The sequence below is a fragment of the Solanum stenotomum genome, chromosome 2 (assembly GCF_019186545.1).
Source record: "Solanum stenotomum isolate F172 chromosome 2, ASM1918654v1, whole genome shotgun sequence".
Classification (NCBI taxonomy): Eukaryota; Viridiplantae; Streptophyta; class Magnoliopsida; order Solanales; family Solanaceae; genus Solanum; species Solanum stenotomum.
Window position 1 is genome coordinate 7447853 of NC_064283.1, and position 72089 is coordinate 7519941.

The window sequence follows — 72089 nt, forward strand, 5'->3', positions numbered from 1 at the left end:
TGCGTAGCTGCACCATAACAGGCTACAAATTCTGCTTGCATAGTCGAAGATGTTGTGAGAGTTTGCTTCACACTCTTCCAAGATATTGCACCCCCTTCTAACATGAAGATAAAACCAGAAGTAGACCTCAAGTTATCAGGACATCCAACAAAGTCTGAGTCTGTGTAACCAATTACCTCAAGATGATCAACTCTTCTGTACACTAACTTGTAATCTCTTGTCTTCTTCAAGTACCTCATTACTTTCTTAGCAGCAACCCAATGGCTTCTTCCCAGATTAGTATGATATCGTCCAAAAGCATTGACAGTAAAATCAATGTCAGGGCGAATGCAAACCTGCGCATACATAAGGCTTCCAACAACACTTGAATATGGCACATCTTTCATAGATTCTCTCTCAAGATCATTTTTGGGACACAAATCTAAGCTTAGTTTATCACCGTTCACAACAGGGACATCTCCGGACTTACAATTTTTCATATAGGCCTTTTGTGAAAGCCCTAATACCTTATGAGACCTATTGCGTCGAATCTCAATACCCAAAACAAATGCTGCATTTCCTAGATCTTTCATATGAAAAACTTTACTCAATGAATGCTTAGTTTCATGTAACATTCCTACATTATTACTTGCAAGTAAAATATCATCAACATAAAGAGTGAGAATTACGAACTTACTCCCACTGATTTTGAGGTAGATGCAATGATCAATCTTATTCTCGACAAAGCCCATAGAAATGATAATTTCTTCGAACTCCAAGTACCATTGTAGAGAAGTTTGCTTCAATCCATAGATGGACTTGTTCAATCTCTGACTCCCCCAGTATAATCATACCTCATCCTCGCAAGTTTATTCATTAGATCTCTAGTCTCAGCCTTATTGGATACAAGATATCTTTGTTCCACTTAGGCAAGAAACTTCTTAGCATTAGTAGTTTCAGGCAAGCCACTTTGAAATGATGGGCTGTGCTCGAGTCATTGAGAGCGGGTGGTTCATTTTCACGCAAAGCTTGGTCTATGTCAGCCATGCCTAATGCAAATTCAAGATCTTCTTTCCATCTTTTAAAGTTAGAGTCCGACATAATCACAACCTCATCATTGTTGTTATTCAAAGAAATGGTAATTGTACACAAAACAATATGAATATATTTTATCAAAATAGCAAGGTATAAGAAATATAATATTATCTCAACGATGAGTCCCACAGCAACAACAAGTAGCCCTCATTTGGGCAGGTTATTGTATATTCTAACTCAGTGATATCCCTCAAACAGAGTGAACAAGTCTAATAAACAAAAGCAAAGCCACTATTTACCTCAGTTTACAAAACAAATTCAATCTTAGGGATTAGTCATACCTCTTCAATGCACATACGACTCAACATATATATGCATAGAAACAAGTTATGAAGTTACACCAATTTTATTTTTTTTATTTTTTTATTTTATTTTTTGTTGCAGAAGTATCATTGGTGCACCAGTATTTGAAAGAATAAAAGCAAAACAATATGCTTGAAGAATCGCAAAGTTTCATATGTATTTTTCTAGTAGTCTTACCCTTCATTAAACTTTGTCAGATTTAGTTATCAGGAGAAGCACGTAGGTGATTAACAAATACTACTAACAAATTGAGACTACAGAATCGAGATCAACTTTAAACTCGATGCACTGCTTTATTTTAATTAAAATAATTCAATTTTCAGATTTAACTTCGATGCAAATTGCGTTAATTTTAGTATTCCAAACTATTCATCTCATAAATGATTAATAGGATTCTAATCTATGTAACATGGCTCTGATGCCAAGTGTAAGATTAAAACGACAAACACAACTACTGATAGTTACATCGATCGAGAACACCTATGAAATACACGAAAAAGATGTGCGTACCTTTGTCTGCCATAGCAACGAATAGCTAGTTGAATACAAGTTAGGTGAGTCTGCCATAACTTTCACTAGCCATTTTTTAGCATGGCATGTTTAATATTTGCATGTCCCCTCAAATACTTCAAGAAACCTATAGGAATATTTTGCAGTACAACGATATGTATAAGCTTCAAATAAAAAGATAAAAAAAATATATAAGCAGAATAACCTTATTCCTAATAGTTTTCATAGATTCATGGAGTTAATACTCCTTTGTTGCACATCTCAGTAACCTAGACTACATATGTGAATAACTGAGATTTAGAGAAGAAGAAAGAGGAGAAAATTGTATTGATCCAGAACTGCAATTACACATACATGAATGACAATTAAAAAAAAAATGAATCCACAAAGTATATATAATTATGCATACATCACACAAATTATAGGAAAAAAATGAGAAGTTTTACTTATAAGTCCATCCTTGAATCCTGGCAAAATAGGTTTGAAAAAATGAGATTTTTTTTTTTTAAAAAAAAATAAGCCACCTCAATGGTGGGGGGTTCGGCAGACCCCTACCTGTTCATATCTTGAGCAAAANGGCTTTTAACTTTTTAGCAACTCAAAAACTAAAAATAGAAATTAGAGACTAGAAAAAAATCTCATCCCTATAAGTACTCTTTTAGGGACTAGAGTTTAACCTAGTCGCCAATTAATGGTCTTTAAAAAGCAGTTTTCTTGTAGTCAAGATAGTCGTGATAGATATTTTGAGCAGCTTGTCCTCGATGTATAACAACACATATATAGAGTAGGCTCCAGCAGATCATGTTAAGAAATTGAAGTGTCCTTTTCTCACTCTGATTCTGATATTCGGAAGATCATCTTGATCATTCTTCAGTGCAACTTTAACTTGTCTCAGCAAACAACAGGCTGAAGTGAAGAAAGCTTCATGTTTCTTTGTTACTCCAATATTGGCTAGTGCGTCAGCTACACTATTTGCTTCTCTAAAGCAATGATTAATCTGAAAATTGTCTTCTTTCATGATCTTTGTTATTTGCATAACAGTATCTTGCATTTGCCACATCATAACATTCTTACCCTTTATCATATCAACCATAATCATAGAATCCGTCTCAATAATGACATTATGTAAAAGATTAGTAGCACACCATTGAAGACCTTTTAGTATAGCCAATCCTTCAGCCATGTTGTTACTACAATTACCAAAATAGGTCTGAAATGCCATATTGATATTACCCTGATGATCCCTTAGTATACCACCATCACCAGCCTCTCCAGGATTACCTTTTGAGCATCCATCAGTGTTCAACTTGAGGTAATTATCAGGAGGTTCTCTCCATTTGATAAACTTGATATTCAAGACAGGGTTGACTCTTTCTATTTTGATGCACAACTCCTTCCAGTTTCCTGCAAAGTTAAGGCAAGGAAATTGTTTGTTGAGTATAAGCATCATCTTGGAGGAATTTTCGTGGAAGCCATAAAATATTGATGAATTTTTTTTTGTTGACAAAATATTACATAAAAAACTTTTCAAATTTTGCAGATTATAACCAAGAACATAAAAAGAGAACCAAAAGGGGTCAATTTATTTTTCTATCAAAGCACGTGGATCAATGCATCAAATTTATGAGTTGTATTCTTCTATATATCACCTTTTACGTGTAAACTTCATACTTTCTCCCAAGTTTGCCCTTTCTCCTGTCATGTCTAATTTTGTGTTAGTACTTCCTTTTATCTTTTCACAGATCAATCACCTTAATTTATTGTCATTTACTTAAAAATAAAATAGAGAAAAAGACTAGGCATTCAGATTATTCATCTCTTTTAAAAATATTGTATGTATGCAATGGTCAGTGAATAAAAAGGAGAAAAGACCCGCTTTATGTCACTCATGTCGTGACAATTATATTATATTTTTCNACAATGAGTGTTCCGTTAGTGGGAGGGGCAAATGTGCACCGATTATTGGACGGCAAGGGCTTTGATGTCCGAAAAGTATGACGAAGGGTATTGACATAACATTTTCAAAAGTTCGGGGGTATATTTGTCCTTTTTCCCATTTTTAAATACTATTTACTCTTTTCCGTTTCATTTTATGAGTCACATTTCAAATTTGATATACTTAAAACAAAAAAAAAACAGTAGTACTACTTTAAATTTTAACTAGGAGTATCTTGAGTGAGTTATTTATTAATCAAAAGAAATTAGCACTTGGACCCTGTAAGAAACCCAATAAACAGTAGAGTGGGTACTTCATAATCATGAAAAGCATAAGATATATGTCACGTCCCTAGCCTACACTCCAGACGTGGCTGACACTCGAGAACTATTGCTAGCACCAAGCGAATCCTTGGCTTAGCTTACTTGCTCAGCAGAAGACTTTATTCAACAAAGACAAGTCTATATAATAAACTGAAATGTTATAATGGAACATTCAACTTGGTCATTAAGGCAAACTCAAGTCTTAACATAAGATAATGACAATGAAAAGACCAAATAACTAACATCTGACTGTCTATGAAGCCTCTAAAACAACTGAGATGGATGTCGGGACAAACCCCACGACATCCTAATGAAAAATAATTGAAAGCAATAAAAAGGAGTCCTTCGGAATGCAAAGAGGCTCACCAATTGACTCTGGAGTGCTCACTGGATCAACGATGCACTGGATGCCGATCCTAGTTACATGTGTCTGCATCATAATAAGATACAAGTCAACTGACATTAGTACATTGAATGTACGAGTATGCGAGTTGGAATGCTAAACACAACAAAGACTTGAAAGGAATCTGAAGAACTTACGTGGCTCAACTCAACTCAACATAACTGAACTCATTTCAATATGAAGCAATTTAAAACAAGTGCAATCTAAAGAAAAGATGTTTAAAACATGATGTCAACTCTATGTGTATGCAAAGATACATATAACTCTAAGATGTATGTAAAAATACAACTAAACTGTGTATTTAAGAATAAAATTACTTCTGTGGGAGTTTCTCTAATCGACAATCATCACGTAAGAGCTATTGTGATGATACAACGTTTTGCCTCACGCTGCCAGGGCTGTCTTATACCTTGCCGAGGGTATAGAACCTGAACTACTAAGTGAATCCACTAGTCTATGCTAAAAAGCACTAAAGGAATCATCTAAAAGTATGACCCTTTTCTACCCATGATGGCTACATTGTTTATGGGGCTGTGAGTTGTTTGAACTTTCCCCCATATCGGTGCTCAATACTACTCCAAAAAAATGTGATATTAGCTCTTATGTTTAATAACATACTTCTTTCTGTGATTTGAGATAATTGCTCAAAAACTTAGTTCAAAGGCTATCTTGGAAAGCATAGTTTCCTCTCTTGCTTCACTTAGAAAGCGATTACTCTTTTCTGAAAATTAACTAGCTCAAAGGCTCTTTGGAAATCAAGGTTTCCTTTCTTGTTTAAATGTGAAAACATTTTACTATTTGGGAATACATAGTCCCGATATACTTCTTTTGAAGAAATGAACTCAACTCTTTACTCTTTGCTTAACTTGAAACTTAAGTCTTTAAACAAAGTTAAAACGTTTTTGAAAGACCTTTGAAAACTTTATAAATTGCTCTTGACTTGACTCTTATTTCTCTTGACTTTGATCTTAACTTTCCTTGAATTGAATTATGGATTCAAGGTTCATGATCTCATGTTTATGGATGATTTCATGATATTTAGATGTACCTTAGAGTGTTCGAATCAACTAAAAAAGATAGGTACATTGCTAAGGAACAAGTACTAAAAGGTGGGGAACGAATGGGGAGAACTGGCGTCCCTGGCGCTCTGAGAGGCGCGGGGCTCCAGCCCTCAAAATTCAGAGAAAAATTTGGGGGGGCACTAGCTGGCGCGGTGCCCCACCCCCTTCGACAGGTGTTTAACGACTTTTCTTGCTCGTTTTTTATCTCTAAACTTCAATGGTTCTTTCCCCAAACACTTAGAATCATTTATACCCTCAATATATGATAGATTCAAATCGATATTACACCCGGAAACATGAATCAAATCGCAAGAAACTTCAACAACATAACCCACAAGAATTCAAACAAATTTCATCAAGAACTCAAAGGATTTACTTTCAAATCAAACATATTTCGCTGAATTGAATCATGATTGGCGCGTGGGTAAACTAACCCAACGCCATGTAATCTCACATACCTCGTAGGGATCACCCCTTGACGAAATCCACAAGCTAAACTCGACGATCTTGACGAATCGTGCTTTCTTTTCTCCTTTCTCCTTTTTTCTCCTTTCTCCAAGCCCTAGCATGAAATTCACTCTTTCTAAATTGACAAAAATCTGACTTTACCCCAATTAAACTCCTAAAAACGAATTAATTAAGTTGGGTAAGGAAAAGACCAAACTACCCTTCTAAAACCCGATTTTAGACTTTCCTTATTCGAACAGCCCAACTTCCAAAGGGCATAACCCACTCATACAAACTCGAAATCGCACAAACTCGGCGGCGTTGGAAAGATCATTCCAAGAGATTTCCTACCATATCATGAAGTACACCCAAATCATCCTGAGCTCGAAGTTATGGCCGTTTGAAGTAGACCAAAACTCAACTTATTCTAACTTAACAAAATTTCCAGATTTTCATTCTTTCAAAAAATGACTGTTTCCAATTATAAGCTTCTTCCTAGTTATTTCAAATTGCGAGATGTTACAATATATTTTAAGAAAAACTATATGATTTGTTTTGTTAATTTCCTACATTACTAAATTAGGCCTACATTACAAAGTAATTTGTTGTAATTGACAAATTTTTGAAGAAGGAATGTAACACATGTTATATATCATGCAATCGAAATTTATATTGAAATAATTTTATAATATACAACATATATTAACACGATATATATATTCTTAGATTCGATAAGAATGACGTAGCTCAAGAAATAAATTTATAAAGTTTAGTAATACGTGTTATGAATTTAGATGGTTCTGAAATGATGTGAATATTGTTGGCCACCGTTAATACAGGAAGAAGACAATATTGCATGCAGACCTAAAGTGGAGGCACTTCATAATATCATAGAGTAGAGAATTAATGGACCAACAACCATAAATAATTATTATACTAGGAAGAAAATTCATATCTAAAAAGTTATATAATTCAAGTTTCATGTCACCAAAATTGTCTCCCCAAAAAATTACCACGGATTATTTCCAAAAGTCAAAATATGTTTTCTAAATGATACCCTTTTTATTGTGGTAAGTATATGATACTAGGATATCATCAAAACTATACAAGGAATTGACATTTGAATAATTTTGGGGCTAGAGGGCGTGAATTTAGAAATTGAATTTATGAATTCTAAATTTTAAAAATAACTTTTTTCTAATATATGTATAGCAATTTGATTAAAATTATTGAATTTTATCAATTTGCTAGCTTGAACACTTACTCCAACCCTACTTGTGACAAAAAAAAAATTGATATATTAAATGCATAAGGTAAGAAAGTAGAAAAATAAATATTTGCATGGTCAGACTATTCTATAATAATCTTCTTCAGTTTATAACATTTTATTATAGTGATCAACTTTTTTTCTTTTAAAGTTATTTTTCTTGTTGTATTGTATCATGTGTTCTCTATATATAACAATATTTCTTTATAGCAACAACCAAAGAAACAAACAATTTAGACAAACAATACGATCATAAAAAAAATTAATTGCACATTCTTTTGATTTTTTGTATTATTTTGGGGTTACAAACTTAAAAGAACAACTTTCATAGATAGCAAACATAAAAATTATATTTGTATGTTATAGATATAGTTTGCATAATTGCGCTCTATAGCAAATTTTATGTTTGCTACGGAGCTTTTGATTTGTATAATTCGCTATAAACATCCAATTTTATACAAATTGTTCAGTTTTGTAGAAATTCATTTATACATTGTAATTTGTATAATACGTGTTGTATTTGTATAATTATAAGTGTATATGACGAAAATATATGTATATATATTTGTATATACACTTTTCTCTTGCTTTATACAAACAAAAACGCACTTTATATCGAAATGTATAAAATGGCTAATTGTATATTGAATCAGACAAAAAAAGGGAATGTTTGCTGCGAATTACAATTAAATAAACTATAGCTATAACATTTAATTTGAATTAATAGTTTGTTATTTCATACAATTATTCCAACTTAAAATGATTTAAAATGTGTTAGAATGAATATCCCAATGATTCAATCATGGCTCTATCTGACAAATGCCAATTGGTCATGTAGACCTTCAAGAACACCAAAATCACTGCAACGGCAGCGATTTCTATAAAAAAAAAAATCACAAAATATTTCGCCAAAAATGCTGCACGGACAGCGATGTTCTTCAAAGAAAAAAAATTTGGACAAAATCGCTGGTAGGTCAGCGATTTTAATCTTTTAACCGAGTAACAGCGTGAAAACAAAATCGTTATGTTTGGTTATCAAAAAAATTTGATGTGCTCTTTTAAAATTTTTGTCAATTTTTTTTTACCCTTTAGGCTCTGGCTCCAGATTGTTGAGTCCCCTCCGAATTATCCTTAACTTAACTTTGGAGTTGAATTTATTTAAGATTTTACCTTAACAATACTTCTAAGAAAGCTGAAAATAGGTACAATAACTTGGTCACAATTCTAATATAAAATTATCTGAACTTACAAATTGTAAAAACATATGAATATTAAATGGTTTTTAAAATTTGATCTTTTGTATTATGTCGCACTTTGCTCGATTTTTGCCTTTTCTTTTAGTATATATAAATTTTCTTTCAGTATTAGTTTGTGAGCCTCTTTAGTGATAGATTGATCCGTAAAGACAAACAGATTAGTCAAAGACATACAAAAAAAAAGTTATACGATAAAGATTAGGAGATGTGATAGTCATGTTGGAGTAGGTGTAAGTTTGGAATTAACTGGAATTTTGTAGTACTCACTCCCCAAATTGTTGCTATCATTGAGGCCCACAGTGAGCGTAATTTGTGTCATAAGTTAGATTTTTATATTTTTGAAAAAAAAAATGAATAGTTTAGATCTCTATTATTGACACTTTACACTTTATTTTATCAACAAGAATGATGTTGTCTTATATATATTAATAGGGGTGGGCAGAGCATGGGTTAGAATTTCTGAAGTTAGGCACAAGGATTCATTCAAACTCATTAGTTTTATTTCATGATTATTAAATTTAAAATCTAATTACCAACACTTGATGTACGTTTTAGAACTCATAAAGTTTAAATCCTAGATCCACTTCGATCCATATAAAATTGTGTAGCAAAAATAAAAAAAGAAGTGGATAGCCTTTTAATAAAAGATTCTATACCTATATAGCGAACTAATCAAATTTATCATGTTGTCAATTCCATATACATTCTTAAATTTGAACCAAAAAGCTAGTAAATATTTTGGAACAAGAAATAGTAGGATTACTTATTAGTATTCACATTAAGTACACAACATCATCAGTTTCAACAACAGGACTGCAATTTCTATACACAAAAATGAGGCTTTTTCACATATGAAAACCATATTCAAAACTATTCAAATAGGCTTCCAATTGCAAAAAGCCAAAAATTAGGCTTCTGGCCCACAATGACTACAGTCCAGCCCAGGCCTCTAGACAAAAGCTAAAGCCCAAAAATCAAATGTCACCAATTGACTTCTATGAAGCAGCAACCAAAAATTGTTGAATTTTTCCTCCAAATCTTTGTGATGACCAATTTAACTCATCACAATTCTCATCAACATTCCATAGTAATAAACCTTGTTTTTCCCTTTCATATTTCACCTTCTCCATATCCATTTTCTTTTGACTTACCATTTCCCAAAATAAATCATTTTTTCGTCGTATAAACAATTCATTCAACTTTTTCCTACATCCCTCTAGCTTTGACAAACACAATATCAACTCAGACAAATCAAGGTAACTCAATCTCGAAACTCGGCTCGATAACTCAACGAGTCGTATCAATATATGGTACTGCGTCGATCGATAATCCTCCGAAATTAATATCATAATTTCATGGACTAAGTCAATTTTTTGACAATATTGTGACTCGGGCGCTTCACAAATTACCTCCACCAAACACACCAATGATTCCATTTCCGTAACGGAATTAGAAAAACTAATATTATTACCCCTATGATTCTCAATTTTATCGAAATTTATCGATAATCTTGACGAAGGAGAAATATATGAACCCAATGTCCTAGACGTAATCATGTTACGTTCAAGGACATTAGCATACCATCGTACCCACGACGATAGTTGTCGCGTTTCAACGTCGAATTTATCGTAAAACCCCGAAAGATTTAACGAATTATGGCCACCGGAGGATGGAAAAAAGGATACATGATCTTTGTATAATAGTGAACCTTTAGCCATAATGTTATGAAAAATGAATAGACATTTTAAGGCAACGTACGGATTTTGGGTACTATGAAGGCGGTCCATGATCGCGTCGATACATGCGTAAATGGCGGGGAGGGAGTGGTCACCGGCGGAGATGATGGCGGCGATGCGGTGGTTCCGTGGTGGAGATGTGGAGGCGTGTGTGGTGGCGCGTATAACGGTGACTTGGATTGATGAAACGCCGCGTTTTGTTGATAAGTTGGCTTTGAGAAGGGAAGCTTTGTCTTTGAAAATACCGATAATGTCCCTGAGTATTCTTTTTTTGCTCATAGTTTTGGAGGTTTTTGGCCCCCTTTTTCAGGGGGTTTTTAGAGATAGAAAAAATGAAATTTTGTGGAAGAAATAGAGAAATGAATTAAGAAGATGGAAAAAAAATGTGTATAAGACGTGTATATATAACAGCTTCTTGAAACGTTGTGAATTGCTTTAATTTGAAGTTTCAAAATTGTCGACACATATCCGTGTTTGAAATTTGAATTAATATATAGTAAGAAAGTGACATATGACTTTTTTTATTTAATTAATTAATTATGAAAAGGATGAATAGTTCAAAATGACAAATAAAGATATCAAACCAACAAAACGTATAAATTATTAGAATATTTTAAACTTATACTCCCTCTTACTTTTTTTTTGGTTTGTCGAAAAAAAAATATATTTAATACTTAATACGTTTTCTCAATTTTAACATATTTAATGATAACTTTAACACCAGTAGATTTAATAAATCACCATTCATATCTTTCATTTAAGACTATAAAATTAAAAAAGTCTCACTTTATTTTTTAAATTTCGCGTTCAGTCAAATTAAGATAATTGAGGTGATCAAATGTAGGAATATTATTTCTAAGCGATGTTGGCCTAATGTATACGTGTAAACTTATTTTTTAAAGATAAAATATCATTTGAACATTCATACATTGATGAGAAGATAAAAGAATATTTCAATTAAAACTAGTAGTAATAAGTTTTTCTCAAGTGTCACTTAATTATTAGTTTGTTTTTTTTTTTCAAAAAAAGGATAATTAAATGTGGTTGTATTAAAATAATGCGAAGTGAGAAATTGACAAATGGATATGAGCAAGTGGACTAGAAAAAGATAGACAAGGAAAAGGTCAGAAATACATAGGCAATGACTTTGTGTTTGGTAATAGGAACTTTGTGTGTGTACCTCTTATTATTAGCTTAATAAGGAGCCACCTTGACCTTACTAATTGTTGAAATACTTTGTCATACGAAATGGCCCCATATGACAAGTGACAAGGTCCACTCTTTTGCGTTGAAAAACTAGAAATCATGTTTCATGTTCCATTTAGATGCTACGACTTCGAAATATATAAGAAACTTGATGGAAATTGCAAAACGAATTACTCTTTCAATAAGTTAAGTTTACCTTTGTTGTTGTAAATGTAAAACTTCATCAAATAAGAATATAAACTTTAATTTATAGTCTTACTAATAAATCTGATTAAATTATAGTATCCAAATAAATTAGCGAGAGACTCATGAAAGAAAAATGATATCATACTTCTCTATCAGGCAGAAACCTCATGGAAATTAAAGGATTTGTTGGTGCAATACCTAAGTAAAAGCTCCAAGTAAACTAACCTAAATAGTAGGTCCAACTCAAACCCCATGCGACACAATAATATAAAGGGATCTCAACTCAAAATGTGGTGTCAAAAATGACTCCAACTCATTCGTTAACTCCAACTTTATAAAAGGATTGCATAACTAGTTTTATTTAAATTTAACTTCATTCATCAACTTAGTAATTGTGCATCATCCATCGTGGTACATTAATTCTAAGTTCTACAAAGGAAATCTCAAATCAAAATATTTAAAATTTTTGCAGACTTGATGTGATGGACACTTTGCTTGTTGCTAAAGTATCATTATAATCACTTTTATGAATAAGGCCAAGAAAAAGAACAATAACCAAATTGATTAGTATGATTAGCAGGTGGTTCGTAGTAATAATTCATTGTCCCTTATGCATCAAGTAGCAGGAATTTTGATCCTAAACAATTTAAATTTCTACATTTCTATTCTTTTCCTCTGTCATTAAAATTGAAATGCTCACAAGATAATATCATGAAAAAATTTGAGTATATACAAAATTAGTGTAACGAAATTAACGTTAAAAAAGAATATCATACAAGTATCTCAATTACTTGAACTACCTAACCTAAGTTTATCAAACGATCGTTCACCACTACTATTTTTCTCAAATATGCGATCAAACGGCGACTTAATAGACTTGAATAAATTCTTTGAAACCACCGTTATATCATCTCCAGCTCCATTACCATCCTTAGAAGACCGGGTTGAACCGCCTCTTGAAAAGAAAGGTGGAACCGTTGTAAACCCCCACCGGCCTTCCTCATTAAACCGCTCATAATTTTCATGATTAATACGTGTTGAACCGGTTCCCACGCTACTACTTCTGTACCCTTTTGGCATACTTCTTTCACTTGGAAATAACGAGTTGGTTTGTGCTCGACTCGAACCCGAATTAATCAATTTCTCTCGAACCTCCTCTGGTAACCTCAACGTAAATCGCTCGCGATCTTCACCGGGTCGAACCAGTGAGTGACCCGTCGAGTGAGACCTTGGAAATTTTCCAGTAATTTTCGAATTTGCCCTTGGTGGACGATTATGTACAGGTGTTTGTGCAATATTTATCACTTCAGGTGAAGCGATATTGTTGATATCTATATTTACCTCATGGACCGAGTTACCGAATTCGGGGTCAGGTGACCCGGAATTCGAATAGTAACCCGGCGTGGCGGTTTTTTCGAAATCGCCCGGGTCAGGGAGTAAATTGGCACGACAAACAGGGCAGGTAATATGAGAAAATAACCAAGCGTCGATGCAATTTGGATGAAAAACGTGAGAGCATTTAGGAAGAAGTCGAAGAGTTTCAACATCTTCGAATTCGTTTAAGCAAATCGCACATTCTAACGCTGATTTCCCAATTTTGTGATCTTTAACATCAGAGTAATAAAACATAGGGAAAGAGGTAATTATGACTGGGTCTAGTCCATGCGATCGAGCGCCCCGTCGTCCAGAATCTTCGTCTGCAAATTCGAAGTCGCTGGCGAAGCGGCGATCGGCGCATTGACGGACGTAGACTGAAACAATTCCCATAGCGAAGAAGACACTGATAAGTGTAACTAAAATGATAGCTGTAGGTGGGTTGATTTTTATTTTCGTATCGAATGAAAATGGAGGTGGTGATGGTGTTATTTCTGATTGCGATATAACACGCATCACGAGAAGGAAAAAACAGAGGAAAATCACGCAGAAGCCATGGCTTAGCTGGACGATCATCTTCATTAGAAAAAAAAAATTAATCAAATGAATGATCGACAAGTAATTGTCATTTGATTTCGATATGTTATAAGTTATGTGCCAGACGTGGATCGAAGATATATAAATAAATATATATATATATATACAAGTAGGGGCATTTTAGTTAAGGACGTGGGGTTGGAAGGTTTCGTTTGTTTTAAGGGACATAGAGACAATTATGATTTCTTTTGACTAGTTGAGTGAGTTGGTGGCCGGAATGCGATTAAAGGCTCAAAACAAATTACGTTGTATATATAAATACAAAATTAATCCCTTTGTTGCAGCAAAAATTAAGAATGAAGGTGATTTTGCTATACTTGTTTATAGTTGAAAATTCCAATTCGATAGCCTTTTTTGTGCATATTGTGTATGTTCCTCTTACCTTTATTCATATTTTTTATATGTATAATTTTATTTTATTTTTAAATGGAAGTTATGATTTTGCTATTGGTTATGGGTGAAATAAACTCTACTGATTTTTTATCCTACAATAGAAGAGTTAATCATTTGTGGTCTTGACAAAGGAAGGGAATAATTGGTTCGTGGCATTCATGTTTCCTACTAATTAGGTAGAACTAATCATTAAACGATTCAAAGATTTAAAAAGATTTTTCAATTTGTTTATTTTAGTCAAGTATTTGGGGGTAACTCAATCATTTTTCCTAAGAAATTACTTTAAGGGTTGTTTGGTAAGTGAGATGGGATAAGTAAGGATATCTTATAAGATTATTTCATTAATCCCATTGTTTTAATACAAATTGTATGATAATATAATCCTGAGATTACCTAATATTTGATTAACTCAAACATGGAATAAAGTTAATCTCAAATTTCATCTTGAAATTATTATACGTACCAGATACTTATAGTTTGACACAATTTATTTGAAAACCAATTCAACAAATCTTGGTAATATAAGATTAGATATTGTAATTCAATGGTAATAGATGGGAAAACGCCTTCAACCATATACTTTAAGTTACAAGAATCAAAACATAAGTGACAAATTAATTAGATGATTAAAACAAAGTTATATAAAGAACTTGTCTATTGACTAATTTAATCTCCCTTCTTTTGTGGCCAAAGAAAAAAGGAAAAAAACAAATGAGATATATCGTCACTTAAAAATTCTCTCTAGGAGAAGAATTTTAATGAAAACACGACCTAAGATTAATTACACCCTGGGGCTGGGTGTCAGTTTAAATGACTCATTTTCTTGTTTAATCATTGCCAAAAATAATGAAATAATTTATAGTGATATAAATATCTATGACTTATATTAGATTTTAAAAAAAATTAAAAATTATCTTATTTTCTTTCTTAATTTTAGTTTCAAATCAAATTATATCACATAAATTATGAGATTAGATTCAAAACTGTTGGTGTAGAATTTGGCAAGAAAACTTTCACCGGTCAGAGTAACAATGTTTGAAAAAACTGCTCTTGGCAGCTACGCTAGCTATGTTTTCAGCTGTAATTGACAAAAGAAATGGATAATAATTGCTGATTAAATTATTATCTGGTGCCAATACCTTTTTATCCCGATTAATTCAGATTTAATATTATGTAGGATCTATGTATGGAGGAAATGCATTTTCTATTAGGAATTTCTTTTTTATCCAGAGCTTGAATCCCGCACCTTCGGCTAGTTAAGTATTGAGATATCTCACTTATCCTATATCGATCGGCTGGTGGTCCAATAAAATCTTTGATTACAAAAATAACTACTCTTTACTAAATTAAGGAATTATTTTCACCAAATCATCGTGTGCCACTACATCTTAATTTATCCCGACTAATATAGATTTAACACCGGTCTATATATGGAGGAAATGCGCTTCCTACTAGATTTTTTTTCAATCTAGAACTCAAACGTGCATCTCCCAGTTAAGAATTGAGATATCTCACTCATCCTATCATAATCGTTGGTGGTCCAATAAACACCTTTGATTACGACAATAACTACCCTTTACTAAATTAAGGAGTTATTTTCACCAAAATCATTGAATATAAGCTTGCTTATTGAGTAAGTACTATCCTTTTATCTTTTACATCGGACTTGTAATATATTGATGTTAACATAGATTACTTCAAGTCCTTTCTCTTCTTTAAGTTAACATATAAATTACAAAATAGAATTCTAATCATGAAATGCTGATGTCTTATGATGAATAATGACGTCTAAATTAATCTAATCATTGTTAAGTAACTGAATAACCATTTAAACCATATTTATTTAATCTCCGTATTAAGTAAAACCATTAACATATAATCATCGAATTAATTCACTTGCTAGCTTTCTGCAAGTTAATTAGCGTTAACCGTGTCTGTTTCTATGATGAATAAGTGGAAATTAATCAAATGATTGTTAAGTACTAATCACTTGTTATTCTAGTTGTACTTCAAGTATTATGGTGTTATAATTTTGCAAACCAAGAAAATGTGATCTTGTTAGAAATATTTTAAGTAAAAAATGGGATACCTTTTTTCAATCAAAATAGTAAGAGTGATGACAGGGTAAATCATGATTTTTCTTATATAACACATCATTAATTGTTGAGCCTGTCATACTTTTATTGGACAGGGTAAATCATGATACTTTTTCTTATATTGGGCACATTAATCAAAATGACAATTCAGTGAAATTTGATTAATTCTTAATTAACTCCAATTACATATATGGATTCAAAGTGAAATCCTACATCACTTGGGATTTTACCATGTAATTGGATTTCATAAAATGAATTGAATCCACTTTATTTAAAGCCCAAGTCCCATGTTTGCTTAGTCCTATAAAGCTTTAATACTTGCAATTGTAAATGATCAAAAAGTCTCAAGTACTCCTTCGTCTTTAATCAAAGGTCTCGGGTTCGATCTTTTTGAGTATGGAGTCACTTTTGTAACGTGACTTTCCAATGCGAATTTGAATTAAGTTGGGCTTCAACACAAGTACCGTATATCATGTGGAAAACCAAAAAGAGAAGAGGATAAGTGTACTTTAATTGGGCATAAAGTTTAAGAAACATAAAAAAAAATAAAAAAAATTGTGGTCTTAAATATAAGTTATAGAAATACATATGTTATTATTAATCATCTCGTTAAGGTACAAATAAAAAGTAAAAATTTAAATTATTTCAAAATATAGGTATGTATTTTCTTTTACAAAAATTGAAACTTATGGAGTATATTTTTTTGTTATATTAAAGCTACCAAGAAAAATTCTTAAAAATCTGTCGTGATTCAAAAAACAATATTCACAACAACACATTTTTGTTTTAGTTGTAAGCTCATTATAAACAACTCTTCACCCTAAATCCAACATATATTATATATCTCCAAGAAAGAACATTCTTCACAACAACACATGTTTTCTACCATTTAGATGCAAATTATCTACAACTAGCTAGGCTGTACATTTCACTTCATTGGCAATGAACAATTGTACTATTTCTTTTGGTAAATGATTTATTTTGAGTTCGGAGACAAAGGGATCATTTTTTCCTCTAAAATGAGATAAAGAGTCACTTATTTTTTATTTAGCCAAAATGGACTTATCGCTCAGTTTTGAGACATAATTTAACTGATAGCAGGCGGCCGTCTATTTTTTTTTCCTTATCTCGCGCACGCTGGAGGAGTGGAGGGATTTGTGGTTTAATTTTTTTTTTTTTCTTTCTCGCTCGTAGTTGAGCAAATCCTTTTTTTTTTTTTTAGTGGACTCACTTAGAGTTGAGCAACTCATTGTTTCTGATATTTTTTTAAAAACAAAAGACAAGTTTAAAGACAATTTTTTTATGACAAGTAAATAAAAAGTAATTTCATAACATTTATCTTGCTGCATTCTGCTTTGTGTTTACTCTTGTATATTTGTGAAGAAAATGTTAATATTGGAGATTTAGTGAATCAGGAAACTCCATTAATGGAGAATATCTGGAACTCGAAGTAAGAGAGAAGAGATGGTTTGTGAAATTTCCAATTCTGATTGATTCTTACTGACTGTATACATCAATATTTATACAGAATACAAAAGGAAGAGTAAAATATCTAAAACTCTAACTAACTATTAACTAACATGACAACTGTACATAATAACAAATTCGGTTAACTAACTGACTATACTTTAATCTCAATACCCCCCTCAAGTTGGAGGCGGAATAGACATAGCCAACTTGTCCAATAAAGTGCAGTGCTTGATGCCAGTGAGGGCCTTCGTGAGTATGTCTGCTAACTGAGCAGCAGTGCCAATATGATGCAATGTTATAAGGTCTTCTTGAAGCTTGGTTCTTACAAAATGGCAGTCCACTTCAATGTGCTTGGTGCGCTCATGGAAGACAGGGTTCTTGGCAATATGAATAGTTGCTTGGCTATCACAGTGAACATGAAAGGGGTCAAGGCTAGGTATAGTCAATTCCTCAAATAACCTTTGCAACCAGACCAATTCTCCTACAACTTTCCTTAAGGACCTGTATTCTGCTTCAGCTAAGGAAAGGGAAATTGTTTCTTGCTTCTTGGACTTCCAACTAATAGGACTATCACCCAACAACACAACATAACCAGTGATAGACTTTCGCGAATCAGGGCAGACAGCCCAATCAGAATCACAATAGGCAGATACCCTGAAATCTGCAGATGAGGACATGAAAACTCCTAGAGTAGGATCTTTCTTGAGGTAGCGAAGCATATGAAAAGCAGCACACAAATGAGGCTCTCTGGGATCCTGCATATACTGGCTAAGGAATTGCACACCATAAGCCAAATCAAGTCTAGTGTTAGTAAGAAAATTGAGTTTGCCAACCAGTTTTCTATATTGAGTGGGGTCATCTAGTGCCTTTCCCTCATGTGCTCGCAGCTTAACATTAGGATCAAGGGGAGAAGACAAGGGAGTGGAGTGATCACAACCGAATTCTTTGAGGAGATCCTGTACAAACTTCCTCTGGGAAATAAGAATCCCATCATCCTTGTATAAAATTTCCAAACCCAAAAAATAGTGTAATCTGCCTAGGTCTTTGATCTTAAACTGATGATGAACGAACTTCTTGAGCTCAGTTATCTCATCAATATCTGTTCCTGTGAGCAGAATATCATCAACATACACACCTAGAAACACAGTAGATGTGCCTCTTTTTCTGTAAAATAGGGAGTAGTCATGGAGAGAATGAGTGTACCCTCTTGTGTTTAAAGCTTCAGTTAGTTTTTCATACCACTGTCTACTAGCTTGTTTCAAACCATATACTGACTTGTTGAGTTTACAGACCATGCCTGTGGTAGGAACAGACAAACCAGGAGGTATATCCATGTATACTTCTTCATGCAAATCTCCATGGAGAAAGGCATTATTAACATCAAGTTGATATATATTCCATTGTTTCTTTGCTGCAGTGGCAATGAGTGTCCTTACAGTTGTCATTTTAACAACAGGTGAGAAAGTTTCTGTGTAATCTATACCATGATACTGAGTATATTCTTTCACTACCAATCTGGCCTTATATCTCTCTACACTCTCATCTGCCTTGTGTTTGATTTTGTAAACCCACTTACACCCAATGGCCTTCTTATCAATTGGTAAGGTTGTGAGGGTCCATGTATTGTTGTCATGTGATGCATTGAATTCATGTGTCATAGTTGTTTGCCAAGCAGGGTCTGTAGTTGCCTCCTCATATGAACTAGGCTCACAATTATGAGAAACATTCATTACAAGAGACTGACTTTCAAGATTTAGAGCAGCAGGTGATATGTGGTGGTTAAGGGAAAAATGAGCATTGAGGGATGTAGGAGGTTGGGAGGAAATAACTGGATGTGTTCGATGGACATAATCAGACAAGTAAAGAGGTACTCTATGTATCCTATGAGACCTTCTAACGGCAGGTCTTGTAGGGTGGCAAATAGGTATGAAAGTATGAGGTAGAGTGGATGACATGGTGGGATTAGAAGGACCAATTGGAGAAGTAGTTAGAGTAGAAAGTGTTGGTGACAGAGGTTGATTAGTGCTGTTTATAGGACCTGGATCACTTTCTACAGGTGTGGAGGGATGGTGGTAATAAGAGTAATCAGATGAGCCTACAGAATGGAAAGGAGATGCAGGAAAATAAGTGGGATCATTGGTCATAGCAAAAGGAAAAATTGTCTCATGAAAGATAACATCCTTGGAGATATGAATTTTCTTAGTGGTTAGATTTAGCACTTTGTATCCCTTTGTACACGAAGGATATCCAATAAAGATATGGGGAACAGCTTTGGGATCAAACTTGGTTCTGTGGACTTTGGGTATAGTGGGGTAACAAAGGCAACCAAAACTCCTCAAGTTAGAGTACACAGGCTTGTGTTGATGCAAAACTTCATAAGGATATTTATTGATGAGAGAGGTGGAAAGTAGTCTGTTTATCAAGTGTGTTGCAGTTAATATGCATTCACCCCAGTACCTCATTGGGAGTTTTGATTGAAAAAGAGGGCTCTTGCTGTTTCAAGGATATATTTGTGTTTTCTTTCCACCACCCCATTTTGTTGGGGTGTGTATAGGCAGGATTTTTTGGTGAAGAATTCCTTTAGTCTGGAAAAACATGATGGACTCATTATTGGTGAACTCAAGGCCATTATCTGATCTGAATACTTTGACACTGGTGCTGAATTGGGTTTCGACCATGATGACAAAGGCTTTGATAGCATGCAAAGCATTGTTTTTACAGCTGAGAAGATGTGTCCAGGTGGCTTTACTAAAGTCATCTACCATGGTAATGAAATATTTGAAATTATCATGGGTGGCTGTGTGGTAAGGACCCCATAAATCAACATGTACCAGCTCAAAAATGCTAGTACTGTTATGAGACCTGGTAGGGAAGGGTAATTTTGATTGTCTTGCCATAGGGCAAATGGGGAAAAGAAATGGTTGTTTAGGTGAGAATTTTACAGGTATAGAAGATATGTCTTTCATTTTTGCAAAGGGAACATGTCCTAATCTATAGTGCCATAACAGGTCTGTGTTATTAACAGGAAAAGAACTAGAAGTTTTATCAACAACATTGTCTTTATTATTGATAGACATGGAATTCATTACAGCAAAATAAGAAGGACAGGAAGAAGAAATACATTTGTACTGTATTTTAGAGCTAGGAAACGAGATACAAGAAACATGTTGTCGTTTTGGATAACTAGAATTGTTCTGTTGCAAGCAATCTGAGCAAAGGAAGTATAGGCCATCATGTGCTTTACCAATCTCCAGAGGCCTCTTCAGTGAAGGGGCCTGCAGTAGACATGAAGTATTAGAGAAAGAAACGGAACATTTTAGACTGTCAGCTAAAGTATTTATGGAAATTAAGTTGAATTTAAAAGAAGGAGCATAGAGTACTTTGTACAAAGTGATCTCGGAAGTTAGACACACACTACCTATCTCTGTAATCTTAACTCTATATCCATTAGGTAGTCTGACCAAGAGAGGATAGGGTAAGGTTATCAGGTTCACAAGGAGATTTCTGTCAAAAGTCATATGGTGAGAGGCACCTGAGTCTAATATCCATAGATCAGTTCTTGTTTTGAAGCATTCACAAGAAAGTTTGTCAAAGTCAATGGAAGTAGAACAAGTAAGAGTGCCTACAAAGTTCACAACTCCACTTGTCATGTGCATAGCATTTTGATCCTCTATGGGGCTGAATTCTTTGAATTGTTGCAGCAAGTAAGCAACTTGTTCATACTGCTCTCTGGTGAGGTTGATGTTGTTGTTTCCTTGGTTATTGAAATGAGACTCTGAGGATCCATCTTGATTTCCAGGGATATCACAAGACAAACTGACAGAATTAGCAGCTATACCCTTACCCTTGTTGTTCCTATGACTTAAGTTTTGGTTGTTGTATATTTGGTTTTGGTGTTGTGGATCATGATTAGTAGGTCTGGGATTGTTAGTAGTTAGACTAGGAGGATATCCATGTAACTTGTAATACTTAACCCTGGTATGATCCGGCCCTCTGCAGTAATCACAGTAAGGTCTACCCCTAGGTGCATTGTTGGTGATGTTGGAAGAAGAGTAGTTTGTTGTAAAATTCCTTCCTCCTGATGAATTTGAGGACCCAGTAACTAATGAACTTCCTTCAACAAACAATTGATTATTTAGCTTGAACTCTCTTTGTTTTTCTTCTTGAACCAACAATGCAAAGGCTTGTGCTATAGAAGGCAATGGGTTCATCATTAAAATACTACCCCTGATTATGGTATAGACCTCATTTAACCCCATATGAAACTGAATTAGGCGCCTATCCTGCTCTGCCTTTTGAAGATTAGTTTAAGCTCCACAAATACAAACACAATTGCACTGACTGGTAATGCATAAACTGTTAAGTTCTTCCCAGAGTTTCTTCATTCTAGTGTAGTATGTGGTGATATCGAGAATACCTTGACTAAGATCGTTGATCTCTTTCTGAGTTTGGTACAATTGTGCTCCATTCGTCTAATCGTAGCGATCTTCTAGCTCTGTCCATAATTCAAAAGCATCACCCACATATTCGACACTATCCGCAACTTCTCTACCCAGTGAATTAAGAATCCACGATGTGACCATATCGTCGCATCTCACCCATTGACGATAAGTTGGATCAGTTTTAGGTGGGCGTTTGCATTCACCATTGATGAAAATCAATTTGTTTTTCATGGACAAAGATCAGAGGACATTTCTTCGCCAGGAATGAAAACCAGTTCCATCGAAAGGGACAAGTACAAGTACCACACCAGGACTATCAGATGGATGAATTTAGAGGTGACTGTTTGTATCAATTTCAGTAGACGATCCCGTATTAATTCCAGTAGACGATCCCTCATTCGTGAGCTCCACCATGATGAAGTAGTTATTAGAGAGAAAAAAAATACCAATTGAAAAGAGAAGAGAATTAGATCAATAAGAGAAATAGATCTGGAATTGAAAATCTCAAAATCGATGACGCAAAGACAACTAAGAAGGAGTGTAAAGGGAAGGAACAGAACGTCCAAGCTCTGATACCATGTTAATATTGGAGATTTAGTGAATCAGGAAACTTCATTAATGGAGAATATCTGGAACTCGAAGTAAGAGAGAAGAGATGGTTTGTGAAATTTCCAATTCTGATTGATTCTTACTTCTTACTGACTGTACACATCAATATTTATACAGAATACAAAAGGAAGAGTAAAATATCTAAAACTCTAACTAACTATTAACTAACATGACAGCTGTACATAATAACAAATTCGGTTAACTAACTGACTATACTTTAATCTCAATAGAAAAGAAGTGTTCATTGTATTGACATTTGACAGTATTGCTGATGTATTTGTAACTAAAGCAAAGAGGACATGTCCAAAACATAGTGGAATCATGTACTAAACAATCCAAACTCAATGTTACCATTAACATACATAACTTAAAACAAATTCAACCTCAATATTTTGGGTTGATTCTTGTAAATATATAGAATAACTGGAAATCGAAATGATGCTAAATATAACAGGAAGTAATATATATATACTCGCTAAGAATTATTTTTCCTTGAATGATGGATTCCCTGGTTCATGGTTTTTAATCATCCATTCCCATCAATGATGGATATACTTGAGTATTGAAATGGACTGCAAAACATGTGATCTGTGAAAGAATCTGAATTCTGAGAGTCCAACCCAAAATGTTAAGGCAATGGGTGGGGTGGATGGGACTGGTCCACGAGCTAAAATATTTCTATGAAGATTCTACCTCTTACAGACCAACTATTCTTTCTACACCAAGTTTCAGGCCAAGATCACAACGGTACCCAATAGAATGTCAAGTTTCACAATGTATCATCAGAAATCGGTTGGTATTACCAGTAGTATGTATGTCCAATCAATAAGAAAAATGCATATTATAAACAACAACAACGTTTACAAACTCAGCTTTCAGAAATTTATTTGATCATGGGGAAGCAATATCCTCTCTGGTACAGCTAACAGATGTGAACATAGTGCTTAGCTTTGAAAAGAAAAAAAATGGAGGAATCCCCAATAATCAGCCACCATAAGGCCGGGACCCTATCTTGGGCACATATGTATTTCTCAATGTATTCAGAAACATCAGAATGTTCAATACAAGATCTAGGCATATAACTCGTCAACATTACACTCTTTTAGATAAATAATGGGTTTTTGTTCTGTTACACGATGATCAATACAACAATATCATGATCTACGCTAACAACTAATCATAATAGGTGTCTGAAATGCTCTTTGACTTTTTTGGACATGCTACACATACCAAGGATACATATAATTCCTGATTTACCTCTCATGCTCTGCATGTAAATTTGAAATTTTTGCCTGAGTTGTTTCATTGCTTGTTCAACTTTTGTTTGCTTGAGTTGCTCTGTTTCGAATCTAACATATTTTATTCTGTCCCAATATTTTTTTCCCTTGATAGACCATACAGGTGATTGAGGATCCTGCTAACTAAACCAAAAAAAAAACTGCAAATAAATATCACAATAATAACTCTAAAAAATAATTAGCTAGTCAATAATGTTGTTATTTGCTAAATGTAAATTAATTTTGAGTACCGTATAACAAACGAGCATCTCAACACCTACCTCCATTGCTTTCTCGTCGCTAACAGGCTTAGTGTAGTATCTCTGGAATAGAGAGAGAGAGAGAGAGAGAGAGAGAGTTAATAGGCTAAAACTGAAATTACTACTAATTAATTAACCTACCTGACCAAATTTGATGACGGATTAATGGAATCTGGTGCAATGCAAGACGTACGCCACCATTTATCATGCTAGAAGCTAAATGCTTTTGTCATAATATCAACTGTAGCGTGAAAAAAACGTCTTAACGGTGCCACCATACTACAACAATTGTGAATCTGAAATCACAAACTAATAGAGTAAAGAATATAAAATCAGAAGAGATTGGAATAGTAATTTTAGGACTTGGGTTGGGTCCATAGAAAGGCCAAAGCCAAACAAGAACAGGATCAGGTTTAGGGATCTTCTAACACTTTTCCTTTCCTGACCACAGCTTTTATGTTAAGAGAAACAAGTGAGCTGAAGTTTCTGTTAATAATGAAAACATCAGGAGGAGGTTTGCTTCAAAGTTTCACTTTACAAGTACTACCTCCAGGCTCCAACCCCATAACTTGGTAAAAAGCCTTAGCTCTTCTCTTCTCTAACCGATCTTCAAGCATTATTGGGGATATCAGAAACAAATTGCCATTTCACTTTCAAGGTTACAAATCATCTGCACTAATTTTAGAAAAATATGTAGAATTTGCAACTCTAAGATGATGCCAAAAGTTTAGGATAGTCTTCACAAATAAATTTTGGCAATTTCAATTTTTCATATCCCATTATTTTGTCAATTGTTGACTAGTATAAAATACAAAGGACACATGCATGTATATGAAGATTTACTAAAATCCACAAACTAACATTACCTTCAGCCATTTGAATGTATATGAAGATTCATAAATATTATTTCTCACTTGACTTTCTTCCTAGAACTGAATTTTTTAAGCTCCCATCCTTTAATTTCTTATACATTTAGTTATAATTCACAAGCCTTGAGTACCAGGTTAAATTTTCTTGCCAAATATTATCGGTGAACAATGGTAAAAAATTATTGTTTAATAACTTGAAGTTATGATCTAACAAGACCATATGCTTTTGATGCCATTTTAATATGCAATTCATTATCCATCAGAACTAATACACGACTTTAACTTTGATATATATAATTTTTGTTCATGATCAGTATAGCTTACTGGCAATCTTAAATGAATTAGACACCTGGGGTTTCTCATTGCTCAACAAGGAGAATTTCGAAAGGAGGTAATACAACTATCTCCTTAGAGTGAGAAGCACTTAATTGTTGTCACTTCAAACCGATGGTAAAGCATTCCAAAGTAGTTGCATTACACCATTCTTTCCATCAAGAGGTAATGAAAACATAACTACCCTTCAAATTTGTAATTTTAAATAAAACACCCTCAATAAGTAAATCCCACAAAATCCTTGATATCTAGCAATTCCAATGAATATGGTATTAAAATAAATCTGGTATATAACATAAGAACTTTTTATTTTGTAAAACTTGTGTAAGATCTCAAGGTTTTTATGCTAGCTTTGTTAATTACTGTAAAGGAACTTGGAAAGTGTATTAATGTGCCTTAGTTCAGTTAGTAATTTTGTTAGATAGCTAAGCTGATTTAATTATGTAATGTGATTAGTTGGTTAGTTAGTGATTTGTTAATAGTTAGTTAGAGCTGACTTGGCAAGGTGTATAAATGTAACAACTTGAGTTCACTATTCAATACAAGATAATATTTCCCAAAGTCATGTAACTTCAATTTCTCTCTGCAGGTTTTTCTTCATCTTCACACACATTGTATTTACTTCAATCATCATGGTATCAGAGCTATCGACAGTGCAAATCACAAGAGATTTCTTCACGTTTAACAAAGAAATATAAGAGATTTGCAGATCGATCCAATTTCTTTTTGAGAAGAATCGTAGGAGTTTTGCAATTTGTTTCTGATTTCGTCTTTAATTTGTAGGAGTTTTGCAGTTTATTTTTTAATTTCGTCTTCCTTCAATGGTGATTCCTTCTAATGGTGATAATTCAGCTGATTCGACGACATCGGTGACAATCGATCATCATCATCCTTTATTTCTGCATCCGTCTGATGCACCTGGTTTCTTATCTGTGGGAATCATACTTACCGAATCTGATAACTACACGCTATGGAGTAGAGCAATGAAATTGGCTTTGCTTGGTAAAAACAAATTAGGATTTATCGATGGATCTGTTAGTCGTGATCAATTCGAAGGAGATTTGGCGCGATTGTGGGATCGTTGTAATGCCATTGTTGTTTCGTGGATCACGAGTAGTGTTGGAAAGGATCTGCTAGGAGGTATTCTTTTTTGCTCAAACACTCATTTGAATTGGGAGGATTTACGTGAAAGATTTGACAAAATCAATAGCTCTAGGACTTTTCAATTGCATAAGGAGATTTTCACCTCTATTCAAGGTGTTTCATCAGTGTCTGTTTACTATTCTACACTCAAGGATCTGTGGGATGAATACGATTCGATCATACCACCACCTTCATGTAATTGTCCTAAATCGAGAGAATTGGAACATTTACAGTATCAAAGAGTACTTCAATTTCTAATGTGTTTAAATGATCATTATGGTCAAGCTAGAAATCAAATATTGATGATGCAACAGGTGTCTATTGTCAATCAAGTGTATGCAATGATTAATCAAGACGAGAGTCAGCGAATTGTTGCAGGTTCAGGTCGAGTCCTACACGACAATACACATCCAACAGCCATGTTTACAAAGCAAAATAATGGATTTCCATCCAAACATAAGAAACCTTACAATCCAAATGCACATTGTGATCACTGCCACATAAAGGGACATCTAAAGGTTGATTGTTTCAAGCTAATGAAATGTGATCACTGCCATCACACTGGACACCTCAAAATTAATTGTTACAGGCTCCATAGATATCCATCAGATTTTAAGGGGAAGAGGGCAACTGCCAATGCAGTAGCGGCCCTGTTTTAGACAACACACACTGTTTTTTTGATAATGCAGGTCAACAGGAGTGGACTCTACAACACACTCATTTTACTTAACCACAACAGCAGCAGCACCACCAATTTCCAATAACTACAGTTTACTCCTCATCAACATCAACAACTCCTTAACATGCTTAATAGGACCAGCATTGAAGATCTTGAAGGGAATTCTAGTGGTTGTGCTAACATGGCAGGTAATATTCTTCCTCACCAGGATACCTCTGTGAAGTGGATAATTGACACAGGTGCTTCCAATCACATGTTAGGAGATCATAAACACTTACAAAGTACAGGTTTGATAGAGAGTGCAGGACATGTGCAATTACCAACAGGTGCTTCAACTATAGTTTCTCATGTTGGTGATTACCACTTAAGGGAAGGTGATGTTCTTAAAAATGTCCTTTGTGTGCTAGCCTTCAAGTTTAATCTCATATCGGTCTCAAAACTGACAAATGAGTTAAATTGTAGTGCTACTTTCTTTCCAAATTGTTGTATCTTTTAGGACCTCACATCTGGGAAGGTGAGAGGGATTGGAAAAGAAGAGAATGGGTTATACATTCTGAATTCAAAAGCTGAAAATAATGCAGCAAAGTGTTTGGTTGCGACAACACAATCAGGAGCTGATGCAGTGACCTGGCATTATAGGTTATGTCATATACCAATGAGTGTCTTAAAGAAGATACCTATGTTTCATGCTAATAAAACTTTTGAAGTTAATAATTGTGAAGTTTGTCCCATTGCAAGACAAACTAGACTGTCATTTTCACATAGTGTTAGTAAAGCTACTTCTATTTTTCAATTGTTGCATATGGATGTTTGGGGACCATATAAATTGGAAACACATGATGGAATGAGATATTTCTTGACAATTGTTGATGATTATTCTAGATGGACATGGATTTTTTTATGAGACTTAAATCAGATGTTCTTACCTTGTTAAACAATTTTTTTCTTCAAGTGGAGACTCAATTTGACAGGAAAATTCAAATAGTAAGGTCTGATAATGTGGCTGAGTTTTTTTAACCATGGTTGTAGAGAGTTGTTTCAGAACCATGGTGTAATTCATAAAAGTTCTTGTCCATATACACCACAACAAAATGGTGTAGTGGAGAGGAGGCATAGGCATATCTTAGAAACTGCAAGGGCAATTAAGTTTCAAAGTGGTTTACCTGACAAATTTTGGGGATTATGTGTGGAGGTTGTTGTGTATGTTTTAAATAGGATACCTTCCACTGTACTACAAAATAAGTCTCCTTATGAGGACCTATATAACAAGGCACCCTCATTGTTTCATATGAGAGTAATAGGCTGCCTATGTTTTGCTACTTGCCTTACACAGAAAGACAAGTTTAGACCAAGAGCTATTAGGTCTATACTTGTTGGTTATAGTTCCTCCCAGAAAGGATACAAGCTTTATGATCTTGAGAATAGATTATTTTTTGTGAGTAGAGATGTTGCTTTCATGGAGACTATATTTCCTTTTAAAGAAAGTCTGACTGACCAACAGAGCTATTTAAAAACACATTATCAACTTTGTTATAATGGCTTAGTTTCTCAACAGCCTTCAAGTTTTCAGCCTCACCTGCACATTGATGACACAGTGGTACCTAGGATGCCTACTGAAGAACATGTTGAATGTCCTTTACAAATGCCTCAGTTGACTCCTCCTGAACCAGCAGTATTGCCTGTACGAAAGTCCACTAGACAATCCAAACCTCTCATATGGCATAAGGATTATGTGACTAGAGCTGGTTCAACCAAATGTTTGTACTCTATTGCATCAAGCATAGATTATACTGGTTTATCAGCTAAATACCAAAGTCTTGTGTCAAAGCTATCCGCAGAAGTAGAACCACATAGTTATGCAGAGGCTACCAGTGATCAGAGATGGGTACAAGCCATGAAAACAGAAATACAGGCCTTGGAAGACAACCATACTGGGAAGGTAGTTACACTTCCTAAAGAAAAAAAACCCATAGGGTGTAGATGGGTTTATAAGATCAACTACAAAGCAAATGGGGAGATTGAAAGACTGAAAGCAATGCTAGTCGCTAAGGGGTATAATCAGAAGGAAGGTTTGGACTATCAAGAAACATTTTCACCTATTGTTAAAATGTCTACTGTGAGAGCAGTAGTGTCCCTTGCTGCATCCAAACAGTGGGTGTTATATCAAATGGATGTGTACAATGCCTTTCTACAAGGAGATCTCTATAAGGAAGTGTTTATGACTATTCCTGATGGTATTGAAGGAATTGACTCTAGCAGTGGGAAAGTGTGCAAGTTATTCAAGTCATTGTATGGTTTGAAACAAGTTTCTCGGCAATGGAACATCAAGCTAACTTCAGCACTACTATCAATAGGTTTTAAACAAAGCACTAGAGACTACTTTTTGTTCACCAAGAAGGACAATAGGAACATAGTTATAATTTTAGTTTATGTTGATGACCTGCTGTTGACAGGGAGTGATTCAGCAATGATTCAGGACACTAAAGTTGTCTTACACAAGGCCTTCAAGATAAAAGATTTGGGAGAACTTAAGTATTTCCTTGGTATTGAATTTGCCAGACACAAGGATGGAATCTTAATGCATCAAAGGAAGTACGCCCTCGAATTGATTTCAGCTATGGGACTAGCAGGTGCTAAACCTGTGGCAACACCGATGAAAGTGAATCAAAAGCTAACTACACTGATTTTTTACCAACATGTAGCACCTACACATGAGGATAAGTCCCTAGGAGACCCTGCAGAATACCAAAGATTAATAGAAAGGTTGTTATACTTAACTACTACCAGACCTGACATAACATTTGTTGTGCAGTGCCTGAGCTAGTTCATGCATTCTCCTAAGACCACTCATATGGAAACAGCAATGAGGGTGGTAAAGTATGTCAAACATGCACCAGGTTTAAGAGTTCTAATGTCAGCAGAAAAGGGAGCACAATTGAAGGTGTACTGTGATGCAGATTGGGGTTCCTGTGTAAATAGCAGGAGATCAATTACAGGCTACCTAGTGTAGTATGGTACATCTCTTATATCCTGGAAGTCAAAAAAACAAGTCACTGTATCTAGGAGTTCAGCAGAAGCTGAGTACAGAGCGATGGCATCCTCAGTTGCAGAGGTGGTTTGGTTAATAGGATTGCTGCAGGAACTCAGGGTAGATTGGATGACTCTAATCTCTTTATTTTCTGATAGTAAATCAACCCTACAGATTGCTGCAAATCCAGTGTTCTATGAAAGGACTAAACACTTGGACATTGATTGCCATTTCACCAGAGAAAAGATTCAAGATGGTATAATCACTACTGCGTATATACCATCAGCAGATCAACCTACAGATATGTTTACTAAAGCACTTGGAAGATGTTCACATAGTCATCTTATGTCCAAGCTAGGCATGAAGAATATCTTCATAGCTCCTATCTTGAGAGAGGGTGTAAAGGAACTTGGAAAGTGTATTAATGTGCCTTAGTTCAGTTAGTAATTGTGTTAGATAGCTAAGCTNTTCCAATGAATATGGTATTAAAATAAATCTGGTATATAACATAAGAACTTTTTATTTTGTAAAACTTGTGTAAGAGCTCAAGGTTTTTATGCTAGCTTTGTTAATTACTGTAAAGGAACTTGGAAAGTGTATTGATGTGCCTTAGTTCAGTTAGTAATTCTGTTAGATAGCTAAGCTGATTTAATTATGTAATGATATTAGTTGGTTAGTTAGTGATTTGTTAATAGTTAGTTACAGCTAACTTGGCAAGGTGTATAAATGTAACAACTTGAGTTCACTGTTCAATACAAGATAATATTTTCCAAAGTCATGTAACTTCAATTTCTCTCTGCAAGTTTTTCTTCATCTTCACACACATATTGTATTTGCTTCAATCAACAATTACCCCCAAACATTTTGTGGGTCAATAAGTTTTCTAGGTTTTTGAGAGATTAGGAAGTAGGTCTAAGCTAACGTTTTCCAAATATTATTTGGGTGAAATTTCACCATGTATTTGGTCTTAGTATTTGAAAAATATATTTTAAACTTTTTTTAGAAAAATATGATTTATACCCATAAGTTCTAAAAACTATCAAAACTAGTCATAAGTTTGTATTACAAGTAAATTGGATCTTCGCGCAACAAATAATAAGTAGTGTCCATGACACTGGAACAATGTGATAGTTTGGAGTGAGTGCAACAAGCATCATTCCATACATCGTGAAGTAGATGTTGACATCCAATTTTGACCCTCCTCAATACAAATTAATTATTTCGAGCCTCTCCAATATCAAACGATTTAAAATAATTAATTTTTATATAAAAAAAAAATTCAAAATACTTCGCAAGTTATTTTAAAATAATTTTAAGACGCTTTCATAATTTTTAAGTAATATATATTTCTACACAAATATGTATATAATTACCATATTTTATGAATATTCAAAAATCGTTTCCAAAAAGAGTTTGTTTTAATTAAATAGTCAATTAAATTAATTTGGTTTAAAGTATACTTATAAGTTATTTAGTTTATTAGTTTAATTATCCTTATTTTATGTTATTTTATTTTATTTTATTTGTTGATTTGAAAAGTGCATTTTATTAATTTACGTTCTTTAAGTTTTTGGTTGTAGTTTAAGTTAATCAGTTTATAATCGAATTAATTATTTTATTTCGTTAAGATTAAGAAGTTTGTAAATTAATTATATTAATTCATTCTATTTAATTATTAGCCGAACTTGTCCAAATTAACCAAGTTCGGCTATATTTGTAATTTTAAATTGGCTAATTTTGCAACTCATTTGGCCAAGTCTTAAATTACAAATCCAATCCCTTCCTTACAAATTATTTCAACCCTTTCAGCCCAACTTCGGGCCTTACTTTCAGCAAAATAACTGATCCAACAATACAATATCAATACTAAATACTAAAGGAACCCAGCATATTCCTCTAGCCCATTTTCCATTTTTTCTTCACCCCAATTCCATTACTTCCCGACCCGGCCCACTTTATTTTTTCTCTTCAAGAACTCAGATGCTCAAGACGCTATCAACTTCCAAGCCTCACGATTCCAACAGTGAAGCAACGCCTTCAACATCTCCAAACGACGTCGATTTTTCTGTCAAAACACACGGAGCAGCGAGGAACAGAGACAGTACACTACAAGTTTTGTCTCCTTCCTCCCGTCCCTCTCAGACCGTCCCTATTGCAGCACCAAAAGCAGGCAGTAACTCAGTCTTTGGGGCTGTGGGATCGATCCACGTCGCGCCCCAAGGACAATGAACCGATCAAAGCCGTTTGTTCTCCCTTTCCTCTTTCGGAATGAGGCGAAAATTTCAGAAAAGGATGTTTGGCTTAAATGGTGAAAAATTTTGAGTTTTGAAATTGAATTTGGGCCCTCGTTTCTGTCCCTTTGGGATCCCTTTCCCCTTATTTTTGAAACCTACTTTTCCTTTATATATATATATATATTTGCTCTTATTCACTGTGAAGGGGGGGGGGGGATTTTGTGAAAAAAGTGGGCAGATTTTTAGTTAGAAATTCTCTACTAAGGCAGGGGGTTGGAAAAAAGTTGGAAGAAACAGACGAAAATACAGTGAGGGAGACACAAGAAAATTTGAAACTACAGAATATAAATTGGGAAAAGCATATAGGGTGATAGTGTTCATATTGCTGAAGTTTTTGGGTCACTTGTTTTGAATCCAAGTTTTCCGTTGGAGTTTCTCACTTGTGGTGTTGGGAGGCTCCTGTCCAGCTCGTTCGGTCCTCAGTTCGCTGTCCGGAAGGAGGTAATTTCTTTCCTCAAATTTGTTATGTTTGCTCTAGCCGATTTAAGCTCTCTATTTGAATGCTCCTAAGTTATAGTTTAGCTTTTCACGTAGAATGGTTGATTGTTTAATTAAATTATATGCTCTTGCTGAAATCTCGGCTACTGTTTTATTAAAGTATGGCTGAAACTCTCTAGTGTTTTGTTCGTTTTGGTCGACTGTTAGCATTTTTGTTGTCTTCGTTACCTCAAGTGTTGAATCTGCTATGATTTCTTAATTTATCTCCTTGTTATTTATCAAATTGTGTAGTCTATAACTGCTTGGATCTCATTGTCATCATGCTCGAGTAATGCAAAATTTGATCTGTGAGGTGTGATTATAGCTTTGATAAGATGTGGTGTTTTATGTTAAGGTTTCATTTTAGCTCTTAATATCCTGTTTTAGCGCTTTGTTTTGAAACTAAAATTACCCTTTGTATTTAATGTAGTTATGTTATGTTACATGATGCATGGTCAATTTGAATATGGGTTTGTCTTGAAAATCGTCTTTGTTCACTAATTGCTTTCATCCATGTGAAAAATGTAGGCTGTTTTACCTATTGTTTGTTGAATATGACAACTTATTTTCTCCATTTTTCAATCTCATGATTATTCTATTGTTCCGTATGTCGTGTTTGAATTGGATTCACGTCTCCGTTTTGTCCAGATTTTAGTTGAAAAATGCTTCAGTTCTTGGCTTTTCTTTCAACATGGATTCTTGTTTCCCTTTTTCTACTTGTCTCTATCTTTAACCTGTTCAACAGATATGTTTGGCCAGCTTAGTGATTGATCGGAAGTAGCCAGTGTCTATTGTTTTCCTTAGAATAAAATTGTAGCTTTCGTTTGAGTCATTGAAGTATTTGCTAATTGTTCAATGCTTTGCAGCTTAGAAATCAATTTTCCAGTATGTCCTTTTGCTAGTTAAAACATGGTAATCTCATTTATTCCATTTAGATTACAATAATTCTTCAATATGGAATACATGTTTCCATGATTAGCAGAATATGCTTCTTTCCAGTTTATATGTTATGGTTTCTTTTCTTTAAATTTTGGTGCATATGTTGTTTGGCAGTGATTCATGCCTTTGTTTGTCTCGGTTTTAGATAAATTCATTGTGGTTGAATCAATTGTTCAAAATTTGATCATATGGCTTCTTCATTTAAAGAAAATGTTCAGATCGTTTGTGCCTTCTTTGAGATTCCAACAAGTTGTGTAAATTCATTCATTGATGCCATTTTCCCTTGCATTTTCACATTTTTGGTTTAATTTACAGCTCATTGATGTCTTATTTAATTATTGTATAGTCATTTTAATTCCTTATTATTTTTCTTTTGTTTTCATGTGAAATATGTCCGAGTTCATCATGAACTCATCTTCCTCCTTTGCATTTCGAGAGAGCCATAAAGGCTTAAATCACTTTCTTCCGAGTCGGCCAGCAATTGGAATCAAGGAAATGGTCCCCAAAAAATTGACGAACAGGAATTGGAGCGAAAAATGAGAAATTGGGCCTAAATTCCCCGAAATTAAGTTTTTTTTTTTTTTTGTATTTTGTTATTTTGGGCCTAAGCCCACTTATTTGCTATACTTGTTAGTTCTTAGGACAGGTGCAGGTGACTCAAATGGGCCCAAGTATTGGTTCAGGCGGACAAAAAACCAAACTTGGGGCCAACTCTCTTTCCCTCTCTACTTTACTGTGTTCATTTTACTTGTTAGTATTTGTCGTTAATCTTAAGGTTGAACAATTCGAATCCCCGTAAGACGCCCGTTGTGTTTTATCAATTTAGCTAAAATCGATCATCCTTAATTAGACTTAAAGAATAATTTTTTGCAAAAAGTAGCTCACTTAGATAATATTTAAATCTTTCCCCTTTTAAAATAGTTCTAATTATAAAAATAGTTCAATCTCGTAATTTAAGTCAAGTTAAATTATTTTAGCCAAATAATTAATTGTTGGATAACCGCGTATTAGCGGGCATTTCAGGTGCTTTAAATCCCTTCTCGAAATGCTAATAAGAACCCCGAACCCTTTTGAACATTTTCATTAGATTTCTGTTTTAATCTTTTGAAAAAATAGTTTTCTTGATTTTTTCTAAAGAATTAAGTGGCGACTCTAAACCAGTAAAATATATATTTTTTAAATAAAACAGTAGACAAAGCACATGACTTTGTTACCTTGAGTTGATTGTTCATCATTTTCATCAACAACCATATCATCACTTTCATATTCATTGAATATTTTATCACTACTTTGGTGTTCACGTAAAAAATTATGTAATACAACGCAAACAATTACTATAGAGGGTGTTTTTGTAAAAGATAAAAGTTTAGTGTAAAATTTCAATTTTTAAAAGATCCCAAATAATGAGATTTGGCCCAAATACTAGAAAAAACTAGTATTTGGGAATTTGAGATATTTGTCAAATAATGACAAATTGTATGGACAAACACTATTTGCCAAAATTTTCTCTAAATATTACTTGGGAAATCCCTTAATTATATTTTTGTTGGATTTAATCTTTAACTATTTTAAAAATTATCAATTTTAGTCCCTTAGTTATACACTTATCGTTTTTAGTCCTTTTAGTATTCAAGGTCCCTTAATTATACACTTACTGGTTTAATTTTAGTCCTTTAAGTATTCAAAAATAAAAAAAAAATTTTAAACAAAAATCCTCAACAAAAATAAGTAAAAGCAAGAGGGACTAGGTCTTACCTTGTCGATCCGATGAGGTAACAGACTTTTACTAATTAACAAGCATGAAGAAAATAAGAATTCAAAAACTTATCAGGTTTTATCTTTGTTCATTTTTTTATACAAATAGCTTTTGTTTATATTAACAGAACTCTTTGTGAAATTAAATCTTTAACCCATTTCTTAAGTTGTTTATTTATTCCCGCTACTATTTCTTTAAATTATTCTTATGAAAAACACAATAATCTCAACAATTCAAAATAAAATTAGTGAGTAAAGAAGATACAGATAACTACCTTTACAGATTGGAGATTCTCGTCTCTAAGTTCCCGATAGAACCTTCTCTTTACTCAAGAATATTTGTAATTCTCCTATTAGGCACACTTCAAACACTGCTTCTCTGTTGTACTTAGTCTATTATCAAATGGAAAAAATTGAAATTTATTAATCATTCGTATGTTCATTCAGATTCAGACGTCTTAATCTTAATGAAAATAAAGGAGGCCTTAATCTAGAATATATTTCAACCAAACTGCTAACGGCAAGTTAACGTGTACCCTTCATTAATTACCTAAGTTTTTTTTTTTTCTTTACAAAAAAACACCCTACAAATGAGCAAACTGACGCCTACAATTATCCCCACAACGACGCTTCAAACTCTTTCATAACCGTTGTAACTATTCCAACACTTGTTTCTACTTATTAAACACTAGGGATCATTTGGTTTGAATACTAGTTATGATGGAATTAATTATGGTGGGATAAGTTATATTGAGATAAGTTATGCTGGGATAAGTTACGTTGGGATTAGTTTTTATTGCTTGTTTGATTCGTCATATTCAAACTAAGATTCATTGTATAATTTTTGAGAATAAGTTGTTTGTTTACAAAAATACCCTCACCTTATTTAGTTTTTTTTTTACATTTTATTTGCAAGCTTTAGTTATTCATTCTTCAAAATAAAATTTCCATCTTATTTAGTTTAAATATTTTTGTGTGTGCATTTCCATGATTGTGCCGTATGTTTAAAATTTAAACTTCATCTTATTTAACTTAAAAATTAAACTTTCATCTTATCTAGCTTAAAAATAAAATGTTCATCTTATTTAGCTTAAAAATAAGATTTTGATCTTATTTAGCTTTAAAATAAAACTTTCATCTCATTTAGTTTAAAAATAAAACTTTCATCTTATTTAGTTTAAAAATAAAACTTTTATTTTAAGTTTATTAAAGTAAAAGAAAATTTATTATTAAAGTTATCTACATTTTAATTATAGATAAAATATAATTTTTAAGTGAGTAATAAACTATTTAATGAAAAAATTGTAATTTAGTAGTGGAGTGAACATTTTAAGAGAAATAAAAATATGAATAAACATACTAATTATGCAAATAAATTCAACTTATAATATATTCATAAATAAAAATTGTATTTATAAAATGTAAATTTTTAATAGAAAAATATAGTTATCATAAAAACAACGAATAATTAAGGTTGTGAATGTTATTATGTTGTTAAAAATTATGTTAATATGTATGAATGTAAAAGTGGTGTATAATAGAGAGTTTAAGGGGAGTATTTTTGTTAATTTACACACTTTATCCCAGGATAACTTATCCTGGGATTACTATACCACCCCAGTGAGGGATAACTTATCCAAAGACTAATTGTTANATATTCATTGAATATTTTATCACTACTTTGGTGTTCACGTAAAAAATTATGTAATACAACGCAAACAACTACTATAGAGGGTGTTTTTGTAAAAGATAAAAGTTTGGGGTAAAATTTCAATTTTTAAAAGATCCCAAATAATGAGATTTGGCCCAAATACTAGAAAAAACTAGTATTTGGGAATTTGAGATATTTGTCAAATAATGACAAATTGTATGGACAAACACTATTTGCCAAAATTTTCTCTAAATATTACTTGGGAAATCCCTTAATTATATTTTTGTTGGATTTAATCTTTTAACTATTTTAAAAATTATCAATTTTAGTCCCTTAGTTATACACTTATCTTTTTTAGTCCTTTAAGTACTCAAGGTCCCTTAATTATACACTTATTGGTTTAATTTTAGTCCTTTAAGTATTCAAAAACTTTTTTTAAAAAAACAAAAATCCTCAACAAAAATAAGTAAAAGCAAGGGGGGCTAGGTCTTACCTTGTCAATCCTATGAGGTAATAGACCTCTACTAATTAACAAGCATGAAGAATATAAGAATTCAAAAACTTATCAGGTTTTATCTTTGTTCGCTTTTTTTATACAAATAGCTTTTGTTTATATTAACAGAACTCTTCGTTATATTAAATCTTTAACCCATTTCTTAAGTTGTTTATTTATCCCCGCTACTTTTTTAAAAATTATTCTTATGAAAAACACAATAATCTCAACAATTCAAAATAAAATTAGTGAGTAAAGAAGATACAGATAACTACCTTTACAGATTGGAGATTCTCGTCTCTAAGTTCCCGATAGAACCTTCTCTTTACTCAAGAATATTTGTAATTCTCCTATTAGGCACACTTCAAACACTGCTTCTCTGTTGTACTTAGTCTATTATCAAATGGAAAAAATTGAAATTTATTAATCATTTGTATGTTCATTCAAAGCTTACCTTATTTAGAAAAGGAGAAAGGGCTTTTTTATAGATGTTGAGGTTGAGTAAGGGGGGCGGAGCTTGAAGAGCGAAGCTAGCCGCGCTAGCCTAGCAATGTATTTCAGCAGCAAGCTACGGTTCAGATTCAGACGTCTTAGTCTTAATGAAAACAAATTAGGCCTTAATCTAGAATATATTTCAACCAAACTGCTAACGGCAAGTTAACGTGTACCCTTCATTAATTACCTAAGTTTTTTTTTTCTTTACAAAAATACACCCTACAAATGAGCAAACTGACGCATACAATTATCCCCACAACGACGCTTCAAACTCTTTCATTACCGTTGTAACTATTCCAACACTTGTTTCTACTTATTAAACAGGGCCTGTTTGGAAGACACCCTGGTAATTGAATTTGGTGTAATTGGTGTAATTACACTGTCTTGTCATGTTTGAAAGGACAGGTAATTACTTGGTCAGCAGGTAATTGGTGTAATTGGCAGGGGTAATTACACTCTACAATTCACAGGCAGAGACCGTGAATTGCTGGTAATTACCACCTTATTACTTTTTTATTTCTATTTTAATTTTTTTGTTTTAATTTTTTTTACTTCTATTATTTTAAGTTCTTATTTTAATTTTATTATTCTAAAAATTTGTAAAAGTTTATTTTTTATTTTATATAATTATATTTCATTTTCTTCTTATTCTCAACCTTACTTTACGTGATTCTATGTAATTTTATTTCTTTATGCCATGCTTATTTTTTATATTCTAATTTTTAAATTAAAATAGAATTTATTGTTAAGTAAGTTATAGACTTACGTTTTCTTTATTAAGAAAAACTAAAACTAAATCATACTTATTGCTATGTTGAAATTTATTATAAGAGTATTATGTTAAAATTTTTGTTTTGATAACTTATGTTATATTTTCAGTTTCATTTGTTTTAGTAATATTGAATCTACATTGCACGTCATTTTTTAATTAGAGTTGATAAATTATATTTTTGTCAAACATTTAATAATTTATGACATTTTATTTATATATTATTCTTTTTATCAAACATGCATTTCACGATGTTCGTAGAAACTTCATACTTTTAGTTGTTACGATCAATTCAATTGAAATATATTAATTTGAAAAAATATAAATCAATTATTTTTTTATAAATATTAGTTACAGAAAATATGTTTATTAATTAATATATTTTCAAAAAAGAATATATATCTTAAATATTTAATTTAATGTCAAGTTTCTTATTTGTCTAGTATAAATTTTAAATAATTAATTTTTTTATTTTAAAATTTTATTATAATTTTATGATTGCAATTGTGCATCCAAACAGAACATGTGTAATTACAATGTAATTACACTGTGGCAACCAAACAGGTCAGTGTAATTACTAGACAGTGTAATACTAGGCTGGTAATTACTACCCTAGTAATTACACCAATTCCAATTACCAGGTGACTTTCCAAACAGACCCTAAGGGATCATTTGGTTTGAATACTAGTTATGATGGGATTAATTATGGTGGGATAAGTTATACTGAGATAAGTTATACTGGGATTAGTTACGTTGGGATTAGTTTTTATTGCTTGTTTGATTTGTCATATTCAAACTAAGATTCATTGTATAATTTTTTAGAATAACTTGTTTGTTTACAAAAATACCCTCACCTTATTTATTTATTTTTTACATTTTATTTGCAAGCTTTAGTTATTCATTCTTAAAAATAAAATTTCCATCTTATTTAGCTTAAATATTTTTGTGTGTGCATTTCCATGATTGTGCCGTATGTTTAAAATTTAAAATTCATCTTATTTAACTTAAAAATTAAACTTTCATCTTATCTAGCTTAAAAATAAAATATTCATCTTATTTATCTTAAAAATAAGATTTTGATCTTATTTAACTTAAAAATAAAACTTTCATCTTATTTAGTTTAAAAATAAAACTTTCATCTTATTTAGCTTAAAAATAAAACTTTTATTTTAAGTTTATTAAAGTAAAAGAAAATTAATTATTAAAGTTATCTACATTGTAATTATAGATAAAATATAATTTTTAAGTGAGTAATAAACTATTTAATGAAAAATATGTAATTTAGTAGTGGAGTGAACATTTTAAGAGAAATCAAAATATAAATAAACATAATAATTACGAAAATAAATTCAACTTATAATATATTCATAAATAAAAATTGTATTTATAAAATGTAAATTTTTAATAGAAAAATATAGTTATCATAAAAACAACGAATAATTAAGGTTGTGAATGTTATTATGTTGTTAAAAATTATGTTAATATGTATGAATGTAAAAGTGGTGTATAAAAGAGAGTTTAAGGGGGGTATTTTTGTTAATTTACACACTTTATCTCAGGATAACTTATTCTGGGATTACTATACCACCCCAGTGAGGGATAACTTATCCCAAGACTAATTGTTAATCCTGGGATAAGTTATCCCTACCTTTGCAATCAAACAATGAATTAAGGGCAACTAAAAAATTATCTCAGAATTAATTTTTCTTATCCATCACACCAAATGACCCCTAATTACTTTCTTTGAATGTTCATTTTAGGGTGGTGGTTATGACATGAATTACAAACATTCTCCAAGTATGGTGATAGAATTCTTCAAATCCAATAGACTTTTCAATTTCATATATGCATATTTGATCGTTGGATAGGGTACCACGCATTCTGTTGCTATTCTTAGGATCCGTTTGGCCTAAAAGAAAAATTGGAAAAATTTTGGGAAGTGGTGTTTGGCCATATAACTGGATAATATATTTGTCAAGACTATCAAGTTTCCAAATACTATAAAAACTAGTATGTGGGCCAAGTTCTAATTTATAAGGAGGAACATAGACAAGGTGATGTGACACCTTTTTATGACCTCCATTTATATTTATCTTTTTTCTTCTTTTCTTCATTTAATTATTTATTTTATTTATAATATCTCATAAAGTCTTTATTATATTCAAGTACTCAACTTTTCACCTCCCACTATAATATATCTTCTTTATTAGATATAATGTTCATATATTCATAACTCTCATAATTTTCAACTTTTCATATTCATAACCCTTAAATATTAAATATGAAACCTAATGGTATTCCTCCATTATTTTCTATATAAATTCATATTTTTTGTTTCATGAGATTCTATCCAAAGTTACCCTTCGTTTTCACCATAGTATTATATTCATGCTTTTATTTGGCTTGAAAAAGAAGAAGGCCCTTGAATAGTGATAGGCTTTAGAAGTGGATATTGACAAAAGCTTAGATAATTAAGTATTGATTTCTTTTCCCTTCTATTTTTTAATGATATGTGGTATTGTAGTTTTTTTTTTATTTCTTTATTTTTCTCTCTTTTTATTCTTATATATCTCTATGATGCCTCTTAAATTTAATTTTTATACGAAGAAAGCTTTTGAATAGTGACAGATTTGTGAAGTGAATATCAACAAGAGTGATGTCTCACTACCTTTGTTTGACTTGAAAAAGAAGAAGAAAGCTTTGAATATTGATAGGCTTGTAAAGTAGATATGACAAGATCTTAGACAATAATGTGTTGATTTTGTTTTTCCTTCTATTTTTAATTTTAATGATTAAAATCGCAATGATATATGTATTGTATTATTTTTTTTCTTTCATTCTTTCTTTCTTGTGTATCATTATGATGCCTCTTAAGTATAATTTTTATACAAACTTAAACTGTAATTCGAAGCACGACTAATTGAATTTTAGAAGTATGAGAGTTATTTGTTGTATAATTTTCTATTTAAATGATTTGGTCTCTAATTTTTCCTCGTAAAAATGTCAATAAAAAAGTAACAAAATAAAAGATATAATATTATAACCAAACAACACGAAATAACCTTTATATATATATATATATATATATATATCATTAAATTACAATTACTAATATAAATTTATGAACACCGTTTAAATAAGAACACAAGGTTGAAAGACTTATCACTTATGCTACTCTTATTTTCTTGGAAATAAATATTAACTTTTGTTCTTCAATTGACAAATTTTTCAACATTTTGTTGTAATAAATCTCTAAAAAGGTATATGATTCTTTTGTTCATATTTAATTTTTCATAGCTGTTTTTAATATCGAAATACCGGTATTATAATATTTTTATTACTTTTACTATAACATATTTATGAGTCTTAATTATGAGGAGGAGATTAGTTTTTATTGAGTAATAGACATCAATACTTAACATTTAATTTGTTTCATTTCTTCAATTGTTAAAAGTAATTATTAGCAAACTTAAATTTAATGAAGTTGAATCACTACTACTTTGTAGTTTGTATAGTACAATTCTTTTACCTTTTATATATATGTGTGTGTGTTCTTTTACTTGTACAACGTGTAGGGAGAAAAAAAAACAAAACAATAGTAGAGGCATTAGTGAAGGATAAATGACAGGGAAATAGTATATGCCAGAAAAAAATGTAATTCAATGGTTGTTTTAGTTTCTTTTTAATTTTTATTTCATTTTTATTTTATTTAATAACAATTATAGAAAATATTCTTTAACTTTTATTTAGATTAAAAGAAATTATATGGGTCAATTGCCAATAAATGCTTGTATGTATGTGTATCATAATTTACCACAAAATATTTGCTATGTACAAAATGAAATTAATTAAAGGATTATATATTATAACTTATTGCTTAAGAATAAATTATCTCTTTTGTTCAATATTAATTGTTAAGTTTAACAAAAAAAAACTCATGTTGGCATTTATCTTGAAAAAATAATATAATTAGAACAATTAATGTTATTATAACTGGAGAAAAAAGAAGACATAACATTGATAAAGATCAAAAATTATTTTTTAATAAAAAAAAAGGGATAATTCATTTGGGTTTCGCTCTATAACACTCATCTTTTCTGTAGTTTACGATATTACGCCTACATCCCTTATTTTAATTTTTTTGTAACCATTCTTTAAAATACTTTAAAAATAAATCAACACAAATAAGTTTATACTATAATATATATTATATAAATATATATAAACGCGTTCTTTTTTACCAAACAAAGATTCACACTTCTTCCTATTGATTTATTTTTAAGACTTTCATTTTTTAAAATAATGTGAATTAATATGAAGAAATTAATACAATAGGACAAAGTTGTCAAATTATAATTAATTTATATTTATTTAAAATAAATTTAAAGAATGGTTACAAAAAAAATCAAAATAAGGAAGGTATACATAATATTGTAAACCACAGAGCATGTGAGTTTTGTAAAATTATCCCTTAAAAATTTTAATCACCGCGCGTAGGATCAATTCCCTAGTATTTAGAAATTTTTAAAAAAATCAAAAATTACCTCAAAATTTTATATTTTATAAATATAAAATTACCCATCATTTATTAATTTCAACTAATATTAATCTATTAATAAATAACAAGATTATTCCTCTACCGATTAAACAACATGCATGCCCACCATCCATATTAAACATCTGTATGTATTAAGCATGCCCACAAACCATATTAAACATTTCTATCTACTATAAACAACATGTCCACCAACCATATTAAATGAACATATCTATCGATTAAACAACATGTCTTATGTGCATATGATTTTGACATGAGGTTCACCTTTGTTGCACCAGGCTGGGAGGGTACTGCCCCTAGTAGGAAAGTGCTAGAGAATTCAATTCTTGACTCATTGGTTAACTTTTTTTTCGCAACACATGGTATGTAAATTAGTAATTTCATTTTTTAAAGTCTTTTAGAAAAGAGGAAATCAAGAAGAAGCATAAGTATGATTTGAATTGCATTTTTTAAAATTTGGTAGAAAAATATTACGTTGTTAATGTTGGTGTTCAGAACACATAAGGATTTCTTGCTCCGTACAAAGAAATGTGATATCATTTGCAGGATTACATGGGAAGAGAAAGAGAGCCTAAGAATGGCAAAGATCTATTTAACTATAGACATGCCTCTTTGCGTAATGTAATTGACAGAACATTTGGTGCATTGAAAAATAGATTCAGAATACAACGACAAGGCATAAATAACTATGAATTAGACATGCATGTGAAAATAGTAGTTGCTTTATGCCATATTATATAATTTTTTGCGTGAAAATTAAAGCAGTGATGGAATATTCACTGAATATGAACGTGATGATATGGTTAGTGTTGAAGATGACGGACAATCGACTTAGAGTAACAATATTGTTTTATCTTCTCAGTCATCTGATCTAGAAATGAAAGCTTGTCGGGAAGAGATTGTTCGTAGAATGTGGGGAGATTATATAAAAGAATAATTTGTTACTACCTCCTCCGAAAAAGTTTGAGTTCTAATTTGAGTGACGAAATAGAAAGAAAAAAAGAACAAAAAGGAAATTTATGTCCTGTTTAATAATTGATCAAAAGGAAAAATAATTACCTTTCTGATCGTGGAACCAATGTAACTCAAGTACAGGTATTGGCATGAATATCATATACATATGTCATTTATTTATTAATTAAAAAACTTGTTATTATTCAAAAATCTATTGGAGAATTGAATAGAAAATACCAAAATTTTCATAGATTTTAATTAAATTCTCTCCGGTCTCCACATGTACAAAAAGTGTTTAACTAATTTCAGTACCCTTATTTAAAATATATAGAAATTTTGTAGTAGTCAACAAAAATCTCTTGAAGGAAGATCTTAATATTCAAGAACATGATGAGAGGGAGTTGGTCGGATGGTAAGCACCCCTCACTTCCAACCCGAAAGTTGCGAGTTCGAGTCACCAAGGGAGCAAAAGGGGTGAGAGCTCCTGGGGAGGGTAAAAAAAAATTTTAAAAAAATTCAAAGAACATAAATTGAATTTACCTTTTTAAAGAATGGCACATTTAAGGAGCTACTAGAATCAAAAAGTACAAAAATCTCATATATTTGGCGGTTAATTATATCCTATTTCGAAAGTTATCTTAATTACTAAAATTTTAAATTTTTCATTGCTCTCGGATACATTCTTTAATTGTTCGATACATTGCAAATGTTGCATTACTTAATAGGAGGGATGTATCCAAGAGGGAATAGAGATGTATCTGAGAGGGGAGGATGTATCCGAGAAGGGATAGAGATGTATCCGAGAAGGGATATGGATGTATCCAAGAAGGGATAGAGATGTATCCGAGAGGGGAGGGATGTATCCGAGAGGAGATAGAGATGTATCCGGAGGGGATACGAATGTATCCGAGAGGGCATAGGGATGTATCCGAGAAATTATTTATATATTTATGTAATTTTTCCTTACGCACAGCATAGTGGATATAACTTTCACACCCTCTAACCTTTCCCATAATCTCCAATGTTAATGTTATTTTATAACAATCTTTTGTATACCTTTATCAACACCGTAAATAAAGGCATAGAAATTCATGTGTACACTTAACATACTTATTGAAAGAATAAAAAAGCTCTTCTCTTGTCTCCCTACTCTTAATTAAGCAAAGCTATAATAGATATAACTGATAAGGTATAAATCATACTACAACTTCAACATTTCATTTAGCTAACTAAGTACAAAACTTGATTCAACGAAAACAAAATGCATCTATATTTCACCAAATTAGAGAAGTGATCTAACTCATAATAATAAAGTTATAATTTGTATACGCCAAACATAATACTATTTGAGAATCCAAGCAAAAATCTTTCAGAAATATTTTTCAATTAAAAAGCCGCAAACCAAAACAAAAGACACGACAAGGCAAACCTTGTCTTTGTTTTTCCCATTATCGTATTTTCAATCAATGTTGGCACAAAAATATTTTTCTTGTCCAAAACTTGATTCTTATTTTCTCTTCAACCAAAACGTACTATTTTCTTCTATGAAAACAATTTATTCATCTCTAAAAATATGGATTTTTACCCTACACATATCCAACAAAGCTCGCAACGAGAAAATAACCTTATAAGTTTTAATACAAATTTACACCATATAATATAATTGATGTGCATACATTATATATACACTTATTATACACAATATATTGAGTATATATATCGATGGCAATTACAGCTAGATGGGTGAAAATTTTTTTACCTAAAAATGTTAAGATCGAATTGAGAGTACCGATCAAATCAGCCAGCATAAAATTCAGATGAACCACCGGTTAAAATCATTTCTAGCCCCACAAATAACAACAATACAGTGAGAAAATTGATTGATGTCTCTTTCTTTCTTTGTATTAAATAATTAGAAAAAGGAAAAAAAAAAAGTACGTAGCTATTTTGGTACTCCTTCGTTTCAATTTATTTATCTGATTTTTAACTTGACACAAAGTTAAATAAATGGGGGCTGGCGGGCAAAGGGTCCAAAGGACACGTAGTCGGGGGCGAGTCCAAAATCTAATTGTTCCATTTTCCCTCTTGTTCATCAATTGGAAATCAAGACAAACCGGGCACTACGGTAAGAAGTGAAAACACTTGATCCCATTCCACCTCAATATGTGAAATCGTCTTGTGCCATATGTACTGAGATTGTTCGGGAGACATGGTCCAAGCCCGGTGAAAAAATGAAATAAAAAAAAAACTATGATGTCAAAATCTTGCCCCCTTAATAAAATAAACTAACCTTTAAATTTTATGATTTTAAACTAAAAATATATTAACATATATCATGTGAAAATGTTAGAACTAAGAAATTCACGAAAAGGAAATATTTTTTTAATGCAGATAAAAAAGAGAGTAAGGCAAATAATTGAAGGGAAAATTAACAATTAAGTCATAATACCTAACATAATTAGTCAAAATAACAACACTTTAAAAAATTTATTTAAAATGGCAGAATGACAATATTTTTATAAAATAATATGTATTCAGATTTTAGTATTTTAAATTAATTTTATTTATGGAAAGAGTCCTATATTAGACCAAATTATATATCAATAACTGTTTAAAGTGAAAAAAATAAATTAAACCAATACCATTAACCTTTTTTCATCACCATTCACGTTTCTTCCCCAACTTTCACATTTCTTCCCCACCTTTCACGTTTCAAGTTTATCTTTCTTCAAAGTGCTAAATTGTTGTTCATCAAGAAATTTTCTTTATTGTTAAACGAATTATCTTTATTAATTCAAGCAGATTTCTCAGTTGGCAAGGTAATTTTCATTATCAATTTTGATTTTTTTTTATTTGATGTTTAAATCACTGATTCTATACATTACGGATTTTCAGTCAATTTTTCCAATTTTTATGTGATTTTGTTTAAATATTCATCATGTATTTATTAATTTCAATTTTTTTTGTGATTTTCTTTTAATTTTTCAGATTTTGTAGATTCTAGAAATTCATATATATGTTTGTTTTGTTTGATATTTAATACATTTTAAATTTGATAATATCAAAATTTGCTTTAAGGGTTTTAGATTACGGGGAAAGCATTGATTGTCTCAATTTTGGGGAATTTTCCTCATTTGAATTGTGTATTACCCAAGGGTTGCATTGTATTTCAATCTCAATTAGTATACCAACATGTTTGTATTTCCTTCTTAATTTGTATTCATCCTAACTGTATGCTAACAATTTTGTATTTTATTGGGTATTCATTCTGTATTTCAATCTCAATTTATATGTGAACAAGTTTGTATTTCTCTTTTGTTTTGTATTCAACCTAATTGTATACCAACAAGTTTTGTATTTTACGTGCCTACTTTACCTTTCAAAGTCACTTTGTATTTCAAATGAAGAGAGTATTTAATTTCTTTTGTATTCACAACTTTATATTCAATCTCACTTTGTATTTATAACTTTGTATTTTCATCTCATTTTTGTATTCATTTATTGTTGTATTCAACATATAGTTCATGATCGATTAGTTACATTAACTTAATGGGATACAAATTATTGTATGCATTCAAATAGAAAAAACAGCTACTAAACTTTTTAAAAAAAATTTGATTCGTTATACATCATAATTTGGATACAAAACATCCGAAAAAAGCTATAAATCCCAATGAATACAAAGATTTCACTGATTCAATCAGGAAAAAAAAACAACGCTCTTGTACTCGACATATAGGAATATCTCATCCAAACAAATAAAAGAATCGAAAAAAATACCTAATTGTTTTTCGATTGTTCACTGGATGCGACAAATTTATAGTTGTCAATTTTGAAAAATTTTGTTTAAAAAATATGTCGTATTCAACTTGAAGAAGTTTTGAAAGTTATCAGATAAATGATTCGGAAGACAAACTAAATTGTTTTAATTTTTTTTTTAAGTTCTTAAGAAGAAAGCAAAAAAACGCTCGACGGAAAAATGGCTATTTATGCTCTTTTCAAAACGTAACTGATTTGTATTTAAAATCTTTTTTACCTCTTTTGATTTTTTTTTTTGTTCCATGATTTTCTCTGTTCTGTTATTAATTATTTGTATTCTTTCAAATTAATCAAAATAAAATAAATACTTAACTAATCCCTTAACAAACTAAAATAATGACATTTTTAATAAATAATAAAACTGTTGATAAGGAGTCCCACTAAAAGCTAAAATATTGCTCTTTTGAAAAATTTCCCTAAATTAAAACGATGAGATTACGCCTAGGGCCAAAGGCAAAAGAGAAAGAGGAAGCCCTGGTTTTTCAGGTGATTTCACACAGAAAATAGTAGAAAGAGGTCCGCCGTGGTTTTAGCGGGCCTAAGGAGGAACAATATTGGCCCACTAGCTGACATATCTTGTCGGGCTTGATGTCCTAAAGCCCATCCAAATGAATCCGACGAATTTCCGTCTTTTCTGTTCCCACACGTACATTATTATAGAGTTTATTATTATATTTCATGATGTCGACTAGTATAATTTAGTTGTAGTTTGATTATATGAAAATAAAAGGGGAAAATATGTGTGTTTGGATACATTTAATGTTATACATAAAAATATTTGATATCAGATACATTGATAAAATTAATATTGAATATACGGAATGAAACTAGATGAAAATCATTTTTAATAGATAAATATATGAAAATTGATGCACAAACATACAAATTAGTGAATAAGATAGAAAGGAGAGACGCAAGCGATAGAGTCAATGTATCCCAGATAAATCATACCTAATTTAACTCGCATGTATCTGAGATACATGTTACAGAAAATGCAATTAAGAAAACTATATTGTTCCACATGCAATTAGTACCAGTAATAGTCTAATGATTTTCCATCTATCTCATCCGAATCGAGACCATCAAAAGTGTCATAAGAACCACATGAATTCCATTTCTTTGATCTATCTGCTTCATAGGTAGGTTCCATCTTATTCTACTTTCCACTATCTAGGATCGTACCTTGCAGAACAAGACCTGTGCCTTGTGTTATTTATTTCCTCTTAGTTGAAATATGCTACGTACGATTGTCTAAATTAAATTTACCTACAAATGTAAAGAAATGGCAACTTTTTCTTCTTGAATCAAGATCGATAGATCAATTAGACTAAATAATACATTTTAATAATTTAATCTCCAACTTAAAATCATTCTTCCATTTGTTTGTTTGTCCCTTTATAATTTTGTTTATGTTATGATTTTTCTATGGCCAATTTGAATGTTATTTAGTTCAAATTGATCCAATCGTTTATATGTGTTGACTTGTACTATGTTCAAATTAATCTGCCTATGAATATCCACCCAACAATCTCTCCAAATTTGGGTGAGTTGAACCTGCTATATTGATGATGGTTAAGTTTGATAATCTCAATTAAGAAAAAAAAATAGTGGAAATATGTCGAAATGATCCTCCAATCTAGAGGAAAATTCACAAAATATTTTTTTATCGATTAAATAAGAATGTCACCGACATAATAAAAGAACGTGATTTATTGTTTAAAAACTTGGCTATTGAATAAGTTCACCTTCCTAATTAATGATGTGATTAGGATATTCTTTTTGTTGTTATAAGTTATAATTCACATTTTCCAACAATTATTTTCACTTTATGTTGTCATTGAATTAATAGTCATTAATCAAATTTTTTAATTACTATTTCATCTCTCTAATTATTTTCCAACGACAGCTAACCTTTCTTTTTGGAAAAAATGCTGTGATTGGGTTGGGGTACAATGTGTTGCATTTACAAATTAAATTCTCTTTCGTATAGTTTAATTTTGTTAAGATTAGATATAAGAAAAACGTTTTAACCAAAATCATAATGACAGATAAAAAAATATTTAAATCAGGCGTATTTTATGGGGTTTGACTGCCAGAAATATAGATTGAAGGAAACATTTCCTATCCAAAAAAATGAATTCCTTCATTTTTGGTTTTGAAAAATTAGTTCAACTTTAAACTGATACTCTAATCAATATCTAGTCATCATTTAAAATTTTTAATACTTGATATGTCTAAATTACACATCGCAATGATATGATCTATAAAGTGATCATGGTTCAAATATAAAATTCAACAAGATTGGGGTTAAATTTCATAGAAGATATGGCACAACTATTTTTTTCAACAATCATTCTATTTCGAGTTGCGATCTGTGAACTGCTTATGCGGCGCCACATAATGGATATGCTCCGAATCAACATCAATTTCTGATAACGAATTATTTACTTTATTTCAAGCTCTTTTTTGCATTTTTTACTTTGTTACTTATTTTTTAACGCTAAAACGTCATAATAATCACTTTTCTCTAACTGAAATTGTACAATAATGTTAACTTAAGTAGTAGATTACATGTTTATCAATACTCAGTATAAATTTATTAGAAAACTATTTGATTATATTTATTAACATTATTACCAATCTTTAACAAATATTATTCTTGGAAAACATTTATCATCACTTCCAACCAAACGTAAAACAATTTCGACAGAATATTTTTGGTCATACCAAACGCACATAATTCACTTTTGATGTAGAATTTAGTGGACATGATTTATTTCATGTTCTTTAAAGTGCAAGATTATGACATTTTTGTCTGTTTCTCCTAACTTTCCTGTTTTATTTGTTTTTTTCAAAAAGAAAAAACAAAAAAGTTGAGTAAACGATCATTGATGAGGGAATAGATTTTCAGATTCAATGAAAGAAGATAATAATTTTAGTTTAGACACATTATTTTATAGCCTTTTTATCCTATTCACATAACGACAAACATCAAAGAATTTGGAAATTAATATTTTTATAAAGAATACTTGGAGAGAAAAAAATTAAACCCTTTGTTAAACAACTTATTTCAAACTTTGGTGACAAGAATACATATTTAAAAATCTATGGATGCTTTCATTTGTTGGACCTTTTTATGACTTTCTCTCACTCAAACTCAATTATTTATTAATATAATCTAGGTTTATTATTAGATATACATCCCATTTGATTAATGACGTCTTGCATACTTGTGTCTTTGTCTAGTCTTTATTAATCACATCCATCACTTCTCTGTCTTATAATTTCCCCCTCTGGAGAATATTTGCCCTCAATGAATAATCAGCTTTAATGATGGTTGTAGTTTGTTTATTGATTTCAAATATTTTTATTATATAAATCTCAAGTTCTTGTGAAGTGGGTGATTGAGAAAATCAGGAAAATCATACGGGCTTTGTCCAAATCATATCATATCTCATTATGTTACAAGTATATTTACGGGTAACTTACAGAAATCTCAATAGTTTAAAAGTTAATTATTTATATACATGCTAGTATGTAAGATTATGAATCTTATAAGATTATGGTGCGTCCAAATACATGTGAGATACATGAGAAAAAATTATGTGTAATTTGTTCTACATAATCGTATTCAAGTGGATTTGCATGTATCTAGAATACATACAAATCTCACTCGCCTCCCTCCCGTCTCGCTCGTCACTCTCCTATGTATATGATATTTCAGATATATTTGAAATTCATTATATACATAAAAATACGTGTATCTAGTGTGATTCGTATGTATATGGATATATACACGAATCTCGCTCTCCTCCCTCTTGTTTTCACTCTCCTATCTCCCTATTTATGTGTATCTGTTAGCAAAAAAACATGTATTTAGATGTATCTGACATGAAATATGGATATAAAATTATTTTTTTAAACTATAGAAAAAATTAGTAAATATAATAAGAATATTGTAATTAGATAATTAACTAATTTAGCCCTGCAATTAGTATTAGAACAATTGTTCGATAGAAGGAGTACAAAGATAATAAATGGTTGGAGCTCCATTTACTACCTAATTAATCATGTCATGAAAGGTAGCTTGGAAACTAACGCACTAGAAATGTGAATCTTAGAAATTGATTTGTGGATCGTGATTTGTCATAATAAGCTTTGTAGAACTTTGTTGGATAAGAAAATTATTGTGAGTATGAAGACGTTTTGAGAAAAAAAATGTGTGAATTAATTTAGCTTTAAAAAAAAGACGAAAATTTTAAAAATTTAATTTGTTCTCATTAGCCCAACAAGAACGTGCTAATCTAACCATCCAAACAACGAATGTACTCAAATGCTAGCACATAATCATTGTTATATGTACCAAACTCAACTTGTACGTATCTCATAATTCAACTTGCATAACTCATATATTTTTAAATCGAAAAGTGTTAATTGAGTGCAATGAGCTGAATATAATCGTCCAAATATTATTTAGGCCGACATGTGCTAAAATACAGATTATAATCTATTTATCTAAATTTTTACTAAATTGTTTTATTTGCTCTTTTTAAATTTTTAGTATCTAATAAAAAAATCTTTATTATGATCAGAGGCGGAGCAAGAATTTGATGTTTGTGGGTTCTAAATTTTAAAAAAGAACAACATATTAATCTAATATAACAATCGTTAAATTATAAACATATATATATATATATATATATATATATATATATAGCATATCATTAAAATTGCATTCGACAAGTTGTTATGTTTTGAAAATAGAAATGATCCATCATTTGGTACACTTTCAAATACTTCATTTATTAATATGAAGATTTGAGTTATTTATTTCAAAGTCCTAAAATATTATTTGGTAAAATGTAGATAAGTGTTATATTTTAGTATAGATTTTGAACTTTTTTTTTTTTCTATAATCTCAATATTATTTTAAGTAAAATTAAAATTATTAAATTCACCATTAATATTTTTGGGACCTAAAGGAAAGGTTTTACTTGCTTCACCCTTGAGTCACTCTTACCTTGAAAGTTGAAGTTCCGAGAAGCAAACAATAACTTAATTAATATAAATTATTATTACGTGGAACGGTCTTAAAATCAAAGATTAAAATAAGATCTTTGAATAAATTGTCATACAATGTAAAGACAAATAAAAAAATAAAAAGAGAAAAGGGAGAGCCGAGGAGGAACTGAGAAGAGTAAATAATACTTACCGGGGCAGAGGTCTGCACTTTGACAACAAGCCGTAGCAATGAAGTAGGTAGTAAAAATTAGAACCCTAATTTTTTTTTAAAAAAATATTTTGCGTTTAAAGTTTTATTGAATGCTTCAAAAGAAATCAATAGTGAGATGTTGTTTTAGAGTATGACACTATATTTTTGTTACTTACAATTATCTATTTTGAAATTAATAGTCAGATATTGTTTTGGAGTATGACACTACTTTTTTATTTTTCTCAATCATCAATTTTCTGTTTTATTGTTTGAGAAAAGAATTTAGAAAAATCTATATAGGAAATTGTTGCCAGTGGGGCTCGAACCCCCAACCAAAGACTCAAAACTGCCCGCGCTCACAGTTACACTTTACAGGTGGCTTTCATGCCAAATCCCTGTAGCTTTCTTTATTCATATCTCTCTGTTTAACAAAAACTGCCCTTTTCTCATCTCTGTTAACAAGAAAACACAATTTTGGAAATTCTAATGAATTGGATTGGAAGTGCTACAATTTTGACATTTCAAAAAGTGGATTGTTAAATTCAAATTGTGCTTCTTCTCCATCTGTGCATCTTTTTTAAGGATCAAATATTTTGGACTGATAGTATAAAATGAAAATAATTAAGGACATCACACGTACTCTTAGATCTTTTCATCATCTCCTTAATTTTGTGTTGAATGTAATGTTGGCACTTAAGATCTTGGATTGGCCCCCTAACATAACCTCTCTGTTATGGCATAATCACCAACACCAACTTCTATTTCCTTTTGTACCTTAATTAATGAGAAAGTTAGAAATAACAGAACATGTGGGACTCATGATATGAGGTTCTTCACATGCAGAGAAAGCTAAGATTTTCAATAGGGGTTCAAAATCTGTAGAAACAGACACATGAAGTAGTCGAAGGAGGTTCAACATCTACTACATATACATATAAAATTATTTTAATCATATATAAATAATATAATTTTCCGCCAAAAGAGGTTCGGATGAACCGCGGTGGCTCCGCCCCTGTTCACATGTGGAACTGATCTTAAGATTGATATGAACACAAAAAACTTAACTTTATTGGTGCTGTCATGTTTTCTTAACATGTGTCTTGCAGTTGTTTACATGAATTGTGTATGCAAGCAACCGAGAAATGGATCACCGAAAAAGAATCTTCTATCATTCTTCGTTGTATTGCTTGTAAGCAAATATTTTTAATTTTTCAATTTTATTTTCCCCTTCATTTAACTGGTATTTTGCCAATTATATTTTAATGAAACTTACGAAATGACATTTAATTACTCTGTATTCCTTATACATAAAATCTCAATTTGTTGGGCCCGTACTTGCAAGGGCATGGTAAAAGTAAAATATATCATAATATGTTTCCTTTTTTCAAATAGTTTTAAAATAGCATTTATACATCACCCACATTTTCAGTAAAACTTTTAGACGGTTAACAATTCCATCATCATTTAAAAAGGACCTTTCACCATGCCAAAAGTACGTTAATTAGCCCATAATCCTAACTTATAATTAGTATTAACATAAAAGACAGAAAGAAAATAAAACAATACTCCCATTTGACTATAGCATTGCATTAGGCTATTTTCCTCCTTTCTAATTGGATTACATTAAAATAACCCTCGGAGGCAAAGTTAGAGTTCTAAGTTCTAACTACGTTGGTTAAAACCTATATTTATATTTAGATATACAATAAATAAATATGTATAAATAAATGATCTAAAATCAAGTAAGATGTATTTTTTTCTAGAATTTAGAACCAATAAATTCAAGATCTGATTATGTTATTTGCACCGTCACCTTTTCGCAACAAGCCCTAGTTGAACTCAAAGATCAAGAAAAGCTGATCATTTATATTAATTTCTACTATGACACAATTAAAGTAATTAAAACTAATAGTAATAAATTATTTCTTGTAATTAACAAAGAATATGCTTCATACAGATGCCAACAAAAGAGCAAACAAGCAGCTTCCCAGAATTTGAGGCTCTTAACTTGAGAATTTCTTCAGCTAGTCCATAGGAACTATATATAAATATTTATTCTTTCTAAAACAGTACTATTAATTAGCTTAAACACATGCATTAAATATATTTAATGTGTACGTACCCACATGACCATGCAGGTTTTAATTAGTTTCAAGCATTGACCGTGCTTTGCGCTAACAACACATGCTATTGGCGTTTAACAATTGATTAATCTTAAAGTAAGGTCTCTTTTGGTTCTTTATTAGATGATGAGTTGTAATCATAACAAGGACATGATAGGTACAATTAAAATTTTTAGTGTATTAAAATTAAAGATATGTATATAGCTTAATTAGACATGAAAAGAAGGCTAGGTTTAGTAGTGTTTGTAATGGTGACAGAACCTAAATACTAATTTAATATTTTAGTATTGTAACTCTATCCATAAAAAGGTGCCAAATTGTTATAAATATATTATATTGTTGAGGTTCATTTTACAACTTTCTAGAGAAGCTTGAAATCAATAGCAGATGTTAAATAACTTGGAATCTAACTTTCTCAGATTTGTAATAAAACAGATAACTTAGGCAAATAATTTACAACATATCTCAAATAGACAATTACTTAATATTTATCGGCCTCTTTCTAATGTATAACACAAATTAGAGACAACGTAATTCTTGTCTCTAGTTTATTTATTTTATAGTCTTTGTTTTATAACACAAATCTTAATTTAACTAGTAATTTGATGTTTAATAAGGATAAAAAGGATATAGTCTCTTAATTCATTGGGGCCTTAGGGCTCTTGGAGTCGTTTTCTTTTTCTCATATACTCCTTTATTTCAATTTATGTACTTTAGTTTGTTTGAAGTTTCAACACAAAGCTTAAGATTATCAATAATATTTCTAAATTTTGTTAGTTTGACTTGAACGTCTTTTTATCATAATAAATATCTTTTTAAAATTTCATGATCTTAAATAAATTATATTATTTTTATAAGAAACTATCATTAATGATAAAATGAGAATGTCGGAATAAAAAAAAAAAAGAGTGTTGAATTTATGACTTTGTGCTATGCAAAATTGAAACAGACTAGAAGAAAAATACGATGCAAAATTTTAAAAGACCTACTTACGTATATAATGACAGCCAAAAATAACACTTTTCTTTATAAATTGACTTATTGATCAAAAATAAACTCAGCTTTCAGATACCTATCATAAATTCATAACTCACAAATAGCATTGACTAATTAAAAAAAAACATATAAGTGAACGAATTTAAGTTATATGATTGAAGTGCGATGCAAAAAGTCACTTTCCCTTATATTTTTCTTTTCTTTTTTTTTGAAAAATATATTGTGAATTCTAAATCAAATAGGTCTATTAGAAAACTATATATCAGTCTCCCAAGATAAAAATAAAATTTGCATATACGATACATCTTATTTTTTTCAAATCTCTATTATTATGGTTGTTTTCAAAGCCAAACAGACCTGATCACTAACAATGTTTAGCTTATTACTACATTATTGCTATTGTTTGAAATCTCTCTAGTTCATGTTCAGTCCCCTTCATTTCAGAAACCATTTCTATTTCCATGTCTCTTTTTTCTTCACTTTCCACTTCCACTTTTTTCTTATTTTAAGCTTTACCAGAAATTTGTTCACGACAATTTTTCCTTTTTAAAAAATAAAATAAAATTACTATTATGATTTTTGTGACAAGGCAAAACTGATTTCACAAAAAATATAGAATTGTGCCAAAAAGGACAATGATCCAGACCACAAATTACAAAAGTACAATTTTCTAATAATTAATAATAGGAAAAGGACATAAACCTGCTACAAGGAAGAGTAATTTTCCAGAAAAGAATCCATATGACTTTCGTCATAGAAAATCACAAACGAATCATACACATTACATTTTTAAATTAAAAAATAAAAAAATCTAACTCTTAAATCAAGTTGCACTAATTATCTCTAATCACACTCGCTAATCACCTCTTCAAGCCTAAACAGCTAAAAATTGTATTTAATGATACATTCGAAGTATTTGCCAGTTGTTTTTTTTGGTTTTATCCTTCAAATTGTGTCCCTTAATTAAAAGATGTGAAAGGAATGAAACAAGAATTAATTAGAGAGGAAATGAGCCAAATTAATATTCCATTGAAAAGGGCAATCGAGGAAAACATGAAACCCTAGAGAGAATGTCTTGTTAAGACAAGATAATTTAATTTAATTAGTTAAAATAAAGCTAAAGAATGTTTTATTAATTAATGTAATTTGGTTAATTAATTAGTTTGATTGAAGAAAGAAAAGAGGACAGGAGTCTTGGGAAAGTAAGAAGGAAAGAGAGGCATCATCGTAGAAGATAAACAGAGTACTCTGTTTCTGTTGATTAGTCACATGGATTCCTCTGCTTCAACTGATATATATTCCAAAAACCAACCTGAGCCACCTCATACTACTATTTACCACTTCTTTTTTCCGTCTCCGTCCATAGTAGTTATCATGTTTCATTCTTCGAGACTCAAATTATGAAACTTTTGATAAACATTATAAAATATGTTTATCAAAAACAATATGAGAAAAGTTACAAATTGTACAAAGGAAAATGTTTTGTATAAAGAAAATATTTTTTTGAAAAATAAATGAGTTTCTTACTTATTTTTTACTATTTAGTAAGTAAGCAAGAAAACATTATTCCAATAGCATTTATATGTTATCTAGCAAAACGTTGAGATGGTGGGTGCACATTCGAGGGTGGCAGGGTGGAGGGATCGGGTGGATAGGAGGAGAAAATAAACTTGGAATGTCACTTGTGTAACTTGTTTTCTCTACTCTTTCATTACGAAAGTAATTTTTCTCATTTTTAAAGGAATGTGTTCTCGTGGAGAAAATATAGTCCATAAATATTTTGACGAACTAAGCATAGGGAAATTGAAAATTATTTTCTAGAATATTAAGTAGTCCTTGTCATATAGTTTTAAAATATCTAAATTTTAAATATAAAATATTGAGTTAATATAGTCTAATTAAACTTTTAAAATAAGGGGAATTGACTTTCATATAACAATTAATTAGGAAATAAAGAAATATTTTTTTTCTATTTTGACTTTAAATTCCGCACAATAATGTTTATAAGATGAAATTGACCTTCTACAACAGATTGCTACAACTAATCAAATTGCACTAATGATGTAAAAACTAATTACACGCAGAGGAAGATATGGATCATTCAATAATTTTTATTTAGAGCATGTATTTATGTTAAAAAATTCATATAATGTAAATAAATATTTTAGTTGCAAACTTAGTGATTAAAACAAGTTACTATTACTTATGACTAGAGTTATAAATTTTAAATTCTCGCTCCATCGCTATTATTTTCCTCTCTCTTACATGGTATAGTAGAGTATAGACACTCAAATACAAGCAAGCTAGATGCAGAGAACCCTTTTTTCCAGATCTTGGTAGAATCTCTGAGCTATCATCAACTTTTCGTCAGCATTAGATTCTTTCTTTCATTTGTTATGGGACAGGGTCCAACTATGACCAAATAAAACCAAAGCTATGCAGTATTTAGGCTAAACTTTTTTTTGCATATATCATACAATGCACCCACTTGGGTATAACTTTTAGGGGTGGTTTGGTGTGAGGAATAATACCAAATAGTCCCGGGATTAAATTATAGTACCGTTTATTTTGTTGTTTGGTTGGCAAGTTCGGGATAACTTATCCCGGGATTAATAATTAGTACCGGGATAAGTTATCCCTCTCTTTGGGTGGTATAGTAATCCCGGGATAACTTATCCCGAAATAAAATAGGTAAATGACAAAAATGTCTCTTTCAACCCTTTTGTTATATCACTTTTTACATTAATGAAGGGCATTTTTGTAAACAAATAAATTGTTCTTAAAATTTATTATTTTGAATACAACAAACCAAACACTCAATAAAAAATAATCCCAACACAACTTATCCCATCATAACTAATCCCAACATAACTTATCCCATCACAACTCATTTTCAAACCAAACGAACCCTTAGGATATTAAATGACGATATCATTGGTCCCAATTTTAATTTCAGTTTGATTGTACATAGTTGACAATCCACTTCAATTAATGCTCTTATTTGTACATATATAATCTCATTATTCCTAATCATATTCAATTATTCAATCTTTGGGTAATATACATGAGGTCAAGATCAATATTGGTACTCCTTTTGCCATATCATTTTTTATAGTTTCTTGGTTAGTGAGTTAATGTTGAATGGTACTTTAATTTACTATACTTAAAGTGGACTCTATCTACCTGAACTCAGCCTTGTTCGATAGTGTTTTTAGTATGGTCACCTAAATTCCGATTGTTGTGGATTTAATTACTCCTATAATTCCTTCTACATTTCCCCTTTCACAGAAACCCCCAATTAATTATTTTATAAAAAAAGTATTTACATAATCAGTGACCATAGATAGATATGATAATTGAACAGTACTAGAAAGGTTAAGTTTTTTCTTAAAACTTGTTCTTGTACTTTCCACCATTTTTCGCAAAGTGAGATGAAAGACTTTGGTTAGATTTTCCAAGTTTTGCTTCTATAAGTTATTATCATCAAGAGAAGTTCTAGGTGCAAGTATATATATATATTATTTTATTTTTTTATATATGGAGATTAAGGTATATACAGTGGCGGTGCCAGAATTGTTAATAAGGGGGTTCAAAATCTGAGAAGTAAACACACGAACTAGTGGAAGGGGGTTCGACTTCTATTATACCTACCTAAAAAATAATTTTAACATTGTATAAATAGTAATATTTTCCGCCGAGGGGGTTTGGATGACCCCCCTAAGTATATGCTGCCTCCGCCCCTGGGTATATATATTATCGATGTAAGAAATTTTTATATAATCAAATCACTTTTATCTGTTACAATTGGTTATCTATTTTACTTTTAAAATTATTATTTTATTTTAGGAAGCCTTATTTATAAATATTCTTTGAATAACTTGATATTTTAAAAAAACAATTACTATATATTTCTTAACACAAAGACACGTTTTTAATTAAAGTCACTCTAGCTCCGCCCTGAATGACAATAGTATTAATTTCATAATTTTAAAGGATTCGTCTATATAATACCCTTAATAATTCAAATTAGAATGGAATCAAAACCATATTGTAAGCGAGTACGTACTATTAGCACAAACATGTTTTTTTCCATTTGAGCTTCAATATTTTTATAAAATATTAGAATTTGATTAAATTTAAAATTACATCAAAAAGTCCCAAATTTAAAATAAAATACTTCATAACAAAAACGACAACGAACACAAAAAGACTCAAACCTAAAAGCTCTAGTTAAAGATAACCCTCCACCACCATCTTCGTTAAATATTGACACTGTATAAGATGTACATAGTTTAATTATTTATCTACTATTAATGTCATTTGTCTTTGGCCTGTATGGTTGGGTCCCATGTTATGTTCACCATCTTTGTGAATCTATATAGGGGACCATTTTAGTCATCAAACTTTCTCAGTACACATATTCAGGAGCTACTATTCACTACCCCCTCCCCTCCGCAAACATCTTCTCTCTCTTTTTCCAACTTGCTTAGTGTCACGTGTGACATAATTTTGTGTTCATTTTGTTAGGTTAAATTCAGTGCTCTTTTTTTTCCTTCTCTTATATATAACACAAGCTCATTTGCTAGAAAGAAAAAAGTTATATTTGTTTTAGTCTTTCGAGAATTCTAGTGTTTGTGCCTTTGCTTGAAACTTCCAATCTAAAGTTAGGTTTCTTTGGAACAAACATATTTATTTCTCTTCTTCATCTCCTATTGTTGGTCCTCTTTTTTCTTTCTTAGCCTTTCAAACAACTTTTCTTGTCTATATATGTTATGAAAATAAAGTAAAAGAGAAAAAAAGGGGTATTTGGGGTCAATAAAAAAAAATGGCATTAGAAACAGTGATTTACAATCAAGAAACATTTGGGTACGGTTGCAAAGAGTACTACAACAATAATTTGGGTAACTTTAATTATAATTATGAGTTGGATTTATTACAAGGCGAAGGAGGAGCTGGAGAAATGAGTTTTACAAATTTGTTGGATCATAATAATCGGGAAGAATCTTCATCATCGCCACCAGAACTAATGTACAACAACAATGCGAGAGAGTACAACATTTGGGATCCAAATTCTTCAATAGAAGATCATCAGCTGTTTATAGAAGGGTCACCGGCGGCTGAAATTCCGGCGGCGGCGGTCAGATCTGCCGCCACCTCCGGCCGCCGGAAAAGAAGACGGACGAGAAGTTGTAAAAACAAGGAGGAATTGGAGAACCAAAGAATGACTCACATTGCGGTGGAACGGAACCGGCGTAAACAGATGAATGAGTATCTTGCTGTTATTCGATCTCTAATGCCACCTTCGTATGTTCAAAGGGTATATATATTATTCTCCGTTTTTCTTACATGAATATTTTTTATTTTGAGTTTTACATTTTACATAAAGTTGATGAACTTTTTGTAAATGTAAAAATGACAAAAACATGAAAAGGATCGTCACCCCCTAGCTATTTTTAACAAATTTAATTGTCTTTTGCCCCAAAAAAGAAATGAATTAATTGAACTACTAGTAAATTTTAGAAAGTTTTCATACGAAGGGATTTGATTTTTGAAAAAATTCATGTCATGATTTATTGCATTTATTACTTAGTGTACTTTGTATTAGATGAAAATGTTTAATTGTTTTTGTACTATTTATGTAGCTAGTCTTATTAATTATCTGTGGCGATATCGATAACATGATTTTTAGCTAGAGGTTCAACATATATATAGAAATTCACATTGTATATATGATTTTTTTCGGCTATGAACCTTTTCCGCCCTTCTAACACGGTTCGATGTGTTAAATTATGTGGGGTTTCTTAGCAGTCTCTTTTGTTTTCTCAGTTTTTAAAATTACTGGTAAAATATAAAAGGAAATTATTGTTAATTAATTTCAGGGTGACCAAGCATCAATAATTGGAGGAGCCATAAACTTTGTGAAGGAGCTAGAACACCATCTTCAAACCCTAGAAGCACAAAAGAGAAGCCATTCTCAAAAACAAGAACACTCAGATAATCATGGCTCATCACCAAGTCCACTATTTGCTGATTACTTTGCGTTTCCGCAGTACTCAACTCATTCCAAGAGTACATCTCTGGCAGCACCAGCATCTACTGCTGCTGCCGGATCATGTGACTCTCCATTAGCCACAGAGAAAATGTCGGCTTTGGCCGACATTGAAGTGAGCATGGCGGAGAGTCATGCCAATCTCAAGATACTATCAAAAAGAAGGCCAAAACAGCTCTTGAAAATAGTAGCTGGGCTTCAATGTCTTTGGCTCACTGTCCTCCATCTCAATGTCACTACTGTTGACCACATGGTTCTTTACTCACTCAGTCTCAAGGTTTGTACACTATTTCCTCTTTTAGTCAATTAACTTACATACAGCGGTGGTATATTATTATGTCACTTAAAAGATACGTACTTGTTACTACTCATAATAAAGTAATTACTCCTACTTTTTAATAACAATTTACGTGACATTGATTGATTTGATACAAAATTAAAAAAAGTTAAAATGAATTGAATTTTCTTGAAATTAAACTATTTCAAATTATATATAGAAAGGTGACAAGAAAGGAAAGTGCGAGTACAACCCAATACAAATGTTATACTATTACATTAATAATGTACTCTCGATTTTTCATTTAATTTGTCATTTTTGACTAGACACCAAGTTTAATAAAAGAAGAGAGATTTTCAAAGCATATGATATTAAACCTATCATTTATAATGTGTTTATGATGTTTTATTTTTTTTAAAACCAACTAATAAGGAAATAGTTTGGTACAAAGATAGAAAGGAATGTAGAAAATGTTTTTTTTATACTTTCAAAGTATATTTTTTTTCCTTTTCTATTATTGCTTTTTTTTATTTTTTTTTATTTTTATGTTTGATTATTTCTCTAATTATGAATTTTGTGTGCATGAAATTGGAATATGGAGCAGTTAGAGGAAGGGTGCCAGTTAACTACTGCAGATGAAATTGCTGACTCTGTTAATCAATTGCTTGGTAGAATCCAAGAGGAAGCTGCTTCAAGTTCATGAAAACAAAAACAACAAAAAGAAAACTCGGTTTTATTATGTACGAGTTTTAGCAACAATAACATATCCACTGAAGTCCCACAAGGTGGGATATGGGGAATGTGTGTGTATGTAGACCTTACTCTTATCTCGTGGAGGCAGAGAGCTAGGAGTACGGGGTTTAATCTTCTCAAAATGTCCTCACTCTTTTTTCATTTCATTTTCTTTTAATTTGCTTTTTTTTGTTATGTGGGTTAATTCAAGTTCTCTAGTACAAGATCCTAAATTAATAATGCCCATCTATAACTAGCTAGCTAGCTTTTGACAGCTTAATTATGAGTACTTTGTACCTTAAGTAAATCTGCAGTGGTTTAGGTATTAATTAGACAATAATTACTCTTCTTGATTTACTTTTTGTCTTTTTTTATTTTGCGAATTTATCAGGCTGATTTACTCAAATGTCCGCTATTATTTCATTTTTGCTATATTTTAAAAAATTGTGCACCTAGCTCTTGAAACTGATAAAATAATAAATTATCGTCTATCATCTAATTTGTTTTTTTTTTCACCGAGGTCTAATGTTTTAATTGATTTGTCATAATTTTATTTTTTTGTTAGAAGGGATTGATTTTTGGACCGTGGTCTAAAGATCTATAAATGATGGAAGGAGAAAAATTAAGAAGGTGATTATTTATCAAACAACTGTCCTTAAAAAAAAGGACAATAGGGGCAATTTTTTGTATTAATTATTCTACAAAAGAGCAAATGAGAAATGTTTCTAGTCAAAATTGTCTATGATATTATATATTCGACAATAATATTCTGCCTGACCCTTGTGTTCCCATTGCAAAAGACAACCAACACGAAATAATGAACTCCAAAATATATTTTTCACAAGTTCAATTACAATTATTTTTTTCATCTCCGTAATGAAAATTACTAAAAAGTGTTGTTACGTGTCACTCCATATAAAATATAAAGTGATACTTATAATTATAGACCTATGCCTTTGGATGATTAGTCTAAAAAATAGGCAACAAAATTCGGGGTGGCCCAATGGTTTGGGCTTAAGACTTTCATGTTGGAGGTCTCAAGTTTGAAATCTCCTGCCAGCAAAAGCAAGGGGTTTACCTTTTGGGTCGAGCTCGTCACACCAGGGTTGCCTAGTGCGGGTTATCTCCTATGTGGTTTGCGAGCTATTTCATAGGAGCGGGGGTTTTACCCTGTGCGCACTCAAAAGGTAGGGACTGCGGGTTTCCCTTGTCATAAAAAAAAAAATAATAATAATAATAAAAAAATAATAATAATAAAAAAAAATAATAATAATAATAAAAAAATAAATAAAATATATATATATATATATATATATATATATATTTCGTATATTTAAGTATGAATATGCATATACTATACATATAATATAGATAATCAGTCTATAAATTTTATATATTTTGGCCAATGCAATAAATTTGATTGAACGGTACATATTGATAACCATCTCAAATATAAACGTTTTTCACCCCTTTTTTTAAGGCCATACATTTCTTCCACTCCATTCCAATTTTAAGACTAATGAAAAAAAGGGAAAGTTCATCCATGCCAATTGAAGATGAATTTCAATTCTATTGTTTGTCTGCATCCAACAACGATGACAATCGAACTACTTAACAAGGACATACATCTAAAAAAAAATACTACAACTTGCGTTAATTTCGCTTTAAAGCACTATTAATTATTTGACCTCAAACTTATTTGGAAAACTCGATTTCACACTTTCACTTCAAATTAGAATAGGGATATTAATTTCACCTCAAACTAAAATTGGGCGGGATATTGAAACATTGTAAATTAAAAGGTGAGACCAAACTTATGTATTTTTCCCATTTTAAAAAGTATTTTCTTATAATGACATAGCAATTGGTCGATCATGTAAGAATTTCATTTTACTTGTCGAAATTGTACGAACTTGAAGGAGACTAACTTGATCTATAATTTTTACTAAATAGGTGTATTGGTAATTTGTATTAAGAAATTTCATTTTAATTCCTCTTGATGGACATAATAAACAAAAAGGCTGAAATCCACCACACGATCCCTGTCTCCTTTTAAAATCAGCAAAGTCAATTGAATTAATATCATTATATTTAGAATTACTAAAAAACTTTTAACAACATTTATATGTATGAAATAATTATATTATTGGCATTAAATAATGTAATGTCGCAATTTTTTTTTTTTTAAGTATTGTAGTGGATGACAAGACCCCCTTTGACTTTCATACAGTAAGGTTAGCGTTTCTCTATATTTACCTTATAGTTACTACTACCATGTAACCCCTTAATTACATAAGAAATACTACAGTAGAAAATTCTAAAGCCCTAATTATAATACTTCCATCTATTTATAACTAGTACTATTTAAATTAGTATGTCTTTGTATTTCTCCATGCAAAGATATGTCTAATCATAAAAGTAACATCTAGATATATATATATATATATATAGCAAGCTCTTCTTAAAAGGTACATCAATATTATAACTAATTAATGTCACTTCTTAATTTTGAATCACTTATCATAATGTGTTGGATTAAAGGATTAGTTAAGTTTTATTATATTCATAATTGCTTTTTGAAAATGAACACTTGCTGATTAGTACAACAAACAAAATCAAATATAGTAGAAAGATGTAAATGGTGCCAGCACCAAGCCTAAGTCTAGCATTTTGATAACTAAACAATCATTACAAACTTTAATTATTGTTTTAATTGTATGTAATTACGTAATTATATAATTTACTATGAGTTAAAAGTATGTTTAGGAAGGTACGAAAGGAGACAGCTAGCCCATATACTCAAAGAACAGAATCTTTAAGTCATTAGTCAAATTAAAAAATGATTGAAAAAGGGAAATGAAATATGAACCATGCATTTGATACTTCACGAGAAAGAAAGAACCTGGATTTGACTAAAGTTAAACCTTATTCTTTTCATCACATGCTTTACAATTAATGCCCCAAAATCTAATTGCCCTTTTGCACAATGGACAATGGTTAATTAGAAGTAGCTAGCTCATTTTAAATGAGAAATGGTGATACATGAGGCACAGCACACACTATTATAAAAATCATTCAAATTAAAGCTAGGAATATATGACAAATGGGTCGGGGCTAGACACCAACATTATCTCGATCTTGAATTATCAGCTTTACAATATAAATGTGCATAATCTTGGATGCTAAGGGAAAAGACTACATAAATAAGCACCAGATCGATGATTTGGAAGACATATTTTAAAGATTTTGTCAAGTCAATATGGGACGAGTAGAATGAAATGAAGGGAATACTCGTTACCTAATCCCCAATTAATTTTGTGCTTAACTTGTTTCCTCTAGAAAAAAACACAATTGTTGGTGTTTCGATCGAGGAATAGGAGTAGAGCTAAGGTACTTTTGACAAAAAATTACACTATTTATATATATAGCTAGAATTTTTTTTTTTATGTATACATAATATATGCTGAACCTCCTTTATATTTTCCATATTTTAAATCTTTTTAGTGAAATGTCCAACTCCATCCGTGTCGAGGAGTGAGCAAACATAATAAAATACTTACACATCCAAAGAATAACAAAAGGATATAAGGATGAAGAAAGGTTAACGCTTTGATTTTTGTAGCACGTAGAGGATTGTGTCATAGCTTTAGGGGGTATTATATTACTTTTATTATATTATAGACTTATAAAAAAAAGTGAGAAACTCTCTGTGAAAAAGTAGCTTATAATATACCTTTTAAAATTTCTTCTTCACTGCAGTTTGCATCTTCCTAGCTTTCAGCTTTTTAACATGAAGAAAGTAGAAATACAGTTTCTTATTCATTCATTTCTAGAAATTTTTAATTCCCGCCATAATATAATATAATGTTTTTCTTCTGAATACAAGGACCAACTTTCTAACGCTTTTTCAAGTAAAATATTATACTCCCTCCGTTTCACAAAGAATGATCTCCTTTCCTTTTTAGTCAGTTTAAAAAAGAATGACCTCTTTCCTTTTTTGATAACATTTTACATTTTGTTTTCCACGTGGCATGTTTAAGACCACAAGATTAAGGACAATTTTGTACATTTGACATAACTTTAATTTAGGACCACAAGATTCAAAAGTCTTCTTTAATTTCTTAAACTCCGTGCCAAGTCAAATCAAAGCACTCTTTTTGAAACGGAGGAAATACTACGTACTATTCAAATCTTGAACTTGACCACTTCACAGCAAAATGCAAAGATAGATATCACCTTTTCACCTTATTATAATGATATATTTCAAGTAATTTTTCTATTTACGAAAGCTCAATTCAATAGAAACGATAACAATAAAAAGAGATGGTGTGTATGTAAACATAAAACACGTAACATGACGACTCATTAAGGTCTTTATATTATCTTTTGAACCAAGGCCGCTTATTTTTCCTACTTTCGTTACTTTAAAGGAAAAAAACGAATTTACTTGACCTACTCCAAATAAGATTTCTAAATCTACTTGGGATTCAACATTTATCTGAAAATTTTGAACCTTTCACAGTGCAAGTGGATGAATTTTAGGGATGTTTCATACATAAAATCATTGAAATAAAACCAAAATATATTTAGTTTGATTTAATTTATTTTTTTTCATTTTAGTTTGATTATTTGGATTTGATTTGGACTCTTATTGGACCTTCTCAAGGTGGTCCTCTAAAATATCTATATAACAGTATATAGTCAAACTCTAAAAAATATCTATATAACAATAAATAGTTAAACTAATTTATATATGCATATACAGATTCAAATATTTATAGTACCCTGAGAAAGTCTTAAATAATACTTAAGAAAAATTTCCAATTATCTAATTATGCACAAGTACTCTCTAAAATCTTAATACATATATGGAAATTTGGGACCTATGGGTATCAACCTAATATTCTGGCATTCTCCAAACCCTTCGAGTAAGGATCATCATCCGGTTTAATTTAAGTATTTAACCCAAAAAACTAACTACCCTTCAAGTAAGTATCATTATCCGATCTAACTCAACCCAAAAAGCTAATTTTTATCGTAAAAATTATTCAATTCATATTAAAAAGCTAACTCGTCCGATCCCTTAAAGGCCGATATGAGACTTTTTAAAACCCCTCATATATCCAAGGTTGCTGTAATACCATATAAATAAATATGCCTTGGGCTAACTCAAGAAGAGTAAAGGATGATTACTAAAGCCATATTAAGAGTACTCTAAGGAACCATCCATCATCTTCGATTTGGGATTTCATTCATCACCACCCCATGCACGCTCTGACATAATTTGATATTGGATATCTGAACAATATATTCGAGATCCCAATATTGAAAGCATGACTCTGATACCATATTAAACAGACGCTGGGCCTAACTCGCTAGCACACACAAACAATTTTTTTTGTCTATATTCTGCATTTCTGCTCCTATATATGTTATATTGAAGTATTTTTTAACTTAGCGTAACAAATTGACTTTCATGAGGATTTGATGTGAAAAATGCTGCAATTTTAGTAGCAAAGTTTTTTTCTTTTTCCAAAAAGCAAATTTGGATTTTGTAACCTCATGGTAGATTTGTTTTCTTGTCTCAATTAAAAATCAAGTTCAAAGAACACAAAGACCAAGTCTTCAATGTATAATCACACCTCTACCTTTTCTTTTTTTTCACTTCATTAATTTACCTTTAACCACAACCAAGCATGGTCCGTGCACAAGAATGATAACACGCACAAATAGAAAAATGGTCCAAATTATAAAATGGAGGAAATTAAATTTTAAGATAAAACAAAAAAAAAGAGAAAAAATGGAAGTCAGTAGGAGAAGAGCATGCAGCCTATCAAACAAATTATAGGTAATTGATTGAACACTGCACAATGAGATAAAGAGTAGGAGGGACCAGATAGCTATTAGATTCTTTCCTCGTGTTTCCCCCAAACACATACTTCTATAAACTATGCAAAATATGTCATCACATTCTGGTAATGTCCATGAGTTCATGCAATTACTATTTCAAGATTGTTTTTTTTTTTTGTAACTTCACTCAAGATAATAATACTCATCCTTCTTATATGAATTAGTTTAACTGGATACAAAAATTTAAGAAAGCAAGATTGTTTTAAAATTTATTGTTTTAAATTAAAAATGTGTGTACTATGTCATGTGACTTATTAGTTCTTAGGTTGAAATTAAAAAATCAACAATAATAACAAGAAACTAATGTAATCCTACAAATAGGATTTGGAGAGGATAGACGTACAAAGATTTACCTCTACCTTTAGACCCATGGCTCAAAAGAAATATAATCGATTAAAGAAAATCACTAAATATAAAAGTGACATTTTCAAAAATAAGAGTAAAATACATACTCCTATATTGAAAGAGAACGAATATGACTTACTCCTTCAAGATTATGAATTTGAGAATCTGTTTTATTTTTTTTATTTAAAAAAAAAAAATCAATAGCCAGTCAATGTTACTTATAATTATGATGATAATAAGATGGGGTCGGTAGTTTTACATAGTTCCAAAAGATGTCATTTCCAGTTTCTGTGTGTTTACGTTATGATACACGATAAATGAAAAAGAAACTCCATAGATCTGCTGTTTATGGGATTTATTATTAGAAGGAAACAAAGAGAAATTATAAAGAGGGACATGAGAGTAAACAATGACGTGACTTAAAGTTTTACTAATACATAATTAAGAAAAAAGTTCATTTAGCACGAAAGATAAGGTTTGATATATCAAGATTAAACCAAAATTTATATTGCGTTTGATCGATCGAATAAATTTATTCCCAAACATATGAGTATAATTGAAATATATATCCTTAGTGTAGAACTTGTGTTAGAAAATATGTTGTTTCAACCTTATAAACAATTACGGACTTTAATTATAGGATAAATTACTTATTTACACAGCATTAATTAACACATTTTCTATTATTCCCTACCTTTTCTAAATATTACTAAAATCCCTTTTTTTACTCCATTAAACCCAACTTTCAGATACATAACTTATTTTTTCTTAAGCCACGTTTATCTCTCCCCTTTTCACTCCTTAAATTACTCCTTTTTTTTTACTCCCATAATCTTATCAATTTATTCTCTCATTACAATTTTGAATTTTAAGATTTCTCTCTCTGATCAATCATCCATTAGGTATTGTTTCAAATTCTTTCACTCACAATTGTTATGGATGATGCACCTTTATTCAGTAATGGAATTGCCCAGATAATGTCATCTAACACCAATCGTGTTTATGATTACGAAAAAATTGATTGGGCTGAAAATAGATCTAAGAAATTGCATAATCCTTTCGTAATGGCAAAAGTAAACATTAAGAAGGTGAAGAAGGATAGTCAATCTTCTTCAAAAGCACAGTCGATAAAACCCCAAAAAAGAGGTGTCGAAAAGTCGCACCAACAATTTCTCAGCGTTCTTTACCTAAGGTTAGATTTTCTATCTTTTTATCAATTTTTGTGATCATTAAATTTGACTTTATTAGTTCAATGATTTTATGATACATTAATGATTCAATACTTTTTTGATATTGTAATTCAACAGGATTTAGTTAGTTTTGTATTCTAGTAATATTCTTTCAAGCATGCTGAACTTTGAAATTCTTATATCATCTTCTAATCATTTTTTCTCTTGGAATTGAACTTAATATGATTCAATGATTACGCTAATTAATAATAGTATTCTTGCAGGAGCTTCTGCGAGATTAGTTTTTTGTTACAACGGGAAGAGTGCAATTGTTCAATCAGCCATAATAGACAAGAATATTGAGTTTTGGATCACGCCCAAATTATTAATCGGAGCAGATATCAGCAAGTGCAAGGTGTACTTAGTGAAATCACCAAGTCCCACTTGTAATGTCTCAACAAACTTCAATGGCGGAAGAACAACTTCTAAAGTGAATGTTGAGAAGGAGAAGTCAAAACAAATCAGATTGTTGATTTTTTTTTCGATTTCTTTTTGTTCATCTTTTTTGATATATATGAGTTCAAATTTTTAATGTATCCAGTTATTTTTGCTTCTTAAATTAATATATAATGCTTTCGTTTCAACATGATACATTACAATTTCATCATGTACAATGTATCGTGTTCAAATTACTAAATCATCTTACAACTATAGTTTGTGATACATTAACTAGATTTTTATATTATTAAGTTAATTTTGTTTCTGAATTATTGTATAATGCCTTTGTTTCAACA

The 72089-nt window shown here is 31.2% G+C and overlaps 3 protein-coding genes across 3 annotated transcripts; 1 reads left to right on the forward strand and 2 right to left on the reverse strand.

Annotated features, from left to right (window-relative positions):
• Nucleotides 1–9247: 9247 nt before the first annotated feature.
• On the reverse strand, nucleotides 9248–10676 carry LOC125856561 (putative clathrin assembly protein At4g40080). The gene has a single exon (XM_049536133.1). The coding sequence runs from the start codon at nucleotides 10593–10595 to the stop codon at nucleotides 9576–9578; it is 1020 nt and encodes a 339-aa protein (XP_049392090.1). The 5' UTR covers nucleotides 10596–10676; the 3' UTR covers nucleotides 9248–9575.
• Nucleotides 10677–12432: 1756 nt separating this feature from the next.
• LOC125856559 (E3 ubiquitin-protein ligase ATL15-like) lies at nucleotides 12433–13735 on the reverse strand. Its single transcript, XM_049536131.1, has one exon. It carries the CDS (start codon nucleotides 13662–13664, stop codon nucleotides 12492–12494), a length of 1173 nt encoding a protein of 390 aa, XP_049392088.1. The 5' UTR covers nucleotides 13665–13735; the 3' UTR covers nucleotides 12433–12491.
• A 47550-nt stretch (nucleotides 13736–61285) lies between these two features.
• LOC125856560 (transcription factor bHLH94-like) lies at nucleotides 61286–64228 on the forward strand. The gene is made up of 3 exons (XM_049536132.1): nucleotides 61286–62130; nucleotides 62693–63139; nucleotides 63744–64228. The coding sequence occupies exons 1-3, from the start codon at nucleotides 61639–61641 to the stop codon at nucleotides 63840–63842; spliced, it is 1038 nt and encodes a 345-aa protein (XP_049392089.1). The 5' UTR covers nucleotides 61286–61638; the 3' UTR covers nucleotides 63843–64228.
• Nucleotides 64229–72089: the final 7861 nt, after the last annotated feature.

Bases quoted from the DNA above. Each gene is read 5' to 3' on its own strand.
- LOC125856561 (XM_049536133.1), bottom strand. From the start codon at position 10,595: ATGAGCAAAAAAAGAATACTCAGGGACATTATCGGTATTTTCAAAGAC.
- LOC125856559 (XM_049536131.1), bottom strand. From the start codon at position 13,664: ATGAAGATGATCGTCCAGCTAAGCCATGGCTTCTGCGTGATTTTCCTC.
- LOC125856560 (XM_049536132.1), top strand. From the start codon at position 61,639: ATGGCATTAGAAACAGTGATTTACAATCAAGAAACATTTGGGTACGGT. The intron at 62,131-62,692 runs GTATATATATTA...AATTAATTTCAG, and splicing joins CACCTTCGTATGTTCAAAGG to GGTGACCAAGCATCAATAAT. The intron at 63,140-63,743 runs GTTTGTACACTA...AATATGGAGCAG, and splicing joins TTTACTCACTCAGTCTCAAG to TTAGAGGAAGGGTGCCAGTT.